Below are 72089 nucleotides of genomic sequence, written 5' to 3' on the forward strand. Positions count from 1 at the left end.
AGAGCCAATACAAGTTTATGGGGTTTGTAAAAAAACAAGTAAAGCACATGCATGACATCAGTGCACAGTCTGTGTGCTCTTACTTGTTTAATACTGCAAAGTATAGGAGAAGATTTGTCATTTATTTATTTCTGCATTCATGAAAAACACTGATGACACACTGATGACAACAATGGACACACGAACCACATACTGAAGACACACTGATTCAAAACTCTGATGAAACCGGTACCATTTTTCACCTACTGTACGTGTGTAAACATGAATGTGTGAATAAGGACTTGAAAAAGTTGTCCACTACTTGCACAACTCCTTGTCAAACACCATGTTTGGCCCCAATAAAATAAAACCGCTTCTACTCACCTCCCGTGCCGTTCCAGCGGTGTCGGCGCTCGCGCTTCCAGGGCTTACGTGCGGCTGTTTGGGCATCGGGCTCACGAGCTACAACAGCGCTGGAGTCACTGTTCCCTCCTTTGGACAAATTGAACATGAAGAGGAAATGAGAGATGAGCCGCAGCCCTGACTTCATCTTCATGTTCAATTCTACAGAAGGCGTTGACAGTGATGCCAGCGCTGATTGGGCACCTAACTCACAACAACATCGGAGCACCGCAACCACAAGTGCTGACACCGGTGGAACAGCGCCGACAGGGGAGGGGAGTATACGTTTTTTTATTTTATCAGGGCCAAACATTTAGATCAAGACGGGGATGTCCTAGTAGTGGACAATCCATTTAAACAGCGCTAACACAGGATCCAACAATCACCGCTGACCCTGCTCCCCCTCACTTCACATTGACCTTTACACAGGCTCACTAGGCACTTCAGCACAAACGATAGGGTTGGGATTAGTGATGAGCGAGCATGCTCATTTAACCCTATAACCGAGCATGCTTGGGTGCTTACCGAGTAGCTTCAGCATGCTCTTATTATGTTCGAGTCCCTGTGTCTGCATGATTTACGGATGTAAGACAGCTTCAACACATGTGAGGATTCCCTAACAAACAAGCAAACAATCCCTGCATGTGTTGAGGCTGTCTAGCAGCCGTAAATCATGCAGATACAGAGACATTATATACGAGTATGCCGTAGATGCTCGGTTAAAGGGTTAAATGAGCATGCTCACTAATCACTAGTTGGGATCCATCCACAGTGGCTATGTGCTTGTGGTGTTTTCTGAATCAGTATGAAGTATGAAATCCACAGCATTTTACATGAGGTAAAATCCACACCAAATACATGTACACTAGTGATGAGCACAAATGCTCGTTACTCGAGTTTTCTTAGGGTGCTCTGGTATGCACCGAGTATCGCGGGGGCTTCAGCGACATGTTAGAGTCCCCGCGGCTGTTAGCCACAAAACATGTGGGGTTTGTCAGGTACTCTCTGCATGTTTTGTGGCTGGCTAACAGCTGTGGGGACTAGAACACCCACGATACTCGGTGCATACCCGAGCACCCTAGCAGCTCGAGTAACGAGCACTTGCGCTCATCACTAATGTACACCTACCCTTAAAGGGGTTTTCCCACAAACAAAAGTTCCTTTTAATCATTGTCTGTGTCTGACCGTGTACGGAACATACCACAGCTCCTGGGCAGGGGAGGACGCAAAAGATAATACAGACATTACAGCAGGGGGTCACATGTCCTGGGCAGGGGAGGACGCAAAAGACAATACAGACATTACAGCAGGGGGTCACATCTCCTGGGCAGGGGGGGGAAGCAAAAGACAATACAGACATTACAGTAGGGGATCACAGCTCCTGGGCAGGGGGGGGAAGCAAAAGACAATACAGACATTACAGCAGGGGGTCACAGCTCCTGGGCAGGGGGGGGGAAGCAAAAGACAATGCAGACATTACAGCACGGGGGGTCACAGCTCCTGGGCAGGGGGGGAAGCAAAAGACAATGCAGACATTACAGCAGGGGGTCACATCTCCTGGGCAGGGGGAGGATGCAAAAGACAATACAGACATTACAGCAGGGGGTCACAGCTCCTGGGCAGGGGGGGAAGCAAAAGACAATACAGACATTACAGCACGGGGGGTCACAGCTCCTGGGCAGGGGGGGGAAGCAAAAGACAATGCAGACATTACAGCAGGGGGTCACATCTCCTGGGCAGGGGGAGGATGCAAAAGACAATACAGACATTACAGCAGGGGGTCACAGCTCCTGGGCGGGGGGGGAAGCAAAAGACAATACAGACATTACAGCAGGGGGTCACAGCTCCTGGGCAGGGGGGGGAAGCAAAAGACAATGCAGACATTACAGCAGGGGGTCACAGCTCCTGGGCAGGGGAGGACACAAAAGACAATACAGACATTACAGCAGGGGGTCACATGTCCTGGGCAGGGGGGGGAAGCAAAAGACAATACAGACATTACAGCAGGGGGTCACAGCTCCTGGGCAGGGGGGGAAGCAAAAGACAATACAGACATTACAGCAGGGGGTCACAGCTCCTGGGCAGGGGGGGGAAGCAAAAGACAATACAGACATTACAGCAGGGGGTCACAGCTCCTGGGCAGGGGGGGAAGCAAAAGACAATACAGACATTACAGCAGGGGAACACAGGGGATTCATTTTGTGAGGTAAAACATTTCACTGCCTGTTTTTAAACAATATTTTACCTCACAAAATGAATCCTCTGCTGTAATATCTGTATTGTCTTTTCCTTCTTCCCCTGCCCAGGAGATGTGGTATGCTCCGTACACAGTCAGACACAGACAATGATTAAAATGGACTTTTATTGGTGGGCAAACCCCTTTAAGTGTTATCCTCCAGTTACAGCTTCTGGCAATGCTTTTGCCCAGTATGAAGCTTATGCACAATGTATTGTATAGGATCTTTACTTGCAAGATCTACATAAACCGGCTGGAAAGAAAAGAAAAATTGTGGCGCACCACTATATTGTAAGGAGCGACACATCGCCTTTACAGTTCTGTGTATAGTACAGAACTACAGCTGGATTTACACGCACTCATTTTAGCAAAGTATTGTTCCTTCATTTATACTTTGTCTTCTTTTTGGATCCATTGTTGTCTTTGAATAAACCAAACTACATAAAAGAAGGCATGTCATTCCAGCCGAATTCCCAATTCTCGCCTCTGCCAGAATGCTTGTGGATTCTATAGAAGAGGAAGGATATTACATACTGGAACAGCCTTTGACAGGCATCAAACTATTGGGATATCCACCAATAAAGAATGAAGGCTCATCAGATGGCATTTGCATTGAGACGTGGTCATCAATGGGGAGGTCCTATCAAAGAATATGTTTAATATATGAAACTATACTGTATACACTAGCGCCAAAAGGAAATGCTCAGTTATAGTAGCTGCTTGTGATCTTACACGAGTCCTGTATAAAATATAAAAATAATATAAGAAAGGTAAAAAGTATCACCGCATTTACTATAAATGTCAAGACACACTGGTAGTGAAAGTCGGATAAATGATATTCACCTGAATGTGAAAACAGCTTAAATCCCAATGTAAATTACTGAATCAAAAACTATATTGGGCCCGATTCATCAAAGCTTTCAAAAGACATTTCTGGGGTAAAATCTTTTGAGTTTTTGCCCAGTTTCTTTCAGTTCAGCCAAAATGGGCAGGGATTGGGCAGAACAGGGGTGTGACAACTGCCACTTGTCAAATTCATGACGAGCTGTGGTGTTCCATATGCCAGAAATCTTACTCCAGTACCTGACTAGAGTGAGATTTCTGATGTAGCACAGAGAGGCGCACATCACTCGTCAGATACTCCAGTTTCATGAATAGGCATGCACCTCTAATCAGAAGACCCCCGTGCTGGTCATTGCTGATCTGCTATTAATGCCAGCCCATGGCCAACGTTGATAGCAGATGATCATTTTTGTTGATTAAGCCCAGCTATGTGTATCACAAGCGATCAGAAGATCGCAGCTTCAAGTCTCCTTAAGGGACTATTGAAGCAAGTAAAAAAAAAAAAAAAGCTTTTAAAAATGTAAAAAAAATAAAATATATAAAAATGTCAAATCACCCTCTTTTTGCTCAATTCAACAAAGAAAAACAAAAAACACATTTGCATCGCTGCATTCAGAATCGCCCGATCAAGTATAAAAAGAATTAATCTGATCTGTAAACTGTATAACGAGGGAAAAAAAAAAAAAAAAATCCAAAATTACGTTTTTTTTTTTTTTGGTCACCGCAACATTGCAATAAAATGCAATAAGAGGTGAGCAAAACATCGGATCTACCCCAAAATGGTATCGATAAAAAAAAAACAGCACAGCACATGTAAAATAAGCCCTCATCTGGCCCCAGATCCCAAAAAATGGAGAGGCTACGGGTCTCGGAAAATGGTGCTTTTAGTTGTTTTTTTATAATCAAACTTTGGATTTTTTTTTCCACCACTTAAAAAAGAACCTATACAGGTTTGGTATCTGCAAACCTGACCATGACTTGGAAAATCATAGTGGCAGGTCAGTTTTAGTATTTAGTGAACATGGTTAAAAAAAAAAAAAAAAAAATTGTGAAATTGCACTTTTTTTTCCCAATTTCACTGCACTTGGAATTTTGTTTTCCAGTTTTCTAGTACACTATATGGTAAGATCAATGGTGTCGTTCAAAAGTACAACTCGTCCCGCAAAAAACAAGTCCTTACACGGTCATATTGATGGAAAAATAAAAAAAGTTATGACTCTGGGAAGAAGGGGAGCAAAAAAAACAAAACGCAAAATCCGAAGGTCGTGAAGGGGTTAAAGTGCTCTCCTCTGTAGTGCCTGTAATAGCTCCCACCATGGAGTTGGTGATTTAAACCTCTGGTGTTGGATAAGATTCAATCAGACAGATAGGGAATAGTAACGTTCTAGATATAAATCAAGGTCCTGTAAGTAATCCATATGAAGTGCTCTTTAGATGTTTTGTGTGCCGCAGGGATGGTTATTGGACAGGGTGCTCTCGCCGGTAGCGTACCTGGAAACCAAGAGCGACATTCACTTACGTCACTTCACGTTAATATACCTTCAATATATTTATTGGTTCAGTTATTTAGGTTTGGGATTTTAGCCATTTTCACGTGAATATCATTTATCCAGCTTTCACTACTACTATCTTGACATTTATAGCAAGCGCGGTGATACTTTTACCTTTCTTATACTATGTTAAATATATGGAGTAATGTGAAATTCTGCACAGGAAATCTGCTCTGAATAAAGGGTTGTTCTTCTTTGGAGAGGTCATACAGTATCCGATTGTGACCGACTTATAGTGAGCTCTGATTGCCATTTCTGTAGGTACGAGCCAAGTCTGCAGGATACATATTATTTCGGTCATTGCGTGTATAGCAAATATAATCATATTTGGGTGGTACTGTTCTCTAGGTAGATTTTCTATCATCATTTATTCTTTATACCAAAACAGTCATGATAAAAACAAAACTCTTTAGAACAGATATTCGGCACAAATGATAGCATAAATGCACTTTCAGAATTTAATAACATTGTAGTCCATTAGGAAATACATTTTAAACAAACGGATGAACATCGTACAGAAAAATAAAAATGAATAAGATGGTCTTCGTTACTAAGAAGAAAAAAAAAAAAAAATCTAAAATGCCAGCTGCACACTAGCAAAGGCAAATACATGGGCTAAACAAACGTGATAACAGTCAGACCCTGAAGCAACTTTTGTCTACATTATATGGAAATGCAGAAGGAGCTAAACATTTTAATAGTGGGACCGTGGAACCAGACCACCAAATTGATAAAGAACACCATGCACAGCTCAAAGTCACACTCATAATATTTTACCATACTGTACAGTAATAAATAATGCCAAATATACAGCCACAGTCTTTTACAGTCATGACTACATATGGGCTTCTTTCTGTTATTTCATATTATAAGTGATACTATTAAAGTGAAGCTACGCAGAACCGTTCTCACCTGGAGAGTTGAGCCTGTGCTAATCCAAATCAGAAAACTAGATGCTCAATTGAAGAATACATTTACTGTCCTTTATTTAAAGATTTTTCAATGCAGATTTCAAAGTTTTTAAGTAAAGGCCAAATGTGTGGAGTCCCTTTAAATCACTGGAAAGCCGGTATTTCCAATTTGATGCTGGAATTAAAACTTCGGTTGGTACAGGGAAACTCTTCCACTAAGGCACCCTGATGCTACCTGACAGTGTGTGGGAGAAAACTTTGTTGTCAGGACCACATCCTTATGAGAATATAGGGAGCAAATTTCTTGTAAAGTCCCAGCTTCTTTGGGCATACAGTCTACAAGCTCACTGCATTGGGAATCAAATCCCAACAATCGGACTCCATATCCATGTGGTGAGGCAATCATACGTCCATCTGGGCTAAAACAGAGTTCTTTAATGTAGCCCCGGCCAACATTGGCCTCTTCTATGTAGTGAGTTAATCGTAAAGAACAGCGAGGAGAGATGGGTCGAACGGGAGCACCTTCTTGAAACTCGTACACACAGGTCCACTGATTAGAAAGACACAGAAAAAGGATTAGATCAGCTGAGAATTATTGCTTCACTTCTAACTTTGATCACATCTCTAACGCCACTTTAAAGGGGTTGTCCAGTCTTCAGCTAAAAGTCTGCAGTCACTGTATGTGATTGCAGACTTGTGAATCCTCAAATTGCACGTTGTGGGGATTCTCCAGTGGGCGGACATGTGCCCACAAGTATGCGATTTGCATACTTCTGGCCACATTCTGACTAGACGCGTCTGGCCTAGCTCAATACAATTGTATTGAGTGAGGCTGTGCACGTCTAGTTGGCACGTGACCGAATGTATGCAAATAACATACTTGCAGTCACGCACCCACCTGCTCCTGGCGCCTCCACACAGCATGCAGTGTGCGCAATGTGAGGATTCACAAGTCTGCAATCACAGAGTGACTGCAGACTTTGCCGGACAACCCTAAAGGATCACAATGCAATACGTGGAATATTATGGTCTCCTGTGGATCACAACAAGCATTACATACCAAGCTTTACCACTCAACACTAGTGCTTTCAAGATATAAAGGGTGACAAAAAAAACAAAAAACTGGTAGATGAGAGATGAGCAAAAAGATTCAAATTACCCAGGGTCCAGTTTCCAGTTCGGGCAATCATGGCTGCTAGACCAGGGCAGTGTGCATCTCATCCCCAAAATAATATCAAAAACACCCTCCACACAAAGAAAAAGCACTCACACAGCACTAGTGACAGAAAAATTAAGTTCGGAATCTCAAAAAATGCAGTGAAAAGAAAAAAAAAAAGTTTTTTAGTGGTTAAAAAATAAATGAATAAAAAAATATACAAGTTTGGTTTTGCTATATTCACACAGATCTAGAGAATCACGTTGCCTGGTCACATTTATTGCAAAATGAACGCTGTAAAAACAAAACCCAAAAAACAATTGTGGAACTGCAATTTTTACCATTTCATCCCACTTAGAATTTTTTCCCCAATTTCATGTACAATTATATGGTAAAATGAATGGTGTCATTCAAAGCTATAACTCACAACACAAAAAAAAAGGCTTCATATGGCTATGTTGAATGAAAAATAAAAAAAGTTAGAGGTCTTGGAAGCAAGGGAGGAAAAGAAAATGAAATTTAAATCTGCAGCTCCTTTTCTTCTAGAGGCAGAAAAATCACTGCAAGAAGAGGAGTCTGGTAGCAGCTTACACTGCTCTCCTCATAGAGAGGAAATAAATGCTAGACCAGTGATGGCGAACCTTTTAGAGACAGAGTGCCCAAACTCCAACTCAAAACCCACTTATTTATAGCAAAATGCCAACACGGCAATTTAACCTGAATGATGAGGTTTTATTTTAGAAAAAACAACTCATACATTAGCATGTCACTCGAGCACCCACAATACTCTGTGCATACCCGAGCAGCTGATGCAAACTCTAGTAGCGAGCACTTGCGCTTAACACTAGTCGTTATATTGCCATCATTTTTTTTACTTTTGAAACAAATCAAATCCTGACCCCAACCATAAACCCAACACAACCCCAACCTTACTATAACGCAACCCTAACCGTAACCTCAACACAGCCCCAACCCTACTATAACGCAACCCCAACACAGCCCTAGCTCCAACACTAACCCTACTAGAACGCAGCCCCAACCCTATCCTCAAAACACCCCTTACACAACCCTAAGCATAACCCCAACCCAAACTGCAAAGAATGAAAAAAAAAACACTTTTTATTTTATAATTTTTATTTGACTAAGGGGACGACAAAGGGGGATTTGATTAATTATTGCCTTTTGATCACTGTGATATCGATAATCACAGTGATCAAAAGGAACAAATACAAAAAAATTATCTTTTGTTCTTCTGTTGCCAGGTACCGGCCAGCAGATCTCAGAGGGAGCACTGCGCATGAGCCTGCCATTTTTTTTTTTTTTAAGGAGATGAAGCGCAGGCCAGGGGAAGGAGGTGGAGGGCCCGGCGATGGCAGGGGTACCGCAGGGGCATTATTAATTTCTCTCTCCTTTGACATATTTTTTTTCTTTACTTGATCGCCGTCAATATCACGTGATCGGGGACCGGAAAAAATGGCCCTGATCATGTTCTCCAGGGTCTCAGCTAGGTAGCTGAATTCCCGGAGATTTTTTGACACCGGGTGGCGGTACAGTCTTATTCCTGATTGCCATTTTAAAATGGCAATGAGGGAATAAAGGTCCCTCAAAAAGTAGTGACAACTTCTTTAATTGATGCCCTATGATCGGCCGGGGTCCAGCATCAGCCGTCATAGGTGCTGGCGGCGGCTCCCGCCGATGGCCAGAAATGCTTACATTCAGTGCTTGGCCATCCATCTGTAGTAGCCGCCGCGGGGTACTGCACATCCGCCTTCTATTCAATTCAATGGTAGGCGGATGTGTAGTACCCAGCGGCGGCCACGCACTGCAGGTAAGCACTTCCGGCCGGCGGCAGCCGCCGCCAACACCAATGACAGCTGATCAGCGGGGGTGCCGGGTGCAGGACCCAGGCCGATCATACATTGATGCCCTATCCTAGGTAGTAGTGGACAACTTTTTTAACAGACTGCTGGGGAGCCACATGGGTACAGGACACAGTGCGTGGACACAGGTGACGGCGCTGGCTCATTAGACTGGTGGTGGTGCTTGTGCTGAACCGATGGCCCACAGGGAGGGCTCTGCATGCCACCTCTGGCACGCGTGCCATAGGTTCGCCACCACTGACCCAGGGGAATCAGTCAGTGTGGAAAAACATAGTTCAAAATTGTGTACTGCTATTTATTTCTAACATTAGTTATACCTAATGTTTACCCTGGGACCTTCAAATTTGACTAGCAGCCCTAGTCAAGCGGAGTGCAGGCTGATGGAGCGGCGCACAGGCATAAGAGACTGCACGGCGCGGGCCCTGGCACAGGACACAGCACGGTCGCAGGTGATGGAAGTAGTTCAGGAGGTAGGGCTTGTGCTGATACGAAGGCTCGCGTGCTAGACCAAGGCTTCAAGTATTTAATAGACAGTTATGTAATGAGTATCAAGGACACAAGACAGCTGTTATTTAAAAAAATTAAAATGCAAAAGCGACATGATTCTCCAGGTCAGTACACTTGTATAGGTTTTTCTTTACTTTTTTAGTTGTAAAAATAAATTCTGAACTTTGAAAAACAAGGAAAAAAAAACGGTTTGCCGCCATTTTCCGATGCACAATTTGATTTTTTTCATTTCTTTATTTTTAACTGCAGAAAAAAAAAAAGAGGGTGAGGGGGTGGATTTCCTTATTACTGCACAGGAGATGGAATTATTAATCAAGGCATCAGAAAATGCCACAGGATCTCACCTGTGCAATACTACTGAAGTCCTGAAAACATCTCCCCCTGACAAATTTTCAAAATTTTCACCAAATTTCCATTTTTTTCACAAATAAACGCAAGTGATATCGAAGAAATGTTACCACTGTCATGAAGTACAATATGTCACGAAAAAAAAATATCTCAGAATCAGGGGAATCCGTTGAAGCGTTCCAGAGTAATTACCTCATAAAGTGACAGTGGTCAGAATTGTAAAAATTGGCCCGGTCATTAACGTGCAAACCACCCTCGGGGGTAAAGGGGTTAAAGGGGTTAAGACTAGGGTTGGGTGGACCCGTGGACGTCCAGGTCCATCGGTTTGGCCGAACTTTATAAAAAAGTTTGGTTCTGGTACCAAAACGGTACCCGAACTTGATCCTGAACCTGGACCCCAATTCAACGAATGGGGGGCTCGAACATCCGGCTCTGACAGGCGTTAACCTTACTGAAGTCAACCCCGGTCACAGCCGCTGGGTATTGCGGTTCTCACAGAGGACAGAATGTGAGCCAGCAGCTGCGACCGGCAGTGAAAAGGTTACCGCTGCTCAGGCGTCGGCTGATGACTACTACTCTCATCACTGTATGCCTGGTCTCGCTGCGAGAGCAGGCGACGCTGATGAGAGTATTCACCAGCCGGAGCCTGTGCATAGTAAGAAAGAGGTCAGTGAGATATATAATTAGTGCAGTGCGTGTGTATCTTAAATAAAATTTTTAAAAAAATGGCGTGGGGTCCCCCTTATTTTTAATAAACAGCTGAGGGAAAGCAGACAGATGGAGGCTGGTGTTATTATTCTGGGAAGGGGGCAATAAACATGGAGCTTCCCAGGCTATTAATAACAGCACACAGCTGTCTGCGTAGCCTTTACTGGTTATTAAAAAAAATTACGTCCCCATTTTTAATAAAAAAGAAAAGGCTGAGCAGACAGCTGTGGGCTGATATTAGTAGGCTGGGAAGGGGCCATTAGATGCACCAATTCTGGCACTTAGCCTCGGCTCTTCCCGCTTGCCCTTGTGTGTTGGCAAGTGGGGTAATGGTTTTGGGGTTGATGTAAGCTGTGTAATATTCACTGACATCAAGCCCAGAGGTTAGTAATGGAGAGGCGTCTATCAGACATGCTAATTACTAACCATGTAGTCAAAAGTAATAAACACACACACAGAAAAGTCCTTTAATTGTACAAAACACTCTCCGACCCTCTTTTACCCATTTATTACCTTTAAAAAAATAAAATAATCCAAAGCGGTCCGCCATAAATCCATCCCATGTCGATCTCCAACTCTGCTACATCTGGATGGTGTGTTGAGGTTTATATCAGGGTGTCTGATAGACGACACCCCATTACTAAACTCTGGGCTTGAAGTCAGCGGACATTACACAGCTGACATCAACCCAAAAATATTACCTCGCTTGCCAACACACCAGGGCAAGTGGGAAGAGCCGGGCAAAGCGCCAGAATGGGTTTATCTAACGGATGCACCTTTTCTGGGGCGGTTGTGGGCTGCTATTTTTAGGGTGGGTAGGGCCAAATATCCTCGGGCCTTCCCAGCCTGAGAATGGCAGCCCAAAGCTGTCTGTTTCACCTGTGCTTGTTATCAAAAATAGGGGGGACCCAAGTATATGTTTTTAACATGGTTCATCGGCCAAACACAGCTGTGCCAATACTTGACATGGCTGTGATGGGGCCGGAAGTGCCCACACAAGAACAGCTTGTTAATTGGCTGCGCTGCAGTCTTTCAAGAAGCTTTGTTCGGGCTGCCGAACCCGAACAGTAACAGACTTCCTAATTCGGGGTCTGTGCACGGACCCCGAACTTTAACGTTCAAGTTCACCAATCTCTAGTTAAGACATGATACCCACTGTTGACAAACCAGCAGAAAGTCTCTGCTAGATTTATTTAAGGCAACCTATGGGGGCTTTAAACATTTCTGTAGCAAAAGACAAGCAACTTCAAGCTGAAAGTAACCCCCTAACTTTATAACATTTCAAGGGGTTAGTTTCTACACCATGACTATCTGGACGTTACATTAAAATGTATGCAACAGAGTGACCCCTCATGATCTAGGCAGATTTTTATAATCAAGGGTGTGTACATGGTGAGAAAAAAAAAAGGGTCTACCCCAGAAATAGCAATACTCTTGTGCATGCGCCTATTAAAGCACCTATGGATGAATGCTGTAAAAGCTATGACTGGTAGAATGATAATATAATCCGATATCAGTGCCAATCAAGGATGGACAAAGACAGATCAGAACCTAAGCCTAATTCATAGTCTAGATTTTTTCAAGGATGTGCATAACAAGAAGTAATTAAAAAACCCCAGCTATGTCTCCATCAATACACTTCTCTCCAGTCTCATATAGCAATCAATACATGTCCCAGGAGATCTGTCTGTCATCCAAAGATGGAAGTAACCAGGAGGAAATGTGATCTGTCATCATTCTACAAGAAATATAAGGACTAGTGATGGGTGAACCGAACGCTGAAGAGTTTATTAAAAGTTCGGGTACCATAACAGTACTCAAAACATGGACCCCATTCACATGAAAGGGGAGGGGGCGAACATAGGGTGTTTGCCACGCTGTCATGTGCATGACAGTGCGGCAAACACTGCCTCTGATCGTCAGTAAGATCATTATCGCCGATCAAAGACCTGCGGTTCCCAGGCTGTCAGATGTGATTATATTATTATTATTATACCCAGCAGCCTACGCCTGCGGTCACAGATAACAGCGACAGCAGGCACGGCTGATGGGATTATTCCTCTGCCGGTGCCCACGCTATAAATAATAAAAAAAAAATAAATAAATATGACGCGAGTTCCCTTGTATTTTTGATAACCAGCCAGGCAAAACTGACAGCAGTTTAAATTATTTAAATAAAATATATAAAAAAAAAAAATCACGTTGTGGGGTTCCCCCCATTTCTGACAACCAGCCAAGCTAAAGTTGGGGGCAGGTAGTCTCAGGCTAGTAAGGGGCCATGAATATTACCCAGCCCAGCCTAAAAATAGCAGCCCGCAGCTGCCCCAGACAAGGCGCATCGATTAGACGCGCTAATTCTGGCGCTTTGCCCGGCTCTCCCAACTGCCCTGTGACGGTGGCAAGTGGGGTAATATTTGTGAGGTTGTCACCTTTGTATTGTCTGGTGACATCAAGCCCACGGGTTAGTAATGGTGTGGCGTCTATAAGGCACCTATCCATTACTAGTCCTATAATCAAAATGTAAATAAAGACAAACACTCAGAATAAAGTCTTATTTGAAATAACAACAATTTGTTATTAAGGATTCTTAATTTACCCCAAAAATACTTACCTAACACCCATTTCATTGAAGCCCTTGTCTCCTGTAAGAAAATAAAAATTAAAAACACCATATCCCTCACCTGTCCGAAGATCTGTCCCACGCAGTAATCCAAGTTTGGGCTAAATAGTTTTCAACCAGGACGGTGTGACCGTCCTGGCTGAAAACCACTGAGAAATGAGCTGCTGCGTGCTCAGCCTCATTGACTAGCGGTGACGTCATCGAGTTCACAACCAGTCATTGAGGCTGAGTTTCCAGCAGTACTGCTAGCAGTGATCTCACAGAGTTCACCGCAGTTCATTGGCGTGGCTGGGAACTCAGCCTCAATAACCGGTGGTGAACTATATGACGTCATCACAGCAGAAGCTCATTTCTCAGTGGTTTTTAGCCAGGACGGTCGCATCTTGGCACTGCCAAGAAAAAAAATTGACGTAGGGTTCCCCTATAAAATCTAACCAGCAAAGGCTAAAACAAACAGCTGTGGGCTGATTTTAATAGCCATGGATAAAGGCCCCCTCTGAGGCTAATAACATCAGTCCTCAGCCTCCACAGAAGATATGCCAAATCTGGCACTTAACCTCGGCTCTTCCCACTTGCCCTGGTTTGGTGGCAAGTGGGGTAATAGGGTTGGGGTTCATGTCAACCTTGTATTGCCAGCTGACATGAAGCCCAGGTTAGTAATGGAGAGGAGTCTATAAGACGCCTTCATTACTAACCCCATAGTAAATATTTGGAAATAAAGACACAGCAAGAAAAAAATATTTTATTGGAACTAAAAGCCCAACACCGTTTTTACAAATTTAAAAATAAAAAACCCTGTTACACTCACCTGACGCCTAATCCCCTGATGCCAATGTCCCCTGTAAAAAACAGAAAATAAAAAAGCAACCTTATACTCACCCGTCCGACGTGATAAAATAATCCAGAGTGTCCCACGGTGATCAGATCATTTGTAGGACAGTCACATCAGCAGTCACTGATGTGACTGTTCTACAAGACAGCAGGCTACACACTGGCAGAGGAGTGTAATCACTCCTGTGTCAGTGCATAACGCAGAGCTGCTGTGAGAGAGGTCACAGGAGTTCAATCAGCTGATGAGCTCCGGTGACCCCACTTACGGCACAGACGCTGCGTGAGAATTTTCTCACGCAGCGTCTGTGCTGTAAGTGAGGTCTCCGGAGCTCATCAGCTGATAGAACACCTGTGACCTCTCTCAAAGCAGCTCAGCACGATACACTAACAGGAGCATAAACGCTCCGGCAGTGTATCGCCGGCTGCCGAATAGAATAGTCACATCTCACGATGTGGCTATTCTATTAATGAGATATGCGTGGGACACTCGTGATTAAGTAGATTACGGCGGTTTATTATTTTTTCTTTGTTACAGGAGACATGGGCATCGGGGATTAGGCGTTAAGGCGAGTATGTTTTGGGTTTTTTTTGTTTGTTTTTTTACAGAAGAGAAAGGCATCGGGGTGTAGGAAAGTATAAGGTGTTTTTTATTTTAATATTTAATGATTTTAACTTATCTTTTTACTTTGCGGACAGGCGCCGGCTGACGAGAGACTACTTGCCCCATCAGCGGCGCCTGCGCTGGCTCTTTACTGTAACAGCAGGCATCGCCTGATGGGGCTAGTAGTCCCATCATCCGACACCTGTCACCCGCCGTAAGCTTTTTACCGTGGGACACAGTCACAGCTGCGGGATCATGCCGACATCTAACAGCGTGATCCTGCAGTGCTCTGACCCACGATAACGATGTTACTGTCGATCAGAGCCCATGTTTTCAGCACTGTCACGTAGATGACAGCGTGGGAAACACCCCAACAGTAACACGGACTGTTAGAGTTCGCTCATCTCTACTCAGGGCCATGCAGAAAACTTGCACTTCTTGCGCTTCTTTAACATTGATCTGAAGAAAGCGAGAGCGCAGTAGCCCGACAGCAGCCACTTATTGGCTGCAGGGCTCATGTGGCATACAAGCCTCGGGAGACCTGGCACAGACATCACTGGACGCCGGTACAGGAGGTGAGTATATCTTTTTTTATTTTACAAGGAGTGAGCGGGGGTGCTTCAGTTAAAAAGGGGTAGCCCAGATAGTGTACAAGCCCTTTAAAAAGGTGAATTCATACATTGCAGAGATTTGAGAAATTTCCGAAAAATCAGGTCCATTTTTTTGATTAGGGGTTAATTCAGATGAATGGGACAGTTGCAGAACTTTCCGAAAAATCCCTCTAAACCTCGTGACAATGGGGACGGAAATACCTAGCTTCTACTCAGGTTTCAGTAGAAATCAATATAGCACACAGACAAGATGATATCTGCATGAAAATAAAGATTTTCACAAAAAAAATGTTTTACATATACCATGACATTTTTTGTCCAAATGTGTTAACCAATTCCTGACCGCCCAGTCTTTTTACAGCAGATAATGTGGGTCTCAAGTCTGCAGAATGAACTCATCAGGTTTAGTGAAAATGTTTTTGTGATCACTATAAAAAAAAAAGTATTCCCAAAAATCCCATTTTTCTTCTATATTTGTGCCACAAGGAAACACCTATTTATATCAATCACACATTAATTTATATGAACGCAAAATAACCGGTGAAAAATGTTTTCAGAGTATAACAAACTCAGATTAAAAAAGCTGCTGAGCTGTACATTTTTATTTTACAGGCTTCTATGCATGTTCCAGGAACCTGAAAAAAATGCATGTAAAAACACAATTGCGGTTTTAAGTGCAGAATCCTAGTTTTTTCTGCGTTACAAGAAAAACAACAAAAAAAAACAAGAAATGCTCGCATCAACTCTGCACCAAAAGGGCATCAAAAATAGGGGAAACCGCAACAAAAGATGTACCAAAATGCAGTAAGAGCAGATTGCTATTGGTGTATTTTGATGCGTCCACTTGCAGAAAATAGGCAGCACGTGGCAATATGGCCTCAAGAAGGATTACACAAGCATTCTTACATGAGATCAATTCAGTAATGCAGTTTTCAGTGTAAAATCTGCTCCATCATATGGTTACTCTTATAGGAAATAGAAGCACTTACCTCTTGGTCATCGGTATTGCTAGAGCAGCGTAATAGTGTAGCCCAGCCTTTAGGATGGAGCTGAAGTGAAGTAATACAATTGCCTCGCTCTCTCTCACCTGGGACTTCTGGAGTTAAAACTTCAAGGCTGTTACGAGGTGAATTGCCTAATGTAGACATATTATATGAAGATTAGATTATTATAATCTTCTTCCTAAAGTACAGTTGTTGTGTACACTTTTCTGATACCGGTGACATTGTGCACGCTTTAAATATTTATTAAAAAGAAAAATAATATCCAGTACTTAAAGGGGTTTTCTCACTAATGATTTTAATCAATAGATCTTGGAATAATAATAACTTCCACAAAAAAAATTGTATTTAAATAAAATGTTCCTGTGCTGAGATAATCTTATAAATGTGCCCCTGCTGTGTACTGTGTAATGGCTGTGTCTGACTGTGCAGGAATATGGTCTGATCATACCACATCCCCTGGGCAGGGGAGGAAACAAAAGAGTATACAGACATTACAGCAGGGGATCACAGCTGATTCTTTCTGTGAGGTAAAACATTACCCTGCCTGTTTATAAACAATGTTTTACCTCACAGAAAGAATCAGCTGTGATCCCCTGCTGTAATGTCTGTATACTCTTTTGCGTCCTCCCCTGCCCAGGAGATGTGGTATGATCAGACCATGTTCCTGCACGGTCAGACACAGCCAGAACACAGGGGAATATTTATAAGATTATCTCAGCACAGGAACATTTTATTTAAACACATCCAATTGTGGAAGTTATTATTATTCCAAGATCTATTGATTAAAAAGAACTTTTATTTGTGGGGAAAACCCCTTTAAGGAGAGCACTCTAAAATCTCCACCAATACATTGAGAGGAGCATGCGCAGTATTCGGTGTGACTGTAAGGACGGTTCCACCACTGTGATAGACATGGGCCCAATTCATTAGAGCATTTACGGCTGGTTTTTGTTTTCAGTGTTTGCAGCTTTCTTTTGTTTGAGCCATATTCATCATTTGCACTTTTTCTAAAAAGGTGTTTTTAATGGATTTGTTTTTTTTTTCCTTTTTTAACTGATTAGTGACCATCAATATGACTTAAAACTGACCTGAGATATAAGTGAATAGCATCCCCCAATGGGTGAAAATGCAGCAGCTGTCGGCTGTACAATATAGCTGACACCCTGCTGCATCAGTCACAATTGGTGTTGGATTGCAGTTTAACCACTTAGATGCTTGGTGTCAATATTTACTACGGCATCTAGATGGTTAACAGAGTGCGGGGGGGGGGCTACCTCTTTAACCCCATTGGCACTCTGAGATCATGACTGTGTGGTCCTGATGGTTGTGATGACAATTTATGGCCAAATAACGGCCTTAGGATCTGCCAGCTATAGTGACCAGCTCAGAAGTTAGCAACAATTCGGTGGTAAAAATAACATTTTTCTTTCCAGTCATGCCACTTTGCATCAAATAATGAAAAGCACCTGAAGAGTTAATAAACTACCCGTCAGCAGTTTTGAATATATTGTTGGGGCGCTGTTTTTAAAGTGGTATTACTTTTGGGGGTTTTCAAAAATATAGGTCCCCCCTTCAAAACTGAATAGTTCTCTAAATAAATACGTTTTGTAAATTTGCTTGGAAAAATGAAAAATTACTGCTACAATTTTAAAGCGTCTAACATCCTAACAAAATAAAAGACTATTTTACAGATGGTGCAGATAAATAGCATTTACCTAATGTCTGTCTTAACCATGTTGTGTGGGTATGAGTCTGACTGTCTCAATTAAACAAATAATCAACGTTTGAAAATTGCTAATTTTTAGAAATGTCAAATTTCAGATTTTTTTTTATTTTTATAAATAATGGTAAATTTAATTCTATGTGTTTTGCATTTATCATCAAATAAAATGTCACAAAAAAATCTCTCAAAATCACTTTAATATGTTGAAACATTCCAGTTATTGCTACATAAAGATTTGATTTTGTTTGCCATTGTAGGCATAGTTTACAATTTTTATATGTCTTCAGTGTTGATTCATAATTGATGAAGTTTTGAAAAATTTGGCACAAATATCCAATCCCACAAAGTGATTTCATGCACTTTACATAGAATACTGATTAGGATAATGGACAAAATTCACACTAGTGGTCACCACCGATTCAAATAGCTTCAAATATTGGTGATTTCATGCACGTCTGAAACTTTTTTTTGTTTTTGCAACATTTAAGCAGAACGTGATTTTTTTGGGTTAAAAAGTAGGAAAAAAGCACTAAAGTGAGATATGACCCAACTGAAAGGTGCCTCCCACAGTCATTATTGGTAACAGCAAAAGGTGAGAGGTAATATTAACCCCTTCACAACCTTGGGATTTTCTGTCTTTGCTTTTGAATGACGCAATTGATTTTACTATATCGTGTACTGGAAAATGGGAAAAAAAATTCTAAGTGCAGTGAAATTGCAAAAAGGTTTTTTTTTTTTTTTTTTCCATGTTCACCAAATGCTAATACTGACCTGCCATTATGTTTCTCCAGGTCATTACGAGTTTGCAAATACCAAAACATTTATAAGTTCTTTTTATTTAAGTGGTGAAAAACAATCCAAAGTTTGTAAAAAACAAAAATGCCACCATTTTCTGATATCCGTAGCGTATCCACTTTTCAGGATCTGGGGCTGGGCGAGGCTTATTTTTTGCACGATTCCATTTTAAGGTAGATGTTTTGACAACCTGTTATTGCATTTTATTGCAATGCTGTGGTGACCAAAAAAACGTAATTCTGGAGATTTTTTTTTTTTCTTCTTGTTACGTCGTTTACCGATCGGATTAATTATTTTTATATATTGATAGATCGGGCGATTCTGAACACGGCTATACCCAATATGTGTATTTTTTATTGTTTTATTTTGAATTGGGCAAAAGGGGGGTCATTTGAAATTTTATAACTTTTTCTTCTGCTTTTTACATGCTTCAATAGTCTCCTTAGGCTGTGTGCCCACGATGCGTTTTTTAAGCATTTCCGCAGCGGCAAAAAACGCTGCAGAAACGCTTAAAAACGCTTGGAAGAAGGCCTGCCATGTTCCCTAATGATAATCCGCATGTGCTGTGCACATGCTGCGGATATTTCCGCTGCGGATTATCATTGCGGAAAAAAACGCAGCACTACCAATTATTTTGTGGAAGCGCTGCGTTTTTGCCGCCATTGACTTGCATTGGAACGCATGGATTACGCATCACTGCATATGTAGATGCGGAATCCAAGCGTTCCAATGTGCGGATGGTACCCGGGTCCGGACGATAGGAGACTTTCCTCCGGACCCGGGTACCATAGTACCTGTAAAAAAAAGAATAAAATATATATTATATTTACCTTCTGATTGCCCCCGATGCGCTCGTCCCCTCATGCCGGCAGATCGCGGTGGACTGAAGGACCTGTGCTGACGTCATAGTCATGTGATGGCAGGTCCTTTAGTGCAGTGTACCGCGATCTGCCGGCAGCCAGGACGGAGCGAAGCAAGACTGCGGGGGCCATCAGAAGGTAAGTATAGATTTATTGTTAACCATTCTTTTACGGTCACACTATATAAATCCATGCCGTTTGCATGGATTTATATAGTGTGACCAAGTTGAAAAGCACTTTCCAAGTGATGCTAAAATCGCTTGGAAAGCGCTTGTCAACCCGCATGCAGAAATGCATGTGAAGAACGCTTCACATCCGCTGGTCCCTGGCAGGAAAAACGCTTGTACAATCCGCATGTACAATCCGCATGTGTTTTTTCTGCCAGGGACATGCAGAAACGCTCAGGAAAAATCCGGAGCATTTCTGCATCGTGGGCACATAGCCTTAGGATACTTGAAGCTGTGATCATCTGATTGCCTGTGCTACACATAGTGCATAATCTCGTCTCTTATCAATCGGACAAGACACCAATAGGAACATGGCCATGAGTGCTAGAGCTAGGCAACTCAGATACAAGTGCCTCTCACTAAATTAAAATATCATCAAAAAGTTAATTTATTTCAAGTCTTCAATACAAAAAGTGAAACTCATATTATATAGTCATTACAGAGTGATCTATTTCAAGTGTTTATTTCTGTTAATGTTGATGATTATGGCTTACAGCCAATGAAAACACAAAAGTCATTATCTCAGTAAATTAGAATACTTTATAACAGCTTTAAAAAGGTTTTTAAAATCCAAAATGTTGGCCTACTGAAATGTTCAGTAAATGCCCTCAATACTTGGTCGGGCTCCTTTTGCATCAATTACTGCATCAATGCGGCGTGGCATGGAGGCGATCAGTCTGTGGCACTGCAGAGGTGTTATGGAAGCCCAGGTTGCTTTGATAGCAGCCTTCAGCTCGTCTGCATTGCTGGGTCTGGTGTCTCATCTTCCTCTTGACAATACCCCATAGATTCTCTATGGGGTTAAGGTCAGGTGAGTTTGCTGGCCAATCAAGCACAGTGATACTGTTGTGTGTAAACCAGGTATTGGTACTTTTGGCAGTGTGGACAGGTGGCAAGTCCTGCTGGAGAATGAAATTTACATCTCCAAAAAGCTTGTCGGCAGAGGGAAGCATGAAGTGCTCTAAAATTTCCTGGTAGATGGCTGCGCTAACTTTGGTCTTGATAAAACACAGTGGAACTACACCATCAGATGACATGGCTCCCCAAACCATCACTGATTGTGGAAACTTCACACTAGACCTCAAGCAGCTTGGATTGTGTGCCTCTCCACTCTTTCCCCAGACTCTGGGACCTTGAGTCCAAAAGAAATGCAAAATTTACTTTCATCTGAAAACACCACCTTGGACCACTGAGCAACAGCCCAGGTCTTTTTCTCCTTGACCCAGGTAAGACGCTTCTGGCGTTGTCTATTGGTCATGAGTGGCTTGACACAAGGAAGGCGACACTTGTGGCCCATGTCCTGGATACGTCTGTGTATGGTGGCTCTTGTAGCAATCACTTCAGCAGCAGTCCACTTGTTATGAATTTGTGAATCTCCCCCAAATTTTTGAATGGCCTTTTCTTAACAATCCTTGTGCACCTTTTACTACCACACTTTTTCCTTCCGCTCAACTTTCCATTAATATGCTTGGATACAGCACTCTGTGAACAGCCAGTTTCTTTAGCAATGACCTTTTGTGGCTTACCCTACTTGTGGAGTGTGTCAATGACTGCCTTCTGGACATCTGTCAAGTCAGCAGTCTTCCCCATGATTGTGGAGCCTACTGAAACAGACTAAGGGACCTTTCTGAGCGCTTCAGAAGCCTTTGCAGGTGTTTTTTGTTAATTATTTTAACTTACTGAGATAATGACTTTAGTGTTTTCATTGGCTGTAAGCCATAATCATCAACATTCACAGAAATAAACACTTGAAATAGATCACTCTGTTTGTAATGACTCTATATAATATATGAGTTTCACTTTTTGTATTGAAAACTGAAATAAATTAACTTTTTGATGATATTCTAATTTAGTGAGAAGCACTTGTACAGCGGGTTGTAAAGTATAAGGGATATAATGGAGATCAGGGTATGATACAAGACCGCGTTAAAACCATATTGAGGGCAGCAAGCTTTAGACAAATAAATGTATATAGGGTTATCTTTGGCAGTGAAGGACATAAGGTCCTAGTGTGAAGAGAAATATTGGAACAACAACAGGATAATTAGTGGAAGACGAAGATTAGTATATCAGATGAAGCAGTTAAAACTAACTTGTTCATTGAGGCCAAATGGCATCACTGTATTCAAATAGAAGATCCATTTTGTTTCCTTTTGTAGGATCAGCTTGTTTCAGTTACTCACTCTCTGTGGCTTGGGCACACTTTCAATCTCCATGAATTTAAGAGCCTTCAAATCTCCTCCATGATGGTTATTTATATGTCTTGCTATAGGTGCATCCCTTGTGTGTTCAATATCACCAATATAGTCATCCAATTCCCGTATTGTCTTGCAGATGTATTCCATATCGCAGTTGCAGGTAGCCTTACAGATAACCCCGTAGGAGCGGCAATTGATGAACTGTATAATCTTGTAGTCCCTTTTGGCGAGCATGCTCGGGTACTCGCCGAGTATTTGCGGCATGCTCGAATGTTATGTTTGAGTCACTCCGTGTGCATGATTTGGGACTATTTGACAGCTTTAATACAAGTGAGGAATGCCTAACAGGCACTACCTGCAACAGGCACTTTACCATTGTTGGAGTTGATTTTTCCCAATATTTTAATTTAGGCAGCATTGTTACATTGTTACATTTTGCTAAAAAGTTGCAACACTTTATAAACTCAAATAATTTTTGATTTTGCGCACAATTCATGAATTACAAGAGCCATTTTGATGAATGATGCCACAAGACAGAAAAGAAAAATAAAATAAAAAATAATGACTTGGGCCCATAGAGTTCACAGTGTTCACCACGGCCCCTTCCACAACCCAGCAAAATAGCAGTCATTTAAAATGCCCAAGGGCAAGTTCAGACTTTTTGGCACAATACCTTACCAACTGAGGAAAGTAGTGTTTTTGAGGAAATACCTTCTCGTTGGGATGCCCGTGAAGTATGCTTCTCAAACAGGGAGCCCAGAACGCTATGATGACAAAGAGAGATAGATGGTCTGGAGTCTGAAGAAGAAGTAAGTGATGTGGTCACATCTGCGGGTAATACAGAACAAATAAGGCATCTTCACATCTCTGCACCAATTGCATGTGGCAGAGACATTTCAGCCGACAATTATTTCACCACATACATTTACCCACTTTTACCATCCTCATAATCATAGGTTAAAAGCATGCAATCACACAATTAAGTTGTGGACGCAATCATGATTACAAGGAGCCCCATTAACTGATTGTGGAAGTCGCTGTAATGGCTAGCTGCTTTTTAAGAGCCCCAATTGCCATCCCAAATCATCCCCTGAGTTAAACCCTAAACGTCTTATTTATTCTGAAACTGACTTTATGCTAGAATACAGTAAAATAAAGTCTGCCCAGCACAAATATCTGCTACTTTACGCTGCTCATTTGAAGAGGAGGGGGACAGGCCTCCAGTGGCCTGTTAGAAATGTACGATAGGAATGTGATCAGAGGGGTCTTACTGAAACCATACTTATGATGTGGGTGGGTGGGGGGGGAACACAGGAAGCTTTGAGAGATCTCGGCATATCTCTAAGCGGAGAAAAAGAGCTAGAGTGTCGTTTCATGTTGCTAGTACTCTCTATTGTTCTCTATAGAAGGATATAGTTCCCTTCTTTACATACTGGAAACAGCATAGTGTAATTGGTGTTTAAAAAAAAAAGTAACATTTCCAAGTGTACCATTACACACAATTTGAAAACGTAGTTTCTTCTACCTGACGTGGAAGCTGTTCTTCTTGCTCTCAAGATGGGGTAACTGCCAACCTCTAGGGACTTGGTCAGGTCTAAATCGTGCAAGATTAACAGATACCCAGAGGAAGTAGAAATCAGCATTTTTGAACAGTCGGGGGTCAGCCTCATGCGCATCAGGAAACGAGTATGAAAGAATTTTTTGTGCGGACAGCCATCCTCGGTACACCTGTAAAATGCAAGCAATGAAAAAATTAAAATACAACAGGGAAACTGTAACATCATGTATGCAATGTTCCCTTCTGTTACAGTATTTAACTGCCAATGTGAGATAGAGAGATATAGAGATGGATATATCTATATCAGGGGTCCTCAAACTACGGCCCGCGGGCCACATGCAGCCCGCGGAGGGTTTTTATCCGGCCCGCCGGGCTGTGGGCAGAGGAGAGCGGCGCCATTGCCCGCCCTTCCCCCCGCTTGCTCAGGGCCCCGGCAGGCGGATACTTACCTCTCCCCGTGCCTCTGCAGATCCGTTGTCTTCCTGCTCTGCGCTTCCTGTGACGTCTCAGGTCAGAGGGCGTGGTGACGTCTTTACACCGCGCCCTCCCGAGTGCCGTCACAGGCAGCGCAGAGCGGGACGACGCCGCCGCGACGCTGGAGTCCAGACCAGAACAGCGGCAGCAGGTGAGGAGGAGTGAGGCGAGTATTGGATTTTTTTTTTTTTTTTAATGTATGGAGGCATGGGGCATAATATGGGGGGGTGACATGCTGCATGTGGCATTATATGGGGGGGGGGTGACATGCTGCATTATATGGGGGGGGTGTGACATGCTGCATGAGGCATTATAAAGACAGGGGAGTGATATCCTGCATGGGGCATTATATGGGGGGGGTGACATCCTGCATGGAGCATGATATGGGGGGGGTGACATCCTGCATGGGGCACGATATGGGGGGGGGGGGGGGGGGAGGGACATCCTGCATGGGGCATTATAAAGACAGGGGAGTGATATCTTGCATGGGACATTATATGGTGTGAGAAAGGGACATCCTGCACGGGGCATTATATGGGGGGGGTGGCATCCAGCATGGGGCATTATAAGGGGGGAGGGGGACAGCCTGCATATGGCATTATAATGGGGAAACAGCCTGCCTATTGGGAACATTTACCTGCCCATTGGGGACCTATGCTGCCTATTGGGGATATTTACCTGCCTATTGGGTACATTTACCTGCCTATTGGGTACAGTTACCTACCTATTGGGTACAGTTACCTACCTATTGGGTACAGTTACCTACCTATTGAAATACCGGTTGGTTTAACTTTACTTGTTCTTCATTTTAAATATTATATTTGTTCCTGTATTGTTTTTTTTTTACTTCAAAATAAGATATGTGCATAGGAATTTGTTCATAGTTTTTTTTAAAAACTATATTCCGGCCCTCCAATGGTCTGAGGGACCGTGAACTGGCCCCCTGTTTAAAAAGTTTGAGGACCCCTGATCTATATACACACACGTTTATAGGAGTATCATTAAAATAGTTAATAGTTCAAGCATTCAATAAACAAAGTAATTTAAAAAAAAAAAAGATAGGAAAAGAAAAAAAAATAAAGAAGAAATATAATAAATGACAATGATAGGATCATGGGTACAATTCCTTAATATCAGGGCTGTGGAGTCAGTAAGCCAAACCTCAGACTCCCTCATACATGGCTCATGTTTAAGTGATAAATTTACTGTACTGTAGTAAAATGGTAACATCAGGCTTTTCATCATCATTATGACACAATAATGAAGCTATTTACTGGTCACTCTAGCAGTTCTGAGATGAGTGCAGGCATTCCTTCCCAGTGCCTTTTTCCTCTGATCTGTAGAGGAAGAGCTTCACTTCTGAGCATGTACATAAAGTAAAGCAGAGATTCATCTCAACTAAAAGCCTAGATCCTTAGATCAGGAACAGAACAGACATTTATAGAACATTTCATAACTTTCCCAAATTCTTATGAAAAAACATTCAGCACATGGACACGGACTCAGACACCACAGCACTGCTTAATACATAGGCTTCATTCAGACGTCCATATTTACTTGTATGTGAAATAAACGGGCTGATTTTCATGTGTGTTTTGGGTAAGAATTTCATTAGTGTGTCAGGTTTTACAATCAGTGAATTTCTTGTATGCCCGTCCAAAAAAAAAAAAACCACCTATAAATAAAATTGTAAAACTTCTCTTACCATTACAATGTTAAAATCGTACAGCACACAGAACCACAAACTATTTATACAATTACTCATTAGCTTATCATAATTCTGCATTTGGCATGAGAAACTACATCATCCTCGTGTAATGTCTATATATGCGTCTTCTCATATATACAAAAATTGTGCCAGCAGATTCGAAGTGCAGCATAAAATCCTTTACTCACCTATTTGTATCCCAGATTATGACATTGCCATCAAATCCAGACGTAACCAAAAGCCTTGTATTGGTATCAAATTCAATGTTCTTTACCCAGCTGGTATGCCCATGTAGAGTGCACACCTTAGTGTTTAGCTTTCTCAGGTCCCACAGGGCTATTGTGGTATCATCTGAGCATGTGGCAAACATTCTGTTGTCCAGAAATCTGCACAAAAAGGAAAAATGGTTATTATTCTGAAGGTGGCTGCAGCACATTACTCTGTTATGGCTAAGCAAGTACAGCCTAAAAGGGAAGAACTAATAGGATGTTCCCATCTACATTTACAGTATGTACACAGAGACCTGCACCTATCTTCAGACTGGCGGTCACCTCATTAGGCAGGATGAGGTCAGAGGTCCCAACTTGGTTATAAGTGTAGGTTGCGAAGGTGGGGTCGGCATCTATCGGGCATTTATGGCATATACTGTGGATATACCAAAAATGCGTAAAGTGGACATTACCCCCCTTAAAACACTTTTCATGAGGAAAACAAATTCTGTTTTTACAGAAGCCATGAGTTATAAGATGAATCCATTATGATCCATTTGACATGTCTGGATACAATACTATGGCATGCTACCCTATACTGACCATAAAATAAAAACAAATAAACCTAATGGCAAAAGAACTAATGCACGTGTAAGCAAAGCCATAAAAGGAGGAGTTTCCAAAATTGCAAGTTATCCCCTACCCATGTTTTAGGGGATAACTTGCTGATTTTGGGGGTCCAACCTTTGGGACACCCAGAAATCTCAAGAGCGGGGCTCTGCAGAGCCCCATTGTGGTGGATGCAGCAAAGGTGCAAGCCCTCGACCTCTGCTCTGCTCTATTTGTTGTCAATGGGACTGCTGGAAATAACTGAGCGTTGTGCTCCGCTTTCTCCAGGACTCGAGTCCCAAAAACAATGGATGAAGCAGTGGTCATGCATGCACTTCTCTGCTCATTCAAGACAGGACTCTACAGAGCCCCCTCCTCTGAGTTCCTGAGCCTCGTTCTCAGGATTGCTGGGGGGCCCAGTGCTTGTACCCCTAGCAATCAGTATATTATCCCATATCCTGTGAATAAGTGAGAACTTACATTATTGGGAACACCCCTCTAACCTTTAGTCAGGGGGATCTACAAAATGCTTTATTAGGCGCAGGTTCATCTGCGCATCTACTAGCTTTTAGTAAAATACACACAAAACCTGATTTTTAAAAGGGTGGCGATAAACAAAATTTCATACATTCCCCCCAGGGTCACCGGAAGGCTGAAGTAACACAGTTTGGTTCGTTTCTTCTTAGGCCACGGCCGCACTATCAGTATTCGGTCAGTATTTCTCAGGAGTGGGAGCCAAAACCAGGAGTGGGTGATAAATCCAGAATTGGTGACTTGTTTCTATTATACCTTTTCTCTGATTGTTCCACTCCTGGCTCCCACTCCTGAGAAATACTGACCGAATACTGATAGTGGAGCTGTGGCCTTATAAACAGGCACAGAACCAGAAAGTAAAACTTTTCAATGTCAAACCAGTCCACCAGCTGAAGTATTGCACCAATATCTTTGATCCTGATATAATGTCAAAGCTGAGATTTAAAGATTTTATAAGATACTAACCAGGTTATCCTACAGTTACAGCTATTTTTACAGTCATGTTATATTATAAATGTCCTTGGCAGTAAAAAGGTTAGCAACCTTTGTAACCATTTTTTATTGCCCCGATAAATCTAAAAACAAACAAAAAAAAACAAAACAGCAACTTTGTGTACAGCTGCAACGTAAACAAGTGTGTCACCGTGGTAACAGACTACAAGTAATCTATGTAGTCTGATCCTTCAGTCATACTCCATTCTGTATTCTACTTCTTACTAACATGAACAAAGCTGCTTTAAAAAAAAAAGATGTAGAGTACTACAGTAATGGAAGAGAGTATTCACACTGCTGATGGCTCTGCAGCTGAAAACTGCAATCATCCACGATGAACCATTGGCAGCTCAATTTTTAACCCCTTCATAACATATGACATATTTACGTCATGTGTCGTGTCCCTGACTTTGATGTTGCTCTGGCGCTGTGCCCGCATCTCCCCCCCCACACATGACAGCTGACTTAATCAGCTGTCATGTGCCTTTAACAACTGCGGGTGGATCGGAGCTCCACCCACAGCTGTTAAGTTAAATTGCGCTGTCCATCTCTGACAGCAGGATTTGACATGCGCCAGCCGGAAGCGAGTCATTAATCCCATCCATCAGTGCTCCTGTCACATGATCAGGGGGGCGCTGATATGTTGTCATGATAGCCGGGGGCCTGCAGAAGAACTCCGTGCCTGTCATTACGATACTCCTGTGAATGCTGGCTTGTGGCCGGCGTTCATAGGAGATCGAGATTTCTGCTATACATAGCAGTGCTGAAGCCTTGTTATATATTGTACAAGCGATTGGATGATCGTGGCTTCAAGTGTTTTTAAAAATATATAAAAAGAAAACAAAAAAAAACACAAAAGTTCAAATTACCCACCTTTTGCCCCATTGAAAATAAAACAATTAAAAAACAAAACACATATTTGGTATCGCTGTGTTCAGAAATGTCCGATCTACCAAAATATAAAGTAAATTAATCCGATTGGAAAATGGTGTAATGAGGAAAAAAAAACTAATTGCGGAATTGCTTTTTTTTTTTTGCAATTTCACCACACTTGGAATTTTTTTCTTATTTTTCCAGCACAGTATACGGCAAAATTAATGGTGTCATTCAAAAGTACAACTCATCCTGCAAAAAACAAGCCCTAATATGGCTATATTAGAAATATAAAAGTTATGGCTCTTGGAAAAAAGGGGAAGAAAAACAACAAAAATGAAAAAAATGGACATGGCGTGAAGGAGTTAAACAAGTTGTGGGGCCACTGGCTCACCACGGGTGGGTGAAGCTGTGGCTGTGAGGCCAGCACACATTAGATCAAGACAAACAGCTGTTCTCATTTGTAAGTTTTTCATTCTCACTAAAATGCTAAATATTATGCCATGTGTACTCATCAGATAGACTAAAATGCCCGGGAGGCCTGAAACTTATGTTTTGCAATAGGTTCAATCTGCAGCAAATCCACAGCAGTTGGAAATATTCTGAGGATATTAAGCACCATGCTCTTGAGTATTCACAGACTTCCATGTTGCGGGTTTTCAATGTGACATATGCACTGCATATCCCCAACAGATCCCCCACATGTGCATATGACAGAAGGCGGTAATGAGAAAGCAAAAAAATAGTAGATGCCCTCCAGCTAGTTTCTTGAAGAATATTTCAGCATCACGCAGATGAAGTTGAGGTGCATTTATACTGGTAGACAACAGAAAACAAGCGCTCTTATTTCCGATAATCCCCCAGTGTAAACACACAGCCAATCACCTTATGAACTAGCAAAACATTCGTATATTGGTTACATTATTTCTAAGCTTGCTTAAAAATCAGGACATGTGCTGCCGAGAACAAGAACAGCCTATGTGCACAAAACGATCTATTACTGATTGTTCTGAGGACATTTGAAGCGCGGTCTGCTTATCTATAGACCGCCACCAAACAAGTAGCTGACCAGTGGTGGGTTCAATGACTAGTGTAAACCTAGCATTACACACTATCTCTCTGGGATGTAGAACAAATGCTTGCAAGTCACTGACCTGATGTTATTTACACAGTCTTCATGTGCTTCTGATAAGGTCTTTATGTGCTTTGAAGACAGAGGGTCAAATAGTAGGACTTCTGTCTGCTCACATGCAACTGTCAGTACAGAGCTAAAAAAGGAGAAAAAACATAAAAAAAGATCATAGAACACCAATATGATCTACTATATACAATATATCTACATTATTAACATACATGAATGACAGGTTCAGATAAGGTGCTGGATTTCCTGAGTCATGGAAATACCCATCAGCACCAGGACCTGCTAAAATAGGATCATTATTAGGGAAAGGGACACCGGATCACTCAAGACTCTTCTACTGGGGCAATTATTAACAGGATGGAGAAGAAACAGTAAATGTGTCACTATAGATTACCCAAATCCTGTGCTGAATCATTATCTCTGCTACAAAGCTCCTGTTAAATAATAACATTATGGCAGTCTGAAGTCATCATGTACAAGTATGGATTTAAACAGCTCTCCTTAAAATCTATAATAAATACATTTACAGTAAGCACCACTTACAGAGGGCCACAGGGTGCTGCCACTAGAGCCTGGGCCACAGGGCGCTGCCACTAGCGCCTGGGCAGAAGTTTATCCCGTAACTGTTTAGCTGTGTGATGCAGAGATGGAGACCCATCCAATATAAAGATATCAGTGTAGAATTCCTAACATATTTATAAGCAATCTGTACATAGGACACTGAACTCCTTTAAAGGTATTTAAACATATAATATACAGGCATTTGTGGAATATTTCAGAATTAAATACTTTAATTTCATGCGATCCAAATAATGTGAGTCATGAATTCGGACCTTCTTCCTACTGTTAAGTGTAATAGGATATCTTGCTACAGTGAACGGTGTAGTAAACTTTTTTCTATAAGAAAAGGGGTAGTCTGGTCTAGAGAAATTTTTTTTTTTTTTTTTTAAAAGTCCCAAAAAATGAATTTTAAATGAAGGGTCCTCGGCCCAGCACCCTCAACTATAAACCAGAGCAGAGAGCAGCTAACATATCCAGCTCAGGAAGACTTCACACATACAATACTGTGCGAACGTTTTCGGCAGATCTGGGGAAAAAAAAAAAATCATGCAATGCAAGGGTCTGTTCACACAGGGCATTAATGACCGCATTTTTTACACTCGCATGAAAAAAAGCTATGCACAGTAAGTATATGTTTCATGCATTCAGTTGAAAAATGCTGCAGAATTGCTGAAAGAATTGAAATGCTGCGGGTTTTAAAAAAATGCAAAGAAAAAAAAAAAAAACTCACCATGTGAATGAGATTTTACAAATTTATTTTGCTGCTACTATAATGCACTGCCTATTCCCCCCACACAAAGATAACCCAGCAAAAATACTTCTTGTGAACATACGCCTAAGAGTGTTTTCAAAAACAGAAGTGATAGTTTATTTTTATCAATTCACAAAATGCAAAGTGAACAAAGAGAAATCTAAATCACATTAATATTTGATGTGACTGCCCACTGACTTCAGAACATCATTATATTCTGTCCAGTCTATCTGGGATTTCATGAAGAGACATAAGGATTGCACAAGCCCACATCCACAGAAGATCTGCGGTTAGTTCTCCAAGATGTTTGGACGATTAAAAGTCAAAACGTGTCAGATATATTTTTTATGTCCATGCTACTATTTTAATATAATCATAGTAAAGTATTTTTGCTTTTAATTCTCTTTGCTGGATTGAAAAACCTCTTTTCACAACTTTGAGCAAAGCTGCTTGATACCTCACAAGTTTTATCTGGGCATAGTGGAGTGGATTGCCCAACTAGACTGAACAACAAACATACAGTATATTGGATGGGGTGAGCTGTGGCTACAAACTTTTTTAGATTACTACATCCACAGAAGATCTGTGGTTAGTTCTCCAAGATGTTTGGAGCAAACTAAACTGAACAAGTGTGCATAGAAATATATATGGTATTTTGAAGGCAGAGTGTGGTCACCCCAAATGTTTATTGGAGTTGGATTTCTCTTTTGTTCATCAATAAAAATAAACTATTAATACTTCTATTATGGAAAGCATTCTTACGTTACCGCATTTTTTCCACCGCACTGTATGAACACTACATGAACAGCCCACTGATTTCAATGAGAACTGTGTAAGGTTTAATTTTTCCTGCAGTGGGAATGTAAAAATAGAAATCAGGAATTAAAGGGAATATGTCACCAGAAAAAATGCTATTACCGTGCAGATATGCGGTTAATCTGCAGGTTAACAGCATTATTATGCTGCCCGGCGCCTGCACGTAGCCAAATGCTGGGGAGAAAGTGAACTTTATTCTCCAGCAGCGTTCCCATTTCAGTCACAGGGGCAGGGGCCCGCGGGTTCAGTCATTGCTCTGTGCATGGAGAGCGGCGGCTGTAACTGCGCCTCCTACATTGACTGACAGCTGACCCCAATGCAGAGCCAGTGTCAGTCAGGGCTGGGGGAGCAGTTACAGGCACGGGGGCAGTGTGGGTTCAGTCACTGCTCTGAGAATACAGACCAGCGGCTGCAACCGCACCCCTGGCATTAGGGCCGGCTTACAGTTGCTCCTTTGTATACTTAAGAGTGGTGACTGAACCAGCGCAGACGCTGCCCCTGTGACTGAAACAGGAACGCTGCCGGGGGAATAAAGTTAATTTTCTACCCGCAGCGTTCAGGTAAGTGCAGGCGCCGGGCAGCATACTAATGTATTAACCTTAACATTGCCCAAGCTATGCGCTCTCTACACCGGCAAGCAGGGGCACTGAAGATTCAACGCTGCGCTGACAAGCTCCATAGATAAGAGCTTGTAAGCGCTGCTCTCAGCCGCTGAAACACTGCAGAGATATCAGATTCCCTCGGCAATGGTCAATTGAAGATTTCTATTCACAAGCATGTTGCAATGTGACCCACTTATATTATGAGACTAGCTCTCGAGAGGCGGTTTGGGTGCTGAGCAGTGATGCCAGTCAGTACAGCACCACCCAATGATTGGCTGCAGCAGTGTGATATCACCACTGCAGACCATTAGTATAGGCAGGGGAGCATTTATGGGGTACGACCCCAGTACACGTGTGCTGTGCAGCGCTTACCCATCCGGGGAATACTCCAGGTTGAAGACTGCGCCATGAGTCCTTGTGCTCAGATTCACCGAGTCGGCTGGCTGGATGGAGCGGTACAGACTGGTCATAGCCGTGTAGTTGTCCCGAGCTGGGTCCACACACAGCCCCCGGCCCTGGCACCGGCCCCGCAGCCAGTAAAACAAGCTCTCCACACCAGTGCCCGCACAGCTCGTGGTGGTGGCGGCCGGTGGCTCTTCCGCAGGGGCGGGGCTTGTCGGCTCCTCCTCCCTGACGTCACCTACGTCTTCCTCCGCCGGCTCCTCCGGCCTCTCGTCCCCTGTGCCGCTCATTCTCCCGCCGCCGGAGGCCGCACTGGAACGAGGTCCGCGTCCCTTAGCCGTTCACACCCCGGAGCCTGGGAGGTGGCGCAGTGCACAGGAGCATAGCCGCAACCACTGCGCCTTCCCCGCTACTTCGCCTAGGCTAGCCTGTGTTCCCAGTCCAGGATTCTCGCTGCTCGTATGATGCGCCGCTCGCAGAGGGGGTGGGATCTTATTGCGTCATCATATCGCGCCGATAGACCGTTAACGTCTTTCCTAGTGCTAGATGCAGGCAGGGAAGCCGGGTTACAGCCGCGAGCCGGCACTACTACATGTGTGTACGGGCACACAGGAAGTACGGGATTGGATTGATAATAGTCATATGGTACAGTTGCCCAAAAGAAGCATGGCCGATCGAATATTTCCGGCGCTGGCTGCGGACGCTGACGTCACTGCGTTCTGCCGCTGCTGCGAGCTGATTCGCTGCACGGTATGGCAGACCTGAACGTGCACTACAACCCTGCTGGCTGTCACCCCACCTCCCGTCACTCCATGCTTGTCTGCAGTGCTGCAAGAAACCGTACAATATAACCAGAAGGTGCAATAAACAGCACAGAAAGGAGAGCATGAGCGACATCTACTGGGCAAACTCGAATAATACATGTACCTGCATCAATGGAGTGTTAACAGAGTGAGTGCAAAGCTGCTGTAAGCACTAGTGGGACACTGGGAGAGCCTCCATCTGGGGGTCTGCACAAAGTTAGAGGCTGTTTAAAACTAGACTAAGTAGACTCTGCATTGCAGCCTATGTGACAGAAGCTTAGCTAGGGGTTCAGCACAGGGGTGACCAAAGACATTTGATCAGGCCTCCACGCCAGGTAATTCATGGTTACGTGGGCACATCACTAGACAATGATGCTGTCACTGCATAAAAGATACAATGTACAAAGACCAAAACTGGTATTATCACCAGACAGCGACCATACGAGATAGATACCAGTTCTGCAGACCATCCAAGGGATTACAGTGCTGTCATCTAAAGTCACTCACAGGTGATGTGCTTTCGTGTTTTCCATCTGACCCAGACCGCCATGACATCTTCCACCACTACTCGTCTGAGGAGCTCACAACATTTAGGGGGAGTTTGTCAGCACAAATTGACATTATAAACTGTGTACATTGTTATAGTCGCTGCCCCCGTTCTGCAGAAAGTGAAAATTACTAAAATATGCTAATTAATGTACTAGTACCCCCTTGGCTGGTCAAGATGCTCACCCCCATTGGTTTATAGCCGCTACATCCCCTACTAGGCTGTGTGCTTAGGTTATACTGTCAGTTTGGACAGGCAGACTCCCTTTAACTTCTCACATTTTCAGCACCATGTATTCACAGGAAAGAGATTTCCTATCCTGCTGCTAATCTCAATTTTGATCTTGTTTCTGCCCCATTTCCCCCCATTATGATGTATAGTGTTGGATAACCTGGGCTGTGTATGGTTAAATGTTATAATTTGTGTCCTGCTTCTTGGATTGTGCTGCATCACGGTACATTGTATGTTTGAGTTTGATGACTGATTGTGAATAAAGTTATTTTCAAAGAAAATTTTTTTCCTACTACTGCATTTAATCTATTGCTCAGTACTCTAAATACAGTAATTCAGACAATTGGTGTTTTCATTATAACTAACATTTACCCCTCCAATATTGTGTCACACGTAGAGCACACAATGCCAGAAATAATGATCTAAAATAGATAGTGCCCTATATTGTGCCCCAGATGGGAGTAATTCACAACACAGTAATAGGGCCATCATTTGTGCCCCAAAACAGTAACAGTGCCACTCGTATTGCCATTTGTATTAACAGTGCCTCCTTAAGACAGTAAAACTGACTCCTAGAAAATGATAAAGTTCCCTTTGTGCATTTTAGAAAATATTAGTGCTCCCTTTTTTCCCCTTATAAAGTAACCATGCCCATATTCCCATTTGAAGGTTATAATTTCATGAGGGGTCCTTATAAAGTAATAATGCTTTGAGGGTGCCTTTTATACTGCAAAAATTCCCTGAGTGCCCTTTAAAAAGGGAGCTTGTCATCTCAGACAATGCTATTCACCTGCAGATGGAGGGTAAATCTTTAGGTAGATAGCATTATAATGCTGCCTTGCCACCTTAATCAGCTTATTTCCTCTTGGAAGCCTACAAGCATCTGTCTTAAGCCACGGCCCCACTATCAGTATTTGGTCAGTATTTTTTCTCAGGAGGGAGTGATAAATGCAGAATTGGTGACTTGTTTCTATTATACCTTTTCTCTGATTATTCCTCACCTGGTTTTGGCTCCCATTCCTGAGAAAAAATACTGACCGAATACTGACCAAATACTGATAGTGAGGCCATGGCCTTAGGGGCGTGAACAGAGCGGCTACAGTCACCACTCACAGCACTGCTCTCTATTCTATGAGTGGCGGCTGAAAGCACACCGCACACTTGAATTGACAGCTCTCTCTGCATAGATGTGCTGCAGAGTGAGATGTTAACATGCTGGGGTGTGCTTAAACTGCCGCCGCTCACAGAATAGAGAGCACTGACTGCAATCGCTCCATGCACGCCCTCATAACTAAAAACTGGCGACTCCTGGGAGGAGTCCTATATCTGCAGGTAAACAACATTTCCGAGGTGACAGATTCCCTTTAAATGCCTTTTTGTAAAGCAATAATGCTCCAGCCTGCTCTATAAAATAGTAATTACCTTTATAAAGTAATAATGAATGTTGATTAATAATATTGCCCTCAGTGCCCCCAAAAAGCAATGATGACCTTTGTGAGGAGCTGCCCACTTACTAAAGACTATATATGTGAGGAGCTGCCCACTTACTAAAGACTATGATACTTTTCCAGCAACGGACCGCCATTTTTATCAATATTATTATTGTGTATTATTAGTGATTTACTTGTTATGTTTTATATAGTTCTGCTTAAGGCCCCGTCACACTAAGCGACGCTACAGCGATCCCGACAACGATACGACCTGTCAGGGATCGTTGCTGCGTCGCTATGTGGTCGCTGGTGAGATGTCAAACAGTCAGATCTTCCCAAGGACCAGCAACGACGCAGCAACCCGTAATGATCTGTATAAGGATGCACGCCTATGTGTTTCTGTGTCTGAGTCGTCAACAAGGTCGTTAGTAAGGTGTCAAACACACCGATACATGCTACCCAGTGGGGCCTCAACGATCAAAGAAATGTCCAGACCATTTCGACACGACCAGAGATCTCACAGCAGGGGCCTGGTCGCTGCTAAGTGTCAAACGTAGCGAGATCGCTACTGGGGTCGCTTTTACGTCACAAAACTTGTGACTCAGCAGCGATCTCGCTTAGTGTGACTGGGGGGGGGGGGGGCTTTACTTGTCAGTATGTAAGATTCACTTGTACAATGTCCAGCATTCCACTAATCTCATCTTTATCTCAGGAGTCCATTGTTTCAACAGCCAATAATCTCATTAGGTGAGTGTAGATTGAGACACAGTGGAGCCGTCACCACAGGGGGTCTTGCATGCAGTCTCAGACAAAGGCTTCTAGAATATTCTTCATTGTTTTGGCGAACAGTGAATGCTTGAGGAGGAGGGTGATCACTTCTGACCTGGGAGGGGACTGATCCCAGGGAAAGAAAGGAGAGTCATGTTTTAGAGAGAGTTGTGTGGAAGGATTGAAGGAAGAGGATGGAGACCATGGACTTGGGAGGATGGATGGATAAACATGTTACCCTTATGGATTATGTCGTTTGGATTTACACTTTCTTAAAAGGACTGCTGCTACTGGATACCTGTGCTTTCATCGTTTTATCTGCCGTCTAGAGGATCATGGACTGTGGCTACAGACTATACTGGCTGGAGATACGAAATCCGTGGGCCAACCAAAAGTTGGGAGACAGTGAGTATGGCCTTATACAAAGCCAGTGGAACTACTGAACCCAGATTGTGAATTTGAGGACCGAGAGAACGTTTTTTTTTTGGCCATTTACCTGGAATTGCTTTATTACCATGGCTGTGATCAATAAAATATTGTAGCATCGTTAACCTGCCTAGGTGATTACTTACAACCCACAACCTCAGATCTTTACAACCTTAATGCCCAGTAATAGTGCCCACTGATAGCCCCCTTAAAAGTAATACCATTGAAGTGTGCAGTTAATTCTCCAATTGCCCTTATTTATTTTTATTTTAAAAGTAATATTACCACTTGAGTGGATATGGCAGCCCTAGATCAATTATTCTTCTCAGTTGTGGTTTCTGGGCAGGCAATTCTCCCTAAGGCTGCCCTCTTCTCTTACCATGTTCATCCCCCATTTTCTACACAAAGTTCTGATTTATGTGTTTCCATCACAATCTTATCTTTATACCTTTCCCTTGTGTTGTAGAATATTTCAGGTTTGTTATTTATTCATGGTTTAATTTGACTCCCCTTAAAAGGGGTAGCGTATTGAGATGGATAAAATATCTTTAATTTATATGTGGGTTTTGGAAGATAAGCTGTCCACAAATTTGGGGGGACTTTGTCCCACACGAGCCGCTATTTTTCTTAAATGTTCTCCTGACTTAGTAGGAAGTAGTTTAGAAAAACTCCAGCACCTTCTCATTATCCATCACAAGAAATGTAAAGTTAAAACGTCCATTTTATTAGTTCCATTAAAAAAGCACCATATGTAAGGCAGACCTGACGCGTTTCAAACCAAACAGGGGTTCGTAATCATAGGTTACATTGCTATAGATAAAAGACATATACAGGGGTGGATTAGGAGTAGCAAGGGCCCCGGGCAGTTTAGAAGGCGTGCCCCCCCCCCACACACACACACACACCTGATGTATCACGTGACACATCACATGATCCCCTGTGATAGATCATGTGATAGTTCACGTGAAATTAATTTGGCACAATATTAATTATAATAATTTTTTTTAGGCTGTGTGCCCACTATGCGTTTTTTAAGCAATTCTGCTGCAGAAACGCTTAAAAAACGCTTGGTAGAAGGTCTACCATGTTCCCCAATGATAATCCGCATGTGCTGTGCACATACTGCGGAAATTTCCGCTGCGGATTATCATTGCAGAAAAATCCGCAGCATTACCAATTATTTTGCGGAAGCTCGGCGTTTTCGCCGCCATTGACTTGCATTGGAACGCATGTAATCTGCATCACTGCATCTGTACATGCGGATTCCATGCGTTTCAGTGTGCGGATGGTACCCGGGTTTGGAGAAGAGGAGACTCCCCTCCAGACCCAGGTACCATAGTACCTGTTGAAAAAAAGAATAAAATAAAAAATAAATATCATACTTACCTTCTGATGGCCCCCGGTGTCTTTATCCAATGCGTCCTGGCTTGCCTGTAGCTCACGATGGTCTGAAAAGGACCTGCCGTGACTTCATTTAGTCATGTGACGGGTCACGCGACCGCTGACGTCGGCAGGCCATCAGAAGGTAATTATATATTTATTTTTTACCATTATTTTACGGTCACACTATATAAATCCATGCCGGTTGCATGGATTTATATAGTGTGACCAAGTTGTCAAGCACTTTCCAAGTGATGCTAAAATCGCTTGGAAAAGCGCTTGATAACCCCCATGCAGAAATACATGTGAAGAACGCTTCACATCCGCATGTCCCTGGCAGGAAAAACGCATGTAAAATCCCCATGCGTTCTTTTCTGCCAGGGAGATGCAGAAACGCTCAAAAAAAATTCGGAGCATTTCTGCATCGTGGGCACATAGCCTTACATTAATTGTATGACTCAATTTTGAGCACACGTAGCCATCTATACACGGCGGGAGGCCGCACAGAGCCATCTATACACAGCGGGAGGCTGCATGTAGCCATCTATACACAGCGGGGGGCCGCACGTAGCCATCTATACACAGCAGGAGGCCGCACGTAGCCATCTATACACAGCGGGAGGCCGCACGTAGCCATCTACACACAGCGGGAGGCCACACGTAGCCATCTATACACAGCGGGAGGCCGCACGGCGCCATCTATACACAGCGGGAGGCCACACGTAGCCATCTATACACAGCGGGAGGCCGCACGGCGCCATCTATACACAGCGGGAGGCCGCACGGCGCCATCTATACACAGGGGGAGGCCGCACGTAGCCATCTATACACAGCGGGAGGCCGCACGGAGCCATCTATACACAGCGGGAGGCTGCACGGCACCATCTATACACAGTGGGAGGCCGCACGTAGCCATCTATACACAGCGGAAGGCTGCACGTAGCCATCTATACACAGCAGGAGGCCACATGTAGCCATCTATACACAGCGGGAGGCTGCATGTAGCCATCTATACACAGCGGGAGGCCGCTCATAGCCATCTATACACAGCAGGAGGCCGCATGTAGCCATCTATACACAGCGGGAGGCCGCACGTAGCCATCTATACATAGCAGGAGGCCGCACGTAGCCATCTATACACAGCGGGAGGCCAAACGTAGCCATCTATACACAGCAGGAGGCCACACATAGCCATCTATACACAGAGGGAGGCCGCACTTAGCCATCTATACAGAGCGGGAGGCCGCACGACGCCATCTACACACAGCAGGAGGCCACATGTAGCCAGCTATACACAGCGGGAGGCTGCACGTAGCCATCTATACACAGCGGGAGGCTGCACATAGCCATCTATACACAGCAGGAGGCTGCACGTAGCCATCTATACACAGCGGGAGGCCGCACGGTGCCATCTATACACAGCGGGAGGCCGCACGTAGCCATCTATACACAGCGGGAGGCCGCACGGCGCCATCTATACACAGCGGGAGGCCGCACGGCGCCATCTATACACAGCGGGAGGCCGCACGGCGCCATCTATACACAGCGGGAGGCCGCACGGCGCCATCTATACACAGCGGGAGGCCGCACAGCGCCATCTATACACAGCGGGAGGCCGCACAGCGCCCCCCCCCCCAGAGACGGCAGGAGGCCGTGCGCAGTCACGCACACCCAAACATATACAGACACATACAGTACAGACCAAAAGTTTGGACACACCTTCTCATTTAAAGATTTTTCTGTATTTTCATGACTATGAAAATTGTACATTCACACTGAAGGCATCAAAACTATGAATTAACACATGTGGAATTATATACATAACAAAAAAGTGTGAAACAACTGAAAATATGTCTTATATTCTAGGTTCTTCAAAGTAACCACCTTTTGCTTTGATGACTGCTTTGCACACTCTTGGCATTCTCTTGATGAGCTTCAAGAGGTAGTCACCGGAAATGGTTTTCCAACAATCTTGAAGGAGTTCCCAGAGATGCTTAGCACTTGTTGGCCCTTTTGCCTTCACTCTGTGGTCCAGCTCACCCCAAACCATCTCGATTGGGTTCAGGTCTGGTGACTGTGGAGGCCAGGTCATCTGGCGTAGCACCCCATCACTCTTCCTCTTGGCCAGATAGCCCTTACACAGCCTGGAGGTGTGTTTGGGGTCATTGTCCTGTTGAAAAATAAATGATGGTCCAACTAAACGCAAACCGGATGGAATAGCATGCCGTTGCAAGATGCTGTGGTAGCCATGCTGGTTCAGTATGCCTTCAATTTTGAATAAATCCCCAACAGTGTCACCAGAAAAGCACCCCCACACCATCACAACTCCTCCTCCATGCTTCACTTTGGGAACCAGGCATGAAGAGTCCATCCTTTCACCTTTTCTGTGTAGCACAAAGACACGGTGGTTGGAACCAAAGATCTCAAATTTGGACTCATCAGACCAAAGCACAAATCTCCACTGGTCTAATGTCCATTCCTTGTGTTCTTTAGCCCAAACTTGTCTCTTCTGCTTGTTGCCTGTCCTTAGCAGTGGTTTCCTAGCAGCTATTTTACCATGAAGGCCTGCTGCACAAAGTCTCCTCTTAACAGTTGTTGAAGAGATGTGTCTGCTGCTAGAACTCTGTGTGGCATTGACCTGGTCTCTAATCTGAGCTGCTGTTAACTTGCGATTTCTGAGGCTGGTGACTTGGATAAACTTATCCTCAGAAGCAGAGACTCTTGGTCTTCCTTTCCTGTGGCTGTCCTCATGTGAGCCAGTTTCTTTGTAGCGCTTGATGGTTTTTGCAACTGCACTTGGGGATACTTTCAAAGTTTGCCCAATTTTTCGCACTGACTGACCTTCATTTCTTAAAGTAATGATGGCCACTCGTTTTTCTTTACTTAGCTGCTTTTTTCTTGCCATAATACAAATTCTAACAGTCTATTCAGTAGGACTATCAGCTGTGTATCCACCTGACTTCTGCACAACACAACTGATGGTCCCAACCCCATTTATAAGGCAAGAAATCCCACTTATTAAACCTGACAGGGCACACCTGTGAAGTGAAAACCATTTCCGGTGACTACCTCTTGAAGCTCATCAAGAGAATGCCAAGAGTGTGCAAAGCAGTCATCAAAGCAAAAGGTGGCTACTTTGAAGAACCTAGAATATAAGACATATTTTCAGTTGTTTCACACTTTTTTGTTAAGTATATAATTCCACATGTGTTAATTCATAGTTTTGATGCCTTCAGTGTGAATGTACAATTTTCAAAGTCATGAAAATACAGAAAAATATTTAAATGAGAAGGTGTGTCCAAACTTTTGGTCATAATCTGCACAATCACGAGCAAATTTTTTCCTCTTCACATCAGTAATAGTTTCCTCCTCATAATTAATATGTTTGGAAAGTTTTTCATTCCATTCTTTAAAATTTGTTGAATTCACATGTTCTTTAAGTGACTCCTGTAATGTGGTGATTTATTCTTCCAATTTACTCAGCTTTTTGTTTTCTTCCTTGATAATCAGTTGCATTAGTTTGGATGAAGATTGGGACAGAATGCTGTTCCATTCAGCAGTGAATTCCTCTCCATAATTAATCAATAATTAATAATTTTCTTTAGGCGTAACCCTCTAGGGATCATATCATTATCTAAGTACTGCTGCAAAGTTATGGAGTCCCACCATGTCTTTAATCTTTGTGTCATGGCTTGTTCAAGCTCTTTAAACACAGTATTCACATTGGGATCATAAGTCTGTGGTTTATTGCTGCTGAAAACATCATTAACCTTTCCCATTCTGATTTCATTAGCCACGGGAAGAAAACATGATGGAGTGTCCATCTTAAACAGCCACAAGAAGGAGAACACCAAAAAGACTCTACCAATAAATGTGATGAAAAATGGAGTAAAATAAATGTGGCCCTGGCAATGATGGTGGCACAAAAATTGCTATGAACACAGGTATATAAGGAAAAAAAGGGAAAATTACAGCCTGCCATGCATATGCCACTGGTGCACGGAAATCCTTGGTAGCATACCATAGCAATGTAACCTATGATTAAGAACCCCTGTTTGGTTCGAAATGCGTAATGTCTGCCTTACATATGGCGCTTTTTTAATGGAACTAATAAAATGGACGTTTTAACTTTACATTTCTTGTGATGGATACGGAGAAGGTGCTGGAGTTTTTCTAAACTACTTCCTACTGCTTCTCATCCCTGGATTTACTACCAAGGATTTCCGTGCACCAGTGGACCCTTATGGCATATGCATGGTAGGCTGAAATTTTCCCCTTTTTTTCCTTATATACACAAACGTTCAAAAGTTTGGGGTCATTTAGAAATTTCATTATTTTTGAAAGAAAAGCCCATTTTTTTCAATGAAGCTAACATTAAATGAATCATTAATACACTCTATACATTGTTAATGTGGTAAATGACTATTCTAGCTGCAAACTTGTTTTTATTACAATATCTACATAGGTGTATAGAGGCCCATTTCCAACAACCACCACTCCAGTGTTTTAATGGTGTTAAGGGAGGGCAATAACCCTTCACGGTTGACCAAGTGAGTGTCAAATTATTAAATTATTATATTGATTGCAATCCACAGGAAACCAAACGGAAACAATGTTCTGTATTGAGAGGATTCAAAGAATCTCTGATCCCGTTTATTTTGCTTAGCATTTTATATTGTTTTGAGTATATCAAATAGCCAATCAACTCTACAGCCATACTACAATACTATAGGCTAACTGATGTTAGTATAATTATTACGGAAAACACATATATGGTCATATTATCAGTGTTAGTTTGAAGCACTATAGAAATTTTACAAGGTCAAACCTGGCCTAAACAAGTTAGATAACAGTGTCTGACAAAATGTTCTCTTGAGAAAAAGTTAGTGTGAGAGAAGTTCTATGGGAAGAGAAAGAAAGAATGTACAGTACAGACCAAAAGTTTGGACACACCTTCTCATTTAAAGATTTTTCTGTGTTTTCATGACTATGAAAATTGTACATTCACACTGAAGGCATCAAAACTTTTAATTAACACATGTGGAATTATATAGTTAACAAAAAAGTGTGAAACAACTGAAAATATGTCTTATATTCTAGGTTCCTCAAAGTAGCCACCTTTTGCTTTGATGACTGCTTTGCACACTCTTGGCATTCTCTTGATGAGCTTCAAGAGGTAGTCACTGGAAATGGTTTTCACTTCACAGGTGTGCCCTGTCAGGTTTAATAAGTGGGATTTCTTGCCTTACAAATGGGGTTGGGACCATCAGTTGTGTTGTGCAGAAGTCTGGTGGATACACAGCTGATAGTCCTCCTGAATAGACTGTTAGAATTTGTATTATGGCAAGAAAAAAGCAGCTAAGTAAAGAAAAATGAGAGGCCATCATTACTTTAAGAAATGAAGGTCAGTCAGTGCGAAAAATTGGGAAAACTTTGAAAGTGTCCCCAAGTGCAATTGCAAAAACCATCAAGCGCTACAAAGAAACTGGCTCACATGAGGACCGCCCCAGGAAAGGAAGACCAAGAGTCACCTCTGCTTCTGAGGATAAGTTTATCCGAGTCACCAGCCTCAGAATCGCAGGTTAACAGCAGCTCAGATTAGAGACCAGGTCAATGCCACACAGAGTTCCAGCACCAGACACATCTCTACAACAACTGTTAAGAGGAGACTTTGTGCAGCAGGCCTTCATGGTAAAATAGCTGCTAGGAAACCACTGCTAAGGACAGGCAACAAACAGAAGAGACGTGTTTGGGCTAAAGAACACAAGGAATGGACATTAGACCAGTGTAAATCTGTGCTTTGGTCTGACGAGTCCAAATTTGAGATCTTTGGTTCCAACCACCGTGTCTTTGTGCGACGCAGAAAAGGTGAACGGATGGACTCTACATGCCTGGTTCCCACCGTGAAGCATGGAGGAGGAGGTGTGATGGTGTGGGGGTGCTTTGCTGGTGACACTGTTGGGGATTTATTCAAAATTGAAGGCATACTGAACCAGTATGGCTACCACAGCATCTTGCAGCGGCATGCTATTCCATCCGGCTTGCGTTTAGTTGGACCACCATTTATTTTTCAACAGGACAATGACCCCAAACACACCTCCAGGCTGTGTAAGGGCTATTTGACCAAGAGGGAGAGTGATGGGGTGCTACGCCAGATGACCTGGCCTCCACAGTCACAAGACCTAAACCCAATCGAGATGGTTTGGGGTGAGCTGGACCTCAGAGTGAAGGCAAAAGGGCCAACAAGTGCTAAGCATCTCTGGGAACTCCTTCAAGATTGCTGGAAGACCATTTCCGGTGACTACCTCTTGAAGCTCATCAAGAGAATGCCAAGAGTGTGCAAAGCAGTCATCAAAGCAAAAGGTGGCTACTTTGAAGAACCTAGATTATAAGACATATTTTCAGTTGTTTCACACTTTTTTGTTAAGTATATAATTCCACATGTGTTAATTCATAGTTTTGATGCCTTCAGTGTGAATGTACAATTTTTATAGTCATGAAAATACAGAAAAATCTTTAAAAGAGAAGGTGTGTCCAAACTTTTGGTCTGTACTGTATGTTATGCAAGGAGTGATAATAACATGATTTTAAAGCGAGTAGACAAAATGGAGTTGCTCTAGCATGAGTATCAATATGTCCTCTACAATGGTACATTGTGTTTGCTAACTGTGTAAGAAGGCTAATGGATGTTTAGAAAACCCTAGAAAACCCTTGCACAAGTATGTTAGCCCAGCTGAAAACGGTTTGGCTGATTTGAGAAGCTATAAAATTGACCTTCCTTTGAGCTAGTTGAGAATCTGGAGCATTACATTTGTTTGTTCTATGAAACTCTCAAAATGGCCAGAAAAAGAGAACTTTCATGTGAATCTTGACAGTCTATTCTTGTTCTTAGAAATAAAGGCTATTCCATGCGAGAGATTGCCAAGAAACTGAAGATTTCCTACAACAGTGTGTACTACTTCCTTCAGATGAGAGCACAAACAGGCTCTAACCAGAGTAGAAAGATAAGTGGGAGGCCCCGCTGCACAACTGAGCAACAAGACAAGTACATTAGAATCTCTAGTTTGAGAAATCTACGCCTCACAGCTCCTCAACTGGCAGCTTCATTAAATAGTACACGCAAAACGCCAGTGTCAACGTCTACAGAGAAGAGGCGACTCAGGGATGCTGGCCTTCAGGGCAAAGTGGCAAAGAAAAAGCCATATCTGAGACTGGCTAATAAAAGGAAAAGATTAATATGGGCAAAAGAACACAGACATTTGTCAGAGGAAGATTGGAAAAAAGTTTTATGGACAGACAAATCAAAGTTTGAGGTGTTTGGATCACACAGACGAGCATTTGTGAGACGCAGAAGAACTGAAAAGATGCTGGAAGAGTGCCTGACGCCATCTGACAAGCATGGAGGAGGCAATGTGATGGTCTGGGGTTGCTTTGGTGCTGGTAAAGTGGGAGATTTGTAAAGGTAAATGGGATTTTGAATAAGGAAGGTTATCACTCCATTTTGCAACGCCATGCCATACCCTGTAGACAGCGCTTGATTGGAGCCAATTTCATCCTACAACAGGACAATGACCCAAAGCACACCTCCAAATTACGCATGAACTATTTAGGGAAGAAGCAGGCAGCTGGTATTCTATCTGTAATGGAGTGGCCAGCGCAGTCACCAGATCTCAACCCCATTGAGCTGTTGTGGGAGCAGCTTGACCATATGGTACGCAAAAAGTGCCCATCAAGCCAATCCAACTTGTAGGAGGGGCTTCAGGAAGCATGAGGTGAAATTTCTCAAGATTACCTCAGCAAATTAACAGCTAGAATGCCAAAGGTCTGCAATGCTGTAATTGCTGCAAAAGGAGCATTCTTTGACGAAAGCAAAGTTTGAAGGAGAAAATTATTCTTTCAAATAAAATTCATTATTTCTAACCTTGTCAATGTCTGGACTATATTTTCTATTCATTTTGCAACTCATTTAATAAATAAAAGTATGAGTTTTCAAGGAAAACACAAAATCGTCTGGGTAAACTTTTGAACGGTAGTGTACCTTCTCCTAACTTAGTTACATTATATCCTGTTAAATTACCATCCTGCACTGGGATAATGTTGGATTATTTCATTTAATGTAGGTAGCAGTATTGTCAAGGTAAAATATATACAGTATTTTATAGAAATTCAATTAATTTTAATAGATTACCTAATCAGTGTGAATTAATATAGAGATGATGGAATAATCTATGAGTATGTATGTATGCAAATGTGTATATGCACATGTATATTCATTAACTATTAACATAATCCAACGAACAGTTTCTATTCTTATTGCAGACATGAACAACTAAATGATTTCCTGAGAATGACATATGCATGTGCATGGCTGATAACAGAGAGATTCATGTCGAGTTGGCAAAGATGGCGCTGAGAGATGAACTCACCCCTCCCATCATAATTCCTAAGGCGTTACTGAGGCCAAGAGATACATGGATGAGCAAATTGCAGTGTGCCAAGTTATCAGAAAGAGCAATGAATTTTACTAATCCCACCTAGAAGTAGAATACTATATAACCCCATGTCTACATAATAAAGTATGCCATTTTGCGTGGTTCAGTCTCTGAGTGAAGTTTTTCAACCAGATTAGCAAATCTGGTTAATTAGCTTCTTTGCATGCACTCGGACATCTTTAATTTGGAGGAGAGCAGTTACCTGATGTATCTTAAATTGGTGAAACCTCCACAAATGGTGCCGTGACTCGGATCACACTCGAGGGGACTCTAGGTCTTGGGGTGCCCATCACCGGACCACCTACGGACGAGCCGGGACTGAGCCTGATCAACTCTGATCACTGAATATGGTAAGTCTGCAGATTTAATGAATCCATAGTGCTTATTCATAGTTTGAGGGGTCTCTGGTGAGTTTGTGGTGGCTAGATTGGCTCTTAAGGACAGCCCTGCTGTGTGATTCCAAGAACTCTGGTGTGTAGTCGCTCCTGGCTAACTGCTGCTCTGTAGTTTCTGAGGTATTCCGTCCCATTAGAACGATCTTTGTACGCAGGGGTGTACAAGTATACACTTGAGAATTTAGGAAAATTTCTTTGTTTATAACGCCGGGAGGGACGTTGCTGATAAGTCGTGTATTAAGACTCCATTAGGGCGCGGCCATGCGGGGCCAACCAATCCTCTATTAAGTCGTGGGGCACGCAGGGAGTGAAGTTGCTGATAAGTCGTGTATTAAGACGCCATTAGGGCGCGCGTACGCGGGGTCAATGAATCCTCTATTAAGACGTGGAATACGCGGGGAGCCAACTGCATCGTTAAGCCGTATATTAAGATGTCACTAGGACGCGGGTGCGTGAGGTGTTCAATGCTTCATTAAGTTGTAAAAGAATCAATTCAGTGCTTGGTAGGGAGTGTAGGGACCTGTTACAATTCTACTTGTGTATCAGCTGCCTGGTCTGATCATAAGTCTAAGGGGATGGGACGCCTGGAGCCAAAATCATGGAAAAACTAAAGACATTGTTTGTGTCGCAGGGGTCGCTCGATCAGGAGCGACAGGACCCCAAAGATATACAGTAGTTGTTAGAAGAGAAGGAAGGAAATATGTAGAGAAAACCAAAAAAAGTAATGTCATTGTGTGGGTTGTACCCAGGGGGTAGATTACAGTACGAGATGTTGAATGCAGCAATTTGTGAAAACAGGGGAAAACTGGAAGATAATGGGTTGTTGCAAAGTGCATACATGTGGAAAAAGCTTGCGCTGAGTTTATCGAAAGAATGGTTTGTGGAGATTGAGGATAGGGATAACAAAGGAAACATAACTGGTTATTTCTATGTTAGAGAGATGCCTCCGCCACCGCCCTATAATGGCGGCGCAATGAATTGTTGGATGTGTTCTAATTGTGGCCAGCAGAATCCATTGTCAGCAGATTATTGTGTTGCATGTCACGCGCCCCGTCCAGGAGGCCCACCCCTCGCTACTACCCAAGCCACTCCTAGTGCCCCATCCTCATCCGCTATACCTATGTCCACCCAAAGTTCCAACCCTTCCTGCAGCGGCCATGTTACTACACCCATTGCATCACCTCCGGCCTCTGACCAGATGTCAGTGGGTGTGCTCCTTCCCAGTGGCACGCACCCTACCTGTAGTGTGCTTCCTTCCGGTGGTGGCCATCTTGGTGCACCCGGAATACAGGCCGCAATACTCACTACACCCGGATCATCAACCGCAACATTTACTCCTATACCAGTGTGTCTTGTTGTCACTCCGGATGGTGCGTACTATGTCCAAAAGACTATGTCCCTCTCTAGCCTCATTTGTCTAGTGCCAAAACTCTATTTAATAGTCCGGAGTTCCGGCAGGCCCTTAACCGAAGAAGAAATACTATTGAACCGGAGGAGCCATGGGATGAAGAGGCGGCAGCACTACCACCACCACCATTAGCACCATCAGCGTCCACACCAATAAGCGATCCAGAAGGTAAACCGGCTTGTGTGACATTTCGTACACCAATATCAGAATTCTCTCCGGATCGGATGAAGAATACCAACAGGTGTGGAAACCATGGACAGAAAGAATGATTTGGAAGTCATCACCGGTACTAACAGCAGGTCTGGGGGATCTGGTAACACAGCGTGTGGATGCAATAGTTAATGCAGTAAACCCTAGATTACAACATTGGGGAGGAGTTGCTAAGACTATTGTGCAAGCCGGAGGTAATGCTATTCAGGAAGACTGTAACAGCACTGTACAGTCTTCAGGACCGGTCGAGGAAACAGACTTGGTAGCCACCAGACCAGGGAGATTACCATGCAGGCTTATCATTCATGCAGTAGGTCCAGTGTATGATGAAGATCATCATGATCAGTGTGTGTCACAACTTAGAGCTACAATCAATAATATTCTGAACTATGGTGGAACAAGGAACCTTACTTCTATTGCTCTTCCTGCTATAAGTTCTGGAATGTATGGATTTCCTATGCAAGCCTGTGCCCAAGCAATAGTCCAAGCTATACGGGAGTATAGAGGACTAACTACATTGGAGGAGATAAGACTAATCAGCAATGACTATCATAAATCTCAAATTCTCACCCAAGCTGTGGAAAGTGCCACAGCTAGATCAGACCCACTCAGCCGCCAGATGACCTCAGAAGATAACCCAAATGAACTATTTCCTAGACAAACAAGCCCACCTTCTGTTGCTGTGTTGCCGGTATCTCCCTCAACATCTTCTCAGTCAGAATCTCCAGTGCCAGATTACCATAATAGATATGTGGCATTCACACCTTCGCAACTTTATGGAGTGATTAAACAACTACCTGACCCAGACAGACACCCTATGGTGTTCTACAGAAGAATCAACAAACTTATTCAGCCACTTGGAAAGATCTTCATGAAATCACTAGCATTAGAGCGGGAGATGCCTTCTGGCAAATAATTCAAGTAGCTCTGAATGACAGCCAAGTGACAGACAAGGAGACTTACCAATCAGGAGGAGCTTTTTGTCAACAACTTCAGCAATGGGCCAAGGAGCGGCTCACAGACTCCAGACCAGAATATGTGGACATGTCCCCGCGAAAGGTACTCCTTATTACTAAAGGTATAGAGAAACAATTGAATGCAAAAACCAAGGCCTGCTCCATAGCCTACTCCAGCACCTACACCCACTCCTGTTCCTGTTCCTGTTCCTGCTCCTGCTCCAGCTCCTCTAGTAGTCTATCAACCTGCAGATAATCAACAAGAACAGTTGCCATATCCCCCAGGATACCCACAACAACTATACCGCTCACCCCCACGATGGATGGGTCCTCCACAAATGTACAGAGGACCGAGTTTAAGACTAAGGGAACCAATCTGTCACCGTTGTAACCAACCAGGTTATTTCAGAAGAGGATGTCCAGAGAAAAGAGGGAATCCTTTCTATGGCTCGATGCAACTCTCCTACAACCCGCAATTTAAAAGAAGAAATTCTCCACGCTACCAAGGGAATCCATGGTACTCCCGCCAAGAGTATAGACAGCCATCACGGCAGCCACCACAGAGAGAGTATGAGACAATGCCAAGAGAACCTGTGCGGAATTACAGAGACCAGCCACCACAACATATGTACCAAAACAACAGGGATCCACCACACCGGTTTGTGGGGAAGACCAGAATTACCCCCCCATAGGACAGTGGCAAACCCGTGCTCACCTTGACCTCAGTTGAAAACGTCCCCACTAAATCTGGACTGATTTCTGCTGTCAAAATAGATGTTGGGGACAGAACTTTACCTTTTCTAGTAGACACGGGTGCAGCCAGATCAGTAATACGATCAAGAGATTTACCCTATAAATCGCTTATATCTGATGATTTCCTTTCATGTGTGGAAGTGGATGGAAAACCACACTCATCCCGACTAACATTTCCATTGCTTATTGGGAAAGAACAGAAGCTGCTGGCCAGATTGCTCGTTTCAGACACCTGCCCACTTAATTTGTTGGGAGCAGATCTACTCCAGAAGTTAAATGCTCAGATATCATATGATGAGAATGGAATGCATCTAGATGTCTCTACTCCGTTATCATTAGAGGAACAAACAAAGGTACATGCCCTCCCATTGTGTGTCATCCAATTTGCAATAACCGCCATACCACAGCATTATCCTGACTGCATACCACCTGAACTCTGGTCTCAAGGTCCTGATGATGTAGGCCGGCTGCCTGTCCCGCCAGTCCAAGTTGGATTCCCAGACTCCCACAGTACCCACTGAAAGCAGCCCAAGAAGCGTCATTAGATGCCCAGATCCAAGAATTACCTGTGTTTCTCCTGCTAATACTCTCTTGTTTCCAGTGAACAAGAAAACTGCAAGAGGAGAACCAGATAAATTTGGGATGGTGCAAGGTCTGACAGCTGTGAATGCAGTTACAATCCTGGAGACCCCAGGGGTGCCAAATCCACATACATTACTCATTGAAATTCCCCCTGAGGCAACGCATTTTACAGTAATCGAATTGGCAAACGCCTTCTTCAGTGTGCCTCTGCATCCAGACTGTCAGTATGTTTTTGCTTTTACACACAGAGGAGTACAGTACACCTGGACCGTTATGCCTCAAGGAGCTCAGAACTCTCTTCATCACTTCACACTGGCCTTAACTACCTGTCTCCAACCCTGGAAGAGTGAGAACCCTGAAGTCACATTGATACAATATGTCGATGATCTACTCCTCTTTTGTCCCGATGACCAAACTTGCCACAGGTTCAGCTATTCTTTGCTCCAATTTCTGGCCACCATGGGATGCAAAGTTACTCTGCGAAAGCTACAATGGTGTTGTACCAAAGTTGTGTTTTTGGGTCATTGCATATCCCAAGATACCAAGGATCTCACTGAAGAGCGGAAAACTGCCATCCGTGACATCCCGTACCCGAGAACTGTCAAACAACTTTAAGCTTTCCTGGGAATGGTCTCATACTGCAGGCAGTGGATCCCTAACGCGTCAGCTCTCATGCAACCTCTATATCATCAGGTCCATTCTTCTGAGCTTGACCTGCATTTTGACCAAGAAGCTGAGAATTCAACGGACCAGTTGAAAGAACTCATCATTTCAGCCCTGCACTGGGGATTCCCAACTATGAATTTTCATTCTTTCTATTTGTCTCTGAAGCGTGTGGCCATGCCTCAGGAGTTCTGGCACAAAAACATGGAGGCCACATGAGACCCATCGGATATTAATCCAGTAAATTGGATCCAGTGGCGCAAACAGCTCCAACATGTCTCAAAGCAGTGCTGGCAGCTAAAGAACTCCTCCACTGAACAGCAGATGTTGTACTTGGCCATCCTACAATTATACTGGCCCCTCATGATTTGAAAGCTATCCTTGCACAAACCCAGCACAACCATCTATCTATGCAACATCTTGACAGAATCCAATGTGAGCTCCTGTTACCAGAAAATATAGCTATTCGGCGATGTACTGTCTTGAACCCCTCCACTCTGCTTCCTCTGTCAAGGGGGGACTGCTCTGAAGACTTAAGGGGGACCTCAGAAGACCATGAATACCCTGATTCAAGTGACCATGATTGCCTTGAGGTCATGAAGGCAGAAACCTCTCACCTACCTACTGTCTCTGAGCAGCCACTGCCTGAAGTGGATCTGATACTGTATACTGACGGGTCCAGATACACAGATGAATATGGAACTTACCATAACGGATATGCGGTGGTGTCCCCACCAACGGTTGTTTCTGCTGGACCATTGCCATCTTATGTCAGCTCAAGAGACCGAACTGTATGCTCTCCGAAGCCTGCAAGTGCGCAGAGAGTCGAGTGGTCAATATCTACACGGACTCGAGGTACGGTTTCGGGATTGCCCACGACTTTGGCCTGATATGGGCCCTGAGGGGCTACAAGACAGCCAGTGGAGCTCCAATCCGGAATGCAGCAGCAGTGAGAAGTCTGCTAGAAGCTCTGAAGTTACCTAGGCAAGTGGCTGTGATCAAAATTAAGGCTGATGGGAAACTGAATTCGGAGGAAGCCAAGGGGAATAATCTGGCTGACATTATAGCAAAAGCAGCAGCTATGGAACCAATATTTCCAGAGGAAGCAGAGGTGTCGGGGGGTATGGAGGTCTTTGTGCTCACCAGACGTCAGAGACAACGAGGGGATGAGGAAGAAACGAGAATGAGAAATTTGGGGTTGGAAGAAGAAGAGGAGGAAGATGAAGAGGAGCAAAGACTGGAAGAGAATCCGGCACACAGGACTTTAGTGGACCGGCAGAATGCGGTAACAGAAGAAGAAAAACAAGGATGGATCGGACGGGGAGGAACGTTTTGTAATGACGGAATCTGGAGAGTGGGAAGAAGAATATGTCTGCCAAGAGCACTGTATCCTGCAGTGGTTCAGTGGGCTCATGGAAAGGTACAAAGAGGAAGAATCAGATGATTTCAGCTATCAATAAACTCTATATTGCACCCGAGATCTCAGTTCTTGCTACAAACTATACTAGGAGCTGTGAGATTTGTAACACTTGTAATCCCGGAAGAACAGAACATGTGCAAAGAAGAAACTGGCAAAGTCACAGTATCCTTCCCAGAGAATCCAAATTGATCATATGCAATTACCCAAGAGTGGAAGATATGAATATGTTCTGGTGGTGGTGGATATGTTTTCCGGCTGGACAGAAGCATACCCAGTAGCCAACATGACCGCTAGAACTACAGTGAAAAGGCTTCTGGCAGAACTTATCTGCAGATTCGGGATTCCAGAAGTGATTGAAAGGGATCAAGGACCCGCCTTCACTGCAGAAGTTACCAAATCAATCTGGGAGATGATTGGGGTGGATTTAGGCCTGCATACTCTTTATCATGCTCAAAGTAGCGGCAAAAAAGGATGAATGGCACTTTGAAAAACAAAATTCTTAAAGCCAGTAAAGAATTGTCACTTCCATGGCCGGTGGTGCTGCCTATTGCCCTATACTCAGTCCGAAATACCCTGAGACTACCCACAGGGCTCATACTATATGAGATCTTATTTGGGGGGCCACCTAGAATGGGTCGATATTACCCACAGCAGCTTAGTTCAGGGAATGATAAGCTTGTGAATTTTGTTGTCCGACTTGCTAAAAAGTTAAAACTAACACATGGTACAGTGTACTCTTCTATTCCAGACTCAGATCTTGAACCAGGTACTCACAGTATCCAGCCTGGAGATTTTGTCTGGATAAAGAATCACGTGCGAGGCACACTGGATGCCAGATTTGAAGGGCCCTACCAAGTGTTGCTTACATCACCTACGGCTGTGAAGGTCGAACATCATGGGTCCCCGCATCCCATTGCAAGAAGGCAGTTTTGACCCACATATGTTGATGTTCTCGGAGTGCCTAGGGGGTGCCCGACGAATTCAAGGCCCGAGACCAAGTGAAGGCGGGATTTGAGTCCATAATACCCATAATAACCGTTAACAAGAACGTAGATTAGATAAATTACATATATTATAACCAACAAAGATTTGTCAATTACACCAAAGATGCCCTACAAGGGATAGCTGACCAACTAGCACCCACATCTACCATGGCCTTCCAAAACAGAATAGCTCTGGATATGTTACTTGCAGAAAAAGGATGGGTATGCAAAATGACAGGTGAGCATTGTTGTACTTATATCCCAGACAATACCGGCCCCACAGGGAAAGTTACTAAGGCTCTAAAAAAATTTACAGATTTAAGTGAAGAACTGGAAAGGAATTCAGGTGTGACTGATCCCTGGGATACATATTTTTCTTGGATGGAAGATTGGAAGAGTTGGTTAATCCAAGGGGGAATTGTTTTACTAAGTGTAATAATTCTAATTAGTGTATTGCTAATCTGTGTGATTCCCTGTGTCAAGAGGTTAATTGCCAAAACAGTAGATGCAGCAGTACCTGTCAGCGTCTTGTCCGAAGAATCTAATGAAGAGGCCTATGAACAAACAGTTCCCCTTAGAACAAAGGTGTTGTAACAGAGAGATTACCGGAAGTAAATGGGTTTGTAAAGTTAATATCCATATTTCTGTGTTAGGGGTGGCCCTCGATTACCCAGTCACTAGATCTTTTAGAGTCTCCATCCCTTTCCTGTAGGTCTTCGTTTGAGTTAGATTTAGGAACGTCGGTGGGTCCGTCTAAAAGCGCCCGTCACATCGTAGGGTTCCAGAATAGTCTTAACATAGGGTCAATTCCTTCTCCCCCTCTGATTTTTAGCATATGGATATTAAAAGCAAATAATTGATTTTAGGGGGGGTCTGTCAAGGTAAAATATTTATATTATAGAAAATTAATTAGTTTCTTTTAATAGATTACCTAATCAGTGTGAATTAATATAGAGATGATGGAATAATCTATGTGTATGTATGTATGCAAATGTGTATATGCACATGGATTATGTTAATAGTTAATGAATATATAACTAACAGTTTCTATTCTTATTGTAGACATGAACAACTAAATGATTTCTTGAAAATGACGCATGCATGTGCATGGCTGATAACAGAGAGATTCATGTCGAGTTGGCAAAGATGGCGCTGAGAGATGAACTCACCCCTCCCATCATAATTCCTAAGGCGTTACTGAGGCCAAGAGATACATGGATGAGCAAATTGCAGTGTGCCAAGTTATCAGAAAGAGCAATAAATTTTACTAATCCCACCTAGAAGTAGAATACTATATAACCCCATGTCTACGTAATGAAGTATGCCATTTTGCATGGTTCAGTCTCTTAGCGAAGTTTTTCAACCAGATTAGCAAATCTGGTTAATTAGCTTCTTTGCATGCACTCGGACATCTTTAATTTGGAGGAGAGCAGTTACCTGGTGTATCTTAAATTGGTGAAACCTCCACAGTATCATCATAAGCTAGGAATGGCATTGTTAAAGGGACTCTGTCACCCCAAATGTACACTTCAGCAACAGCAAAAATCGTTATTTTTTTGTATAATTTTTTTCTGTTGCCCAAAAATAACTATTGTAATATGTAAATGAAGTGCACCCTTGGTGTGGCTAAAAGTCTTGGCGCACCGTTCCACCCACTTATTTAGATTACATCCACTACTATGTTGATTGACAGCATTGGCTTCCCCAGAGCCAGTGCTGTCTGAAAATAAACCTCAGTTTTGTGATCACTGACCCTGTGCAAAAGCAAAAAGAGACATCACTCTCTCCTCACTGCTGATATCACAGCACAGCTATAACCGAGTGATGTCATCAGCGAGGAGAAATTTGTATGCTCTCTCCTCGACTGAAACGATAGCTGTGGATATGAGCAATGTCACAAGCAAGGAGAGATTGGTGTACTCTCTTGCACTGACGTGATAGTAGAGGAGTCAAGCGATGACAGCAGCGAGGAGAGAGTGATTTGTGCGTTCTTTCTTGCACTGAAGTGATAGCAGGAAAGATGAGCAGTTTCACAAGCAAGGAGAGAATGATTTGTGTGCTCTCTCCTGCTCCCTGCACTGACGTGATAGTAGAGGAGTCAACCCATGACAGCAGCAAGGAGAGAGTGGTTTGTGTGCTCTTTCTTGTACTGAAGTGATCACAGAGGAAATGAGCACTGTCACAAGCGAGGAGAGAGTGATTTGTGTGCTCTTTCCTGCACAAGGTCAGTTATCACATAATAGCCGAGGTTTATCTTCAGACAGTGCTGACTTTGGGCAAACCACCTCTGTCAATAAACATAAAAGGGGTACCAGTAATCTTATGTCGGTGGAACGGTGCACCAAGGCATTTAGCCAGGCCAAGGGTGCACTGAGAAAAAAGGTTTTGGTATCGTGTTATCCAGTTGAAAAAGATTGATTGTTCTCAGTGGTAGAAACAAAATAATAATCTTGTAGTTATGATACCTTTTAATGGCTGACAAATTAAAATAAGTGATGTTACAAAGCAAACTTTTGAGACTGTTTAGGTCTCTTCATCAGGCATGGTAAAACAAAGTATTTGAAGAAACACACATATATACACAAAAAGAAGGGTGCACTGAGCACCTCAACTTACATATTTCAAAAGAGTTGGGGGGCAACAAAGGAACAGATGTATAAACAAATATAACAATTTTATTGTTGCTCCATCTCCTATTAGGTTATGTTAGATTGAAGTGTAAATTTGGAGTGCCAGGCTATCTTTAATTACTTCTATTTTTGTACTTGAAAAATACATTAAAATGTTGAAACAGAATAATAATTTTGCACCCCAAAAAGTTATACTGCCCCTTTGAATGACTCTGTTAACATTTATTAATGGCTCCCCTAAAAAGTAATAATTAGTGTTGAGCGAACATGCTCGACACTGCTCGGTACTCGCCCGAGCATCACGCTACCCGGGATGTTCGGCGAGCACCGAGCATTTCCGGGTTACTCGGGCGGGAGCTCGGGTCTCCGCCCTGCATGTTTGGCGCTCTTTACAGAGCCAATGAACATGCAGGGATTGCCAGCCAGTCACTGTAATACCGCAGCCATGTTGTTTGTGGGCATTACAGTGATTGGCTGGCCGCACAGCGTCACCTCGAGTATTTAAAACCGGGCGCCGCCATCTTGGACACAGTCGCTCCGGATCAGACAGTGTAGGGACAGCGCTGCTGATTTAGGGAGAGATATATCCTGCAAAATAGTTAGTGTAGGGTCTGTAAAGGCTGCCACATCAAACAAACAGTCCTTCTCAGGACTAATATCCATCCCAGGTATATCAGGCAGGCAGGCAGGCAGGCTGTATAGGAGACGCAGTGGTTATACCAGCAAACGCTGCATTACAGTCCTGTGTGCTGCTCCTGTTCCTGAAATTGCTGGACTTAGCTCCAGGTCCCGGGGGCCAGGAAAAATCCTTTTTTTTTTATCTAAATCCTCTTTTTTTTTTCCTCCTTCACAATGTACAAATACCCATCTTATTAACCTTTTGGTGCCCCCCCCCCCCAAAAAAAAGTGTGCCTCTGATTTTTCAGACACAAATATATCTGTTGAAAATAGTCTGGCGTAGGCCAGAGAAATAGAAGTGTGGTTTTGCAGTTCTATGGGCCATTTGTATCTAAAAAAAACTGTTTGAGTGTGTCGCTCACTGTTCAGCCGCAAATATATATATATTTTAAAAAGCCTGGTATACACCAGTAAATTATTACTGTGGTTTTGATGTTCCACGGTAAAATATCTCTATTATCCTGTTTTGGGCATTTTTTGCTGTATAAAAATAATAACAGTGTCTCCCTGATTTTTCAGACACAAATGTATCTGTTGAAAATAGTCTGGTGTAGGCCAGAGAGACAGAAGTGTGCTTTTGCTGTTCCACAGTAAAAAATCTCTATTATCCTGCTTTTTGCATTTTTTGCTGTAAAAAAAAAAAAAAATAGTGTCTCCCTGATTTTTCAGACACAAATATATCTGTTGAAAATAGTCTGGTGTAGGCCCGAGAAATACAAGTGTGGTTTTGCAGTTCCACGGTACAAACCTCTGTATTATCCACTTTTGGGCCATTTGTATCTAAAAAAAACAGTTTGAGTGTGTCGCTCACTGTTCAGCCGCAAATATATATATATTTTAAAAAGCCTGGTATACACCAGTAAATTATTACTGTGGTTTTGATGTTCCACGGTAAAACATCTCTATTATCCTGTTTTTGGCATTTTTTGCTGTATAAAAAAAAAAATAGTGTCTCCCTGATTTTTCAGACACAAATATATCTGTTGAAAATAGTCTGGTGTAGGCCAGAGAGACAGAAGTGTGCTTTTGCTGTTCCACGGTAAAAAATCTCTATTATCCTGCTTTTTGCATTTTTTGCTGTAAAAAAAAAAAAAAAATAGTGTCTCCCTGATTTTTCAGACACAAATATATCTGTTGAAAATAGTCTGGTGTAGGCCCGAGAAATACAAGTGTGGTTTTGCAGTTCCACGGTACAAACCTCTGTATTATCCACTTTTGGGCCATTTGTATCTAAAAAAAACAGTTTGAGTGTGTCGCTCACTGTTCAGCCGCAAATATATATATATTTTAAAAAGCCTGGTATACACCAGTAAATTATTACTGTGGTTTTGATGTTCCACGGTAAAACATCTCTATTATCCTGTTTTTGCCATTTTTTGCTGTATAAAAATAATAATAGTGTCTCCCTGATTTTTCAGACACAAATATATCTGTTGAAAATAGTCTGGTGTAGGCCCGAGAAATACAAGTGTGGTTTTGCAGTTCCACGGTACAAACCTCTGTATTATCCACTTTTGGGCCATTTGTATCTAAAAAAAACAGTTTGAGTGTGTCGCTCACTGTTCAGCCGCAAATATATATATATTTTAAAAAGCCTGGTATACACCAGTAAATTATAACTGTGGTTTTGCTGTTCCACGGTAAAAAATCTCTATTATTCAGGTTTTGGTAGTTTTTTCCGTAAACAAAAACAGTAGTGTCTCCTGACTGTTGTGACACAAAAATATATCTGTTGAAAATAGTCTTGTGTAGGCCCGACATCCCAGTGTGGTTTCGCAGTTCCACGGGTCAAATCGCTGTACTATCCAGTTTTGGGCCTTTGGTATCTAAAAAAAAAGCAGTTTGAGTGTGTCGCTCACTGTTCAGCCGCAAATATCTCTATTTAAAAAAGTGTGGTATACCCCAGTAAACAATAACTGTGGTTTTCCTCTTCCACGGTTCTAATCTACTCTATATTACCCTTTTTCCATTGATAGTGCAAGTGTAAGCTATTTTACTTCATTTACAATGGGCAAGGCGCGTGGCAAGGGACGTGGAAGTGGACGTTCTGGTGATGGTTCGTGCAGAGGACGGGGCCGTGGCCAAGGTGAAAATGTGCCACAACCAACAGCCACATCTTCTCGCTCCCACTTCTTGACCGAATTACTAGGGAAGCACAGAACAACACCAGTATTGAGAACTGATCAGTGTGAACAGGTTATTAATTGGATAGCAGACAATTCTTCCAGTTACCTGGGCACCACCACCTCCGGTCTGTCTTCCACACGGTCAACTCTTAGTAGCCGTGAGTCTCGACCGCATACTCCTCCTCACCCTGATGCTCCTTCCTCCCACCATGCCGAGTGTCGTCAGACAGCAAGAGATCCCACACTTGGACACTCTGAAGAGCTGTTCACTGGTCCATTTCCATATTTGGGCCCCTCGCCTGATACGCTTGAAGTGGTGGAAGAGGAGATCCCATGTTACGATGCCCAAATATTTGAACAGCCACGGCCACAGGAAGTCGACGTTGGCAATCTGTCACAAGAGGTGGACGATGATGAGACACAATTGCCAGGAAGTGAGGAGGAGGATCGTGGTGCGCAAGTGGAAGAGGAGGAGGTGGTGGATGATCTAGTAACTGACCCAACGTGGAAGGAGGACATGCAGAGTGAGGCCAGCAGCACACAGGGGGAGGGAGGCAGAGTACCCCAACAGGCAGGAAGAAGCAGTGTGGTGGCCGCAGACAGAAGGCAGGCAACCGTTCCCCGTAACACCAACACGAGGGACGTTGCCAGTACAAGCGGTAGGTCTTCCAGAGTCTGGAATTTTTTTTAAAGACTCTGCTGATAACCCCAAAAAGGCCATATGTTCCACCTGCCATGCCAGCATCAGCAGGGGTGACAAAACTACCAGCCTGACCACCACCAGCATGATCAGGCACATGGCAGCAAAGCACCCGACTTTGTGGGGCGAAACCCAGGGTCCACGACCAGTGTCAGCGGGTGTCACCACTGCTTCTTCCACTGTTGTGCGTGCAATAGAACCCCCTGTTGTGTATGCAAGGCAATCCCCTGTCCATACTGTATGTAAAGATGCCCCCTCCTCTCAGTCTTCACTTGTTATGGCAGTTTCTCAAGAAACAGCATCCACGTCCACGTCCCACCGCAGCGTTCAATTGTCCATATCCCAGACCTTTGAACGAAAGCGGAAATTCGCAGCTAACGCCCCACAGGCCACAGTCCTAAATTCGCACATTTCACGACTGCTTGCATTGGAAAGGCTGCCTTTTAGGCTGGTGGAGATGGAATCCTTCCGCAATCTTATGGCGGTGGCCGTCCCTCGGTACTCGGTCCCCAGCCGACACTATTTTGCCCGGTGTGCCATCCCCGCACTACACAAGCACATGTCCCAAAGCATCTGCCGTGCCCTCAACAACGCAGTTACTGGGAGAGTCCACCTGACAACGGACACGTGGACAAGTGCTTGTGGCCAGGGACGGTACATCTCTCTGACGGCACACTGGGTAAACATAGTGGAAGCCGGGACCCAGTCGGACCTTGGGACGGAACATATCCTCCCCACACCGAGGATTGCGGGCCCTATGTCAGTCAGAGTTGCCCCCACAGTGTACAGCTCCTGCGCATCCTCCTCCTCCTTCTCCTCATGTTCAGCCTCCATCTCAGATATCACCACATCAGTTACAAGCTGGAAGCATTGCAGTACTGCCTCCGCCAGGCGGCAACAGGCTGTGCTGAAACTCATAAGCTTAGGTGATAAACCTCACACTGCTTGTGACTTGTGGACAGCTGTGAAAGAGCAGGCAGATCTGTGGCTGAGACCGCTGAACCTACATCCCGGCATGGTCGTGTGTGACAATGGCCGTAACCTGGTGGCAGCTCTGAGGCGAGGTGAGATCACACACGTATCATGCCTGGCTCATGTGCTTAACCTCGTGGTTCAGCGGTTTCTTAAATCGTACCCCGAGTTGCCAGATCTGCTCGTGAAAGTACGCCGCCTGTCAGCTCATTTTCGCAAGTCGGCTACAGCTTCCGCCGCCCTTGCTGTGTTGCAGCAGCGTTTGCAGCTTCCGGCACACCGACTGGTGTGTGATGTCCCCACACGTTGGAACTCTACCCTCCACATGTTGCAAAGGATTTGTGAGCAGAAGAGAGCAGTTGTGGAGTACCAGCTGCAACAAGGCCATCGATATTCAGGTCAGACTCCACACATAAGACCTCAGGAGTGGACCTGGATGTCTGACATATGTACCATCCTGACAAACTTTGAGGAGGCCACCAAGATGGTGAGTGGCGATGATGCCATCATTAGTGTCAGCATCCCACTTGTCTGTCTTTTGCAACGCTCTCTGCAGAGAATTAAAGAGGAGGCATTGCAGCCAGAGTATGATGAGATGGATCAAGAAGCCGTAGCGGGCGATTACACACAGCCCAGCCTCATCTCATCCCAACGTGCATTGGGGGACAATGAGGGAGAGGAGGAGGAGGAGGAGGAAGAACAGGAGCTGCTATCATGCGTTGTAGACGGTAGTACCTGTACAAGTGTCATACCGTCGGTTCAGCATGGGTGGCCTGAGGACAGGGGGGAGGAGGAAGAGGAGGAGGAGAGCATGGTCAGTCATCATCTTGGTGAGGACACGGAAATCTTGCCCGTTACCAGTCTGGCACGCATGGCTGACTTTATGTTACGCTGCCTTAACCGTGACCCTCGCGTTGTCAAAATGTTGAGTGACAGTCATTACTGGTTGGTGACACTTGTAGACCCCCGCTACAAGGAGAACTTTCACTCTCTTATTCCTGAGGTGGAGAGGTCTACAAAAATGGGGCAATACCAGAAGGCCCTTGCTGCAGAACTCTTAAAAAAATTCCCATCTGAACACGCTAGCGGCAGAGGTCACAGTTCGTTGCCCAACCAAGGCGTACAGGCGAAAGAGATGCAACTCCAATCCAGCAGAGGCAGGGGAACACTGTCAAAGTTCTGGGACAGTTTTCTGACACCCGCCCAGCTTACAGGCCCTGAGGCGCGGGGTACTCTCACAAGGAGTGGAAAGTTTCAAAAGATGGTGAGGGAGTACCTTGCCGATCGTACCAGCGTCCTCCGTGATTCCTCTGTGCCTTTTAATTATTGGGTATCCAAGCTGGACACTTGGAATGAACTCGCTCTGTATGCCTTGGAGGTCCTGGCCTGCCCTGCCGCTAGCGTGTTATCGGAGCGTGTTTTTAGTGCCGCTGGGGGAATTATAATTGATAAGCGCACTCGCCTGTCAACTGACAATGCTGACAAGCTGACCCTTATCAAAATGAACAAGGGCTGGATTGGGCCAGACTTCTCATCACCACCAAATGACAGCAAAGTAACATAAAGTCAAATCCACTGTGTTATTTCGGGAGGTGTATTCACATGCACCGCTTCACACCCACACATGGGTATACGCTTCCTCGTTTCGGCTGTTTAATCTTCTTCTCCTTATCCTCAGCCTCCACCACCACTATACCACCAGGGTGCAAGCATTGCAAGTTCCTCCGTCCTAATTTTTGGCAGCTTTTGCTGGGAAAGCATAAGCAAATACTATGGGAGACCCACTCCCCAATAATGGGACTTATGTTTGTAATATGCTGTACTGCATGGCTCTTGTAAGGGGCATTGCAAGTTGCTCCGTCCTAATTTTTGGCAGCTTTTCATGGGAAAGCATAAGCAAATACCATGGGACACCCACTCCCCAATAATGGGACTTATGTTTGTAATATGCTGTACTGCATGGCTCTTGTAAGGGGCATTGCAAGTTGCTATGTCCTAATTTTTGGCAGCTTTTGCTGAGAAAGCATAAGCAAATACTATGGGAGACCCACTCCCCAATAATGGGATTTATGTTTGTAATATGCTGTACTGCATGGCTCTTGTAAGGGGCATTGCAAGTTGCTCCGTCCTAATTTTTGGCAGCTTTTGCTTGCAAGGCATAAGCAAATACTATGGGACACCCACTCCCCAATAATGGGACTTATGTTTGTAATATGCTGTACTGCATGGCTCTTGTAAGGGTCATTGCAAGTTGCTCCGTCCTAATTTTTGGCAGCTTTTGCTGGGAAAGCATAAGCAAATACTATGGGAGACCCACTCCCCAATAATGGGACTTATGTTTGTAATATGCTGTACTGCATGGCTCTTGTAAGGGGCATTGCAAGTTGCTCCGTCCTAATTTTTGGCAGCTTTTGCTGGGAAAGCATAAGCAAATACTATGGGAGACCCACTCCCCAATAATGGGACTTATGTTTGTAATATGCTGTACTGCATGGCTCTTGTAAGGGGCATTGCAAGTTGCTCCGTCCTAATTTTTGGCAGCTTTTCATGGGAAAGCATAAGCAAATACCATGGGACACCCACTCCCCAATAATGGGACTTATGTTTGTAATATGCTGTACTGCATGGCTCTTGTAAGGGGCATTGCAAGTTGCTCTGTCCTAATTTTTGGCAGCTTTTGCTGGGAAAGCATAAGCAAATACTATGGGAGACCCACTCCCCAATAATGGGACTCATGTTTGTAATATGCTGTACTGAATGGCTCTTGTAAGGGGCATTGCAAGTTGCTCCGTCCTAATTTTTGGCAGCTTTTGCTTGCAAGGCATAAGCAAATACTATGGGACACCCACTCCCCAATAATGGGACTTATGTTTGTAATATGCTGTACTGCATGGCTCTTGTAAGGGGCATTGCAAGTTGCTCCGTCCTAATTTTTGGCAGCTTTTGCTGGGAAAGCATAAGCAAATACTATGGGAGACCCACTCCCCAATAATATGACTTATGTTTGTAATATGCTGTACTGCATGGCTCTTGTAAGGGGCATTGCAAGTTGCTCTTTCCTAATTTTTGGCAGCTTTTGCTGGGAAAGCATAAGCAAATAATATGGGAGACCCACTCCCCAATAATGGGACTTATGTTTGTAATATGCTGTACTGCATGGCTCTTGTAAGGGGCATTGCAAGTTGCTCCGTCCTAATTTTTGGCAGCTTTTGCTTGCAAGGCATAAGCAAATACTATGGGACACCCACTCCCCAATAATGGGACTTATGTTTGTAATATGCTGTACTGCATGGCTCTTGTAAGGGTCATTGCAAGTTGCTCCGTCCTAATTTTTGGCAGCTTTTGTTGGGAAAGCATAAGCAAATACTATGGGAGACCCACTCCCCAATAATGGGACTTATGTTTGTAATATGCTGTACTGCATGGCTCTTGTAAGGGGCATTGCAAGTTGATCCGTCCTAATTTTTGGCTGATTTTGCTTGCAAGGCATAAGCAAATACTATGGGACACCCACTCCCCAATAATGGGACTTATGTTTGTAATATGCTGTACTGCATGTGACACGCCCCCTGGGCCGTGTGTACACGTGTGTGGGATACCCGATGCCGGGTCTCTGGGGTATGTAGTCTCCGTGGCGGTGACCCGGTCCCGTGGCTCAGGCTGGTCAAACCAGTGGCAGTCTTTCTTAGGTTTTGAGGTTAATTGTCCGACTGCGCCACCCGTGGATTGCAGTCAGGGAGTACCACCGCTGCGAGGCAGACCGCTGAGGCTGGTGTTGTGTGCGCAGCATAGAATGGGATAACTCCCCTCGGGAGGAGTATAGCCTCAGGGCAGTGAGTGTGGATGATGGGGGTGATGGTGCACGAGCGCAGCAGGAACGACTCAGAGTCTTTGCAGTGCAGTTCAGGGTCTTTACTGATGATTATAAGGTAGACCCTCCCGGGAGTACTGGCTAGCATAAGAGGCCTGGTTAGTCTGTGAGCAAGCAGGAGTTCCCCTGGCCAGGTGGAGTTGTAGGCCTCCCCATCTGTCTGCACTCTTCCTGGCTACCTTGTTGTAAGCGGGTAGAAGTAGCCCACGTCCCTGAGTGTACCGTGTAGTGCTCACCCGTATGGCTGGTGACTTGGGGCCTTCTGTTAGCCTCCGCTCCACGACGGCGGTGCTGGTCCCTTGCTTGTGACTGAGCCTCCGGGCTTCTATGGCCAGAGGACCTGAAATCCCCTGCCGGCTGGTTTCTGCTGCTGGATATATAAGTCCTCACAGCTTCGGACTCCTGTGTCCGGTTCCTATTGTCTTCTGCCAGGGCGAGCTCTGCTCAGCTTCCAGCCCCTGGTCTTTAGCTCCTAGCTCCTACAGAGCTCCTTGCTGTTACTTTCCCTTGCTCTCACTCTGACTCTGACTGTTCTCTGACTCACTCAACCCCGCCCCGGATCCAGTTTATAAGGGCAGAATTCTCCCCTCCCAGGACTGGGGCAGGAGGATGTTGCATGTTTAAGGGATCCTGACCAGGAAACCTCCCACTTGCTCTCCGACGTAATATCTCTATTACTGTGGTGACCAGACTCCTGGGGTGCCACACATGGCTCTTGTAAGGGGCATTGCAGTTCCTCATAATTTTTGGAAAGCCTTCCATTCACTGCTTAGGCCAACAGTGCACGGGAGACCCAGTTGCTATAAATCGAAAAAAAGGTTTAGTTAACGCCCTCTGACCTCCATGTCATTTCCAAGGGGCATTGGAGTGCTTCAAAATTTTTGGTAGGCATTGCACTCACTGTATGCCCTATAACTGTGTAGCCGAACCACTCCTTTTGGTACAGAAACATATCCTACAAGACATGTGTGGTTGACTGGCCTGATATTGATGTGAATGGTCCCTGTTCCTCCTGCTCTTTCTCCTTTGCCACCACCTCATCCATCATTCATCACCTGAAGCTTTGTTTTAACGGGAGTCATAGAACTGGGATAGTAGCAGGAAAACATCCAGCAATCCTTGGAGGAAGTAGGATATGCGCCAAAACGCTGACCACCTCAGGCCTAGCCGCTACTACATACATGCGCTTGCATTCCAAGAAAACAAAGCAGATGCTAACTTCTATCATCATCATCATGCTCCTCACCTAGGCACTCTCAATTCCCCTGATGGAGAAGCCTGGGCCCACCGGAGGAGTCTGGTTCTCTGGTGGGCTCGTCCAATGCTGCCCTAAAGCAGGCAAGGCTAAGAAAAGTGTGGGGGAAGGTGACAGGAGAAATCAGGGCGGCTGGGGACCGAGTATGGACACCTGGCCGCCACCTGGCGGCTGGGGACCGAGCGTGGACACCCGGCCGCCGGGCGGCTGGGGACAGAGTATGGATACCTCGCTGCCGAAGCGGCCATGAGGTAGTGGCCAGCTTCGGCCTCCTCCAAACTAAAAGGCCCCATTTCAAGTGAAAGCTAGCAGTATGGTATTGCAGCCTGCGGGTGGGTGGGTGGTTGGCTGCATATTTTCGCTTGCATTGCAAGGAATGGGGGAGGTACAATTGAACACTGCCCTGGGACAAGGACTTGCACGGGGATAGTTGCAAGTCTGCATCTTCTGATGCGGCAAGGATCACTTCTGATGGGCACACTTTTAGACAGTGACCTGGGGGTCAGAGATGCTTCCAGGGGTCTTCCCCATGCTGATCCCTTGTCTTTTCAGCACTGTATGCATGGGTCACACAGCACATGGCCAGATAAGGTTGTAAAATGTTAAAATGACATTTCCCGGTGAACGCATTTGTCACGGTTGAAAGCAATACAAAAGTGCAAAAACGCATGAAAAATGCTACTTGTGAACATAGCCCAAGGTGTGAAGGAGTATTTTTGTTTTTGGTTATTTATTTTACCTTATACACAAGTTTTTACCCTGGAAAGGAAATTCCTTAACATATTTCACAGGAAAACCGTTTCAGTTTCGTTTTTGAACGTTTTATTGTGAGCCCGCAAAAGTGGCTTAATACCTCTGACCACGTTGTTGACAGCAGTGACCTGGGGGTCAGAAATGCTTCCAGGGGCGATCCCCATGCTGCCCCCATGTCTTTTGAGCACTGTCACTATCGTTTTGGGCACTTTTTAGGCTTTCTACAGACTGCCGGGGGTGCTGCCGCAAAAATGCTCGGGTCTCTCATAGACTAACATTGGGCTCGTTGCTCGGGTCGAGCACCCGAGTATCACGGTAAGCTCGCTTCGAGCACCCGAGCATTTTAGTGATCGCTCAACACTATCAGTCGTCATCTTGGTGAGGACACGGAAGTCTTGCCCGTTACCAGTCTGGCACCCATGGCTGACTTTATGTTACGCTGCCTTAACCGTGACCCTCGCCTTGTCAAAATGTTGGGTGACAGTCATTACTGGTTGATGACACTTTTAGACCCCCTCTACAAGGAGAACTTTCACTCTCTTTTTCCTGAGTTGGAGAGGTCTACAGAAATGGGGCAGTACCAGAAGGCCCTTGCTGCAGAACTATTAAAAAAATTCCCATCTGAACACAGTAGCGGCAGAGGTCACATTTCGCTGCCCAACTAAGGCATACAGGCTAGAGAGATGCAACTCCAATCCAGCAGAGGCAGGGGAACACTGTCAATGTTCTAGGACAGTTTTCTGAGACCTGCCCAGCTTACAGGCCCTGAGGCGCAGGGTACTCTCACAAGGAGGGAAAGTTTCAAAAGATAGAGAGGGAGTACCAGCGTCCTCCGTGATTCCTCTGTGCCTTTTAATTATTGGGTATCCAAGCTGGACACTTGGAATGAACTCACTCTGTATGCCTTGGAGGTCCTGGCCTGCCCTGCCGCTAGCGTGTTATCGAAGCGTGTTTTTAGTGCCGCTGGTGGAATTATAACTGATAAGCGCACTCGCCTGTCAACTGACAATGCTGACAAGCTGACCCTTATCAAAATGAACAAGGGCTGGATTGGGCCAGACTTCTCATCACCACCAAATGACAGCAGAGTAACATAAAGTCAAATCCACTGTGTTATTTCGGGAGGTGTATTCCCATGCATCGCTTCACACCCACACATGGGTATACGCTTCCTCATTTCGGCTGTTTTTTGCTCTTCTCCTTATCCTCAGCCTCCACGACCACTATACCACCAGGGTGACCGTGGTCCATGTTGCCAGCATTGCAAGTTCCTCTGTCCTAATTCTTGGCAGCTTTTGCTTGGAAGGCATAGGCAAAGACTATGGGAGACCCACTCCCCAATAATAGGAATAATGTTTTTAATATGCTGTACTGCATGGCTCTTGTAAGGGACATTGCAAGTTCCCCCTTCCTAATTTTTGGCAGCTTTTGCTTGGAAGGCATAGGCAAAGACTAGGGGAGACCCACTCTCCAATAATCGGAATAATGTTTTTAATATGCTGTACTGCATGGCTCTTGTAAGGGGCATTAAAATCGTCTTGTTAAGCTACTGTGACCTCCACGTCTCTTCCAAGGGTCGTTAATATTGTCTTTTTATTCCACTGCGACCTCCACCACTCTTCCAAGGGGCATTAAAAGCGTCTTGTTAAGCTACTGTGACCTCCACGTCTCTTCCACAGGGCGTTGATATTGTCTTTTTATTCCACTGTAACCTCCACCACTCTTCCAAGGGGCATTGATATTGTCTTTTTATTCCACTGCGACCTCCACCACTCTTCCAAGGGGCATTAAATCCGTCTTGTTAAGCTACTGTGACCTCCACGTCTCTTCCACGGGGCATTGATTTTGTCTTTTTATTCCACTGTAACCTCCACCACTCTTCCAAGGGGCATTAAAACTGTCTTGTTAAACCACTCTGAACTCCACGTCTCTTCCAAGGGGCATTAAAACCATCTTGTTAAGCTACTGTGACCTCCACATCTCTTCCAAGGGGCATTAAAACTGTCTTGTTAAACCACTCTGAACTCCACGTCTCTTCTAAGGGGCATTAAAACCGTCTTGTTAAACCACTCTGAACTCCACAGCTCTTCCAAGGGGCATTGACATGTTGTTTTTAATTACCTCTAACCTCCACGACTCTTGCAACGGGCATTGCATTTCCTCCTAATTTTTGTCAGCTTTTGCTTTTCAAAGCATAGGCGAACACTAAGGGAGACCCACTCCCCAATAATGGGTAGAAGGTTTTTAATACGCTGTAATCCACGTCTGTTTCAAGGGGCATTGCAGTGCCTAATAATTTTTGGAAAGCCTTCCATTCCCTGCTTAGGCCAACAGTGTACAGGAGACCCAGTTGCTATAAATGGAAAAAACGGTTTAGTTAAGGCCCTCTGACCTCCATGTCACTTCCAAGGGGCATTGAAGTGCCTCGAAATTTTTGGTAGGCATTGCATTCACTGTATGCCTTATAACTGTGTAGCTGAACCGCTCCTTTTGGTGCGGAAACATATCCTACAAGACATGTGTGGTTGGCTGGCCTGATATTGATGTGAATGGTCCCTGTTCCTCCTGCTCTTTCTCCTTTGCCACCACCTCATCCATCATTCATCACCTGAAGCTTTGTTTTAACGGGAGTCATAGAACTGGGATAGTAGCAGGAAAACATCCAGCAATCCTCGAAGGAGGTAGAATATGCGCCAAAACGCTGACCACCTCAGGCCTAGCTGCTACTACATACATGCGCTTGCATTCCAAGGAACAGAAAGCTAAGGAGGTGGATGGCCTCATGATCATGAATAATTTACTCGTTGTGTAGGAGGCCGACCACTGCTGCTGTCTACCTTCTGAACTTTGTGTTGAAGCCTGATTGACCCAGGACCCGCAATCCTCTATGTCTGGAGGACGTGTTGCATCCCAGTGTCTAACTGTGTCCCGGCTTCCACAATATTAACCCAGTGTGAAGGCGTCAGTGAGATGGACCATTCCTGGCCACATTCACTTGTCCACGTGTTTGTGGTTAGGCTGTCCTTCCCACTAAATGCACTGGGGAGGGCACAGGTAATGTTTTGGTATGCGCGCTTGTGTATAAGGCGCACCGGGACAAATAGGAGCGGCTGGGGACCGTTTATGGACACCCGGCCACCCCCACGCGGCTGGGGACTGTGTGTGGGCACCCGGCCGCGGGGCGGCTGGGGACTGAGTATGGACACCCGGCCGCCCCCTGGCGGCTGGGGACCAACGTGGACACCCGGCCGCCGGGCGGCTCGGGACTGAGTATGAATACCAGGCTACCGACGCAGCCATGACGTGGTGGCCAGATTCCACCTCCACATGCCTAAAAGGCCCAATTTCAAGGGCAAGCAAGCTAGCAGTATGGTATTGCAGCCTGGGGGGTGGGTGGGTGGCAGGCTGCATACTTGCGCTTGTATTGCAAGTTATGGGGGAGGTACAATTGAACACTGCCCTGGGACAAGGACTTGCACGGGGATAGTTGCAAGTCTGCATCTTCTGATGCGGCAAGGATCACTTCTGATGGGCACACTTTTAGGCAGTGACCTGGGTGTCAGAGATGCTTCCAGGGGTCTTCCCCATGCTGTTCCCATGTCTTTTTAGCACTGTATGCATGTGTCACACAGCACATGGCCAGATAAGGTTGTAAAATGTTAAAATGACATTTCCCGGCGAATGCATTTGTCACGGTTGAAAGCAATACAAACGTGCAAAAACGCATAAAAAATGCTACTTGTGAACATAGCCCAAGATGTGGAGGAGTATTTTTGTTTTTGGTTATTTATTTTACCTTATACACAAGTCTTTACCCTGGAAAGGATGTTCCTTAACCCCTTTCCAACCTGGTCAGTAATAGTACGCACCAGGTCGGGAAGGCCGGTTCAGCGGGGGCTCCGGCGGTGAGCCCGCACTGAAGCGAGCACATGTCAGCTGATTATTGGAATCGCAATCCACCCGCGGCTGTTAATATGTTAAATCTCTGACAGTGGCATTTAACTCGCGCTTCCGGGAGTCCTAAGCCCCGCCCATCAGTGACCCCGTCACGTGATCGCGGGTCACCAATGGGTGGGCATGACAACTCAGGGTCTGCAGCAGACGCCTGTGGTTGTCATGTCTCAATTGCTATGAGCGCCACCTAGTGGTCAGCGCTCATAGCAAGTGAGCATTTCTCCTGCATACAAGCGATCTGCTCATCGCTTGTATGCAGTAGAAGCAATCAGACAACTGCTGCTTCTAGTCTCCTCTGGAGACTATAGAAGCAAGCAGAAAGTGTAAAAAAAAGTTTTAAAAAAAATAAAAAATATATAAAAGTTTAAGTCACCCCCCTTTCGCCCCATTCAAAATAAAATATATATATATAAAAAAAAAAAAACACATACACATATTTGGTATCGCCGCGTTCAGAATCGCCCGATCTATCAATATAAAAGAAGAATTAATACAATCAGTAAACGGCGTAACGAGAAAAAAATTTTAAACGCCAGAATTAAGTTTTTTTGGTCGCTACAACTTTGCAATAAAATGCAATAACGGGCGATCAAAACATCGGATCTACCCCAAAATGGTATCAATAAAAACGTCAGCCCGGCACGCAAAAAATAAGCCCTCACCTGGCCCCAGATCCCGAAAAATGGAGAAGCTAAGGGTCTCGGAAAATGGCGTCATTTTTTTTTGTTTTTTTAGCAAGCTTTGGATTTTTTTTTCACCACTTAAATAAAAAAGAACCTATACATGTTTGGTGTCTATGAACTCGTAACGACCTGGAAAATAATGATGGCAGGTCAGTTTTAGCAATCTGTGAACATGGTAAAAAAAGGACCCAAAAAACAACTGTGGAATTGCATTTTTTTTGCAGTTTCACTGCACTTGGAATTTTTTTCCCATTTTCCAGCACACGATATGGAAAAACCAGTGATGGTGTTTAAAAGTAC

The 72089-nt window shown here is 44.1% G+C and overlaps 1 protein-coding gene and 1 long non-coding RNA gene across 3 annotated transcripts; one reads left to right on the forward strand and one right to left on the reverse strand.

The window, feature by feature from the left end:
* Positions 1-5432: 5432 nt before the first annotated feature.
* On the reverse strand, positions 5433-33383 carry DCAF10 (DDB1 and CUL4 associated factor 10). 2 transcript variants are annotated; one of them, XM_073662851.1, is made up of 7 exons: positions 32691-33383; positions 29602-29715; positions 25919-26116; positions 23516-23718; positions 22702-22788; positions 16173-16318; positions 5433-6471 (listed from the first exon to the last, which is right to left on the reverse strand). In XM_073662851.1, exons 1-7 carry the CDS (start codon positions 33008-33010, stop codon positions 6103-6105), a joined length of 1437 nt encoding a protein of 478 aa, XP_073518952.1. In that variant the 5' UTR covers positions 33011-33383; the 3' UTR covers positions 5433-6102. The 2 variants fall into 2 exon arrangements, with proteins under 2 accessions (XP_073518952.1, XP_073518885.1); XM_073662784.1 differs by having other exon boundaries at positions 5436-6471; positions 22702-22818; positions 32691-33382.
* Positions 33384-33456: 73 nt separating this feature from the next.
* LOC141165883 (uncharacterized) lies at positions 33457-46898 on the forward strand. Its single transcript, XR_012251217.1, has 2 exons — positions 33457-33671; positions 46625-46898. It is a non-coding gene; the product is annotated as an uncharacterized lncRNA (long non-coding RNA).
* Positions 46899-72089: the final 25191 nt, after the last annotated feature.

The sequence above is a fragment of the Phyllobates terribilis genome, unplaced genomic scaffold (genome assembly GCF_046119375.1).
Source record: "Phyllobates terribilis strain yellow unplaced genomic scaffold, ASM4611937v1 Scaffold_1__5_contigs__length_1240528914, whole genome shotgun sequence".
Taxonomy (NCBI): Eukaryota; Metazoa; Chordata; class Amphibia; order Anura; family Dendrobatidae; genus Phyllobates; species Phyllobates terribilis.

Bases quoted from the DNA above. Each gene is read 5' to 3' on its own strand.
- DCAF10 (XM_073662784.1), bottom strand. From the start codon at position 33,010: ATGAGCGGCACAGGGGACGAGAGGCCGGAGGAGCCGGCGGAGGAAGAC. The intron at 29,716-32,690 runs GTAAGCGCTGCA...CTCCTTTTTTAG, and splicing joins CTGGAGTATTCCCCGGATGG to CTCTGTACTGACAGTTGCAT. The intron at 16,319-22,701 runs GTATTTCCTCAA...TGTCTACATTAG, and splicing joins ACGGGCATCCCAACGAGAAG to GCAATTCACCTCGTAACAGC.